Genomic DNA, 72,089 nt, shown 5'->3' on the forward strand with positions numbered 1-72,089 from the left:
GTATAATGCGGGAATACATTTCTGTTCTAGGTCGCCCACCAGTATAATGCGGGAATACATTTCTGTTCTAGGTCGCCCACCAGTATAATGCGGGAATACATTTCTGTTCTAGGTCACCCACCAGTATAATGCGGGATTACATTTCTGTTCTAGGTCACCCACCAGTATAATGCGGGAATACATTTCTGTTCTAGGTCGCCCACCAGTATAATGCGGGAATACATTTCTGTTCTAGGTCGCCCACCAGTATAATGCGGGAATACATTTCTGTTCTAGGTCACCCACCAGTATAATGCGGGAATACATTTCTGTTCTAGGTCGCCCACCAGTATAATGCGGGGATACATTTCTGTTCTAGGTCACCCACCAGTATAATGCGGGAATACATTTCTGTTCTAGGTCACCCACCAGTATAACGCGGGATTACATTTCTGTTCTAAGACACCCACCAGTATAACGCGGGAATACATTTTTGTTCTAGGTCACCCACCAGTATAATGCGGGAATACATTTCTGTTCTAGGTCGCCAACCAGTATAATGCGGGAATACATTTCTGTTCTAGGTCACCCACCAGTATAATGCGGGATTACATTTCTGTTCTAGGTCGCCCACCAGTATAATGCGGGAATACATTTCTCTTCTAGGTCGCCCACCAGTATAATGCGGGAATACATTTCTGTTCTAGGTCACCCACCAGTATAATGCGGGATTACATTTCTGTTCTAGGTCACCCACCAGTATAATGCGGGAATACATTTCTCTTCTAGGTCGCCCACCAGTATAATGCGGGAATACATTTCTGTTCTAGGTCACCCACCAGTATAATGCGGGATTACATTTCTGTTCTAGGTCACCCACCAGTATAATGCGGGAATACATTTCTGTTCTAGGTCGCCCACCAGTATAATGCGGGAATACATTTATGTTCTAGGTCGCCCACCAGTATAATGCGGGAATACATTTATGTTCTAGGTCGCCCACCAGTATAATGCGGGAATACATTTCTGTTCTAGGTCGCCCATCAGTATAATGCGGGAATACATTTCTGTTCTAGGTCGCCCACCAGTATAATGCGGGAATACATTTCTATTCTAGGTCACCCACCAGTATAACGCGGGATTACATTTCTGTTCTAGGACACCCACCAGTGTAATGCGGGAATACATTTCTGTTCTAGGTCACCCACCAGTATAATGCGGGAATACATTTCTGTTCTAGGTCGCCCACCAGTATAATGCGGGAATACATTTCTGTTCTAGGTCGCCCATCAGTATAACGCGGGATTACATTTCTGTTCTAGGTCGCCCACCAGTATAATGCGGGAATACATTTCTGTTCTAGGTCGCCCACCAGTATAATGCGGGATTACATTTCTGTTCTAGGTCGCCCACCAGTATAATGCGGGAATACATTTCTGTTCTAGGTCACCCACCAGTATAATGCGGGAATACATTTCTATTCTAGGTCACCCACCAGTATAATGCGGGAATACATTTCTGTTCTAGGTCACCCACCAGTATAACGCGGGAATACATTTCTGTTCTAGGTCATCCACCAGTATAATGCGGGATTACATTTTTGTTCTAGGTCGCCCACCAGTATAATGCGGGAATACATTTCTGTTCTAGGTCGCCCACCAGTATAATGCGGGAATACATTTCTGTTCTAGGTCGCCCACCAGTATAATGCGGGAATACATTTCTGTTCTAGGTCGCCCACCAGTATAATGCGGGAATACATTTCTGTTCTAGGTCACCCACCAGTATAATGCGGGATTACATTTCTGTTCTAGGTCACCCACCAGTATAATGCGGGAATACATTTCTGTTCTAGGTCGCCCACCAGTATAATGCGGGAATACATTTCTGTTCTAGGTATCCCACCAGTATAATGCGGGAATACATTTCTGTTCTAGGTCGCCCACCAGTATAATACGGGGATACATTTCTGTTCTAGGTCACCCACCAGTATAATGCGGGAATACATTTCTGTTCTAGGTCACCCACCAGTATAACGCGGGATTACATTTCTGTTCTAGGACACCCACCAGTATAACGCGGGAATACATTTTTGTTCTAGGTCACCCACCAGTATAATGCGGGAATACATTTCTGTTCTAGGTCGCCCACCAGTACAATGCGGGAATACATTTCTGTTCTAGGTCGCCCACCAGTATAATGCGGGAATACATTTCTGTTCTAGGTCGCCCACCAGTATAATGCGGGATTACATTTCTGTTCTAGGTCACCCACCAGTATAATGCGGGAATACATTTCTCTTCTAGGTCGCCCACCAGTATAATGCGGGAATACATTTCTGTTCTAGGTCACCCACCAGTATAATGCGGGATTACATTTCTGTTCTAGGTCACCCACCAGTATAATGCGGGAATACATTTCTGTTCTAGGTCGCCCACCAATATAATGCGGGAATACATTTATGTTCTAGGTCGCCCACCAGTATAATGCGGGAATACATTATGTTCTAGGTTGCCCACCAGTATAATGCGGGAATACATTTATGTTCTAGGTCGCCCACCAGTATAATGCGGGAATACATTTCTGTTCTAGGTCGCCCATCAGTATAATGCGGGAATACATTTTTGTTCTAGGTCGCCCACCAGTATAATGCGGGAATACATTACTGTTCTAGGTCGCCCACCAGTATAATGCGGGAATATATTTCTGTTTTTTCATTTCTGTTTTAGGTCGCCCACCAGTATAATGCGGGAATACATTTCTGTCTTTTCATTTCTGTTCTAGGTCGCCCACCAGTATAGTGCGGGCATACATTTCATATTTTTGCATTCAGGCACCCACCTGTATAACGAGAGGAATACTTTTAAGTCTTATACTGCAGATCTTGAAATCAATAACCCACCAGAAGGAGAAGGTTACAACAGGAATCCCCAGAAGGTTGCAACAAGAGGTCCCAGCACAAGTTTCAAGAGCATGAGTCAAAAGGAAGAAAAGACGCGTCTTGAAAGAAGTGGCATGTGAACATTAAATTATACCCAGTATAACCGATCTGATGAAGAGAGTCGCATCCCCAGAGGAATCGCCGAAAAGCTTAATGAAGGAAGCCATATCCCTAGCGGACCAAGCAAAATGATGAAAACTGGTATTCAGAAAAGCAAAGGGCCGGTGTCATCCCCAAATTCACGGAAGAAAAGCACCGGAGGAAACACAAGCCGACAAGAAAGCAAGGCAACAAGAACAAGTTGCAGTCTAGCCTAGCTTCTTGTTTTCTTTTAAGCACGGTGTAACAAAGAGATCGGTAAGCAGTGGTAATAGCATGCAACAACAGTAACATTGCAGTCCCACGGTAGTCCCAGCTACCAAAACTTCCCGAACTACATTGACCTGATTCCTGTTTAGCCCAGGATATGTAGGAAACCTTTGAAGCAAAGGTTCGGTCAAATCTTTTTCAAAAATAAAATGCTTCACACGGAGTACTCGGACAGGCAAAAATCGCTCACTTTATCTTTGCACGAAAACCCTTCGTGTCTTCGGGCAAAGAGGGCAGCTGTAAGCACGTGATTTTTGCCCTATGAAAGAATTACTCCCAAAAATTCAAAATAAAACAATTTTCCTTTGTGTGCAATTTTTGTTATTTTGTGGTATTTTTGTATAATTATTTGTATTTTTATGAGTGCATGTTTATTTGTTTTAATTAATAAAAATATAAAATATATCACATTTTTATTTAGTATTTAATTAAGTTTGTTTTACAAAAAAAATAAAAGTCACAAAAATAGGAATATTTTTGCATTGTTAGCATTTAATGTCAAATTATGCAATTTTGTTTTAATTGGTGTTTAATTGTGTATACTAATTTTTGTTAGGAGTTTAATTAGTATTTTTGGAGCCAATTTAGTTTGTAGCTCAATTTAGAATTTTAGTTTTATCAAAAATAAAAAAAATAAAAAAAAAAGAAAAGAGGGCTACAAGACGTTAATATTTGAATTGAGTCTAATATAGCTATTTTGACTATTTTATCTTATTTCGCCGCAAATGAAGACTACAAAAATATATATATAAATTTTAGTTTATGTATTTCTCATAAACTTGAAAAATACAAAAATTGTACCTTACTTTTGTACTTTATATAATTTCGAAAATTACCAAAAAAATATATATAGTTCTATTAATGTTTTGTAGTCATTTTAATTTTTGAAAAAAATACAAAAATATTATTTTATATTTTATCTTTATATAAAAACGAAAATTACAAAAATAGTTTTATTAATATTTTGTAGCTATTTTAATCTTGAAAAAATATTTAAAAAGATATAGTTTTGTCTTAAATATTAGTCTTTTGGTAGTTATTTTACTTACATAGGATTAATTGAACAACGTCGTGTTCTTATTCTCGGGTTCGGGCAAAAGAATAATATTTGAGTTTAAATTACTCATTCTTAGGCCTAATTTTCGGACTTGACCCATAATAATCCAAACACATCACGCATGGGGGACACATGTCTTGGACCCCTACACACGTGGGGTTCATGTCCCTTGATACTTGGACAAAGCATGGCATGGGGGGATTTTAAAATGAAAAAGGCTGAAAAATTTTGGGAAAAAGGGAGGGGGACAACACGTGAAAGGGGGAAGGAATTTTAAAAAAAAGCAAAGAAATTTGGAAAGGGGGGGACACGCATGTTGACTTCTTCTTTGATAAAAAAGAACTCAACAAGGCTACGGAAAGGGGGGGACTTTGAACAGATTTTTGGTTGGACTTTGAAAGATTTTGGGAAGGGTTAGACTTTGAAAAACACGGACACTATTCATCTTCTTCTTCCTCAAAGAAGAAGAAGAACTAACAAAACCCTCACCCAAACCAGTCGCACCCCCCCCCCCCGACGTCGGAACCACCACCAAACGACCCTTCCACCTCTGTCAACCACCCGCAACCCTACTGTAAAAACCCTCACCCAAACCAGTCGCACCCTACCCCCCGGTCGTCGCCCCAGCTCCCTCACCGTCGTCACTGACCCCATAACCCTACTCCCTCACATCCAAACACCACGTCCAAGCACAACCACCAAACAGACCCTTCCACCACCCATTACTGCCCATCGTCCACTGCCCAAACGACCCCTCGCATCCCCGGAAGTGAACCAGTAACGCCACCACCAAACAGGCCCATCAGCAGCCCCCCTCTCGTCGACCTTACTGCTGTCGTCGTTGTTTCATATTTCGTGAGCAGCTATTGGTTGTTGCGATTCTGCCTTGCCGAGTTTTGTTGCCGCTGCTACTCCTCGACACCACGACACCCTCGTCCCTCCATGCTAATCCTCCATAGTCCAAACGTCCAGCTGCTGTTCGTCCTTTTTCAACGTCCACAAAACAGTCCGTTCAACCTCCAATAGTTCAACTCCGAGCTCGACTTGGGTTTGTTCAAGTTTTAGGATTTTCTTTCAAGATTATTTAGTTCGTTTTTATTTATTTTCTGTTATGGCTTTGGTTTTAAATGTTGTTCCTAATCTTGTTTTTTTTTATTATTCTATTTTTCGGATTATTGATTCTTTGTTTAAAGTGTTATTTTGTAATCTTGTTTTGTTAATTAGTTCTCCTTCTTCTTAAAGACCTTTTTATTTGGTCAAGATTTTTCTTCTGTTTGTTTGAGTGTGCGTTATAAGCTACATTCGATTTGAACAACTTCGTCGAATAGTTAGTTTATGACTGCTTTGTTTGGACGAATACAGCATGAATCACTTCGTTGGTATGTTTTGATGCTTGAATCATTTTGTGTGAATTTGACTTAAGGATTGGTTGTAGCTGTGTAGTGATTTGGTGTAGTTGTAAATCAGAGAGGTTTAAATACAGATTGCTAAGAGTGAGGGCAAGGCAATAATAATAGGGGATTTTCAGGGGTATTTTTGGGTGTTAAAAGATTTAAAATGATTAGTGTTAGTAGCCTGCCAGTTAATATTCAGTGTATAATTAATGAATTATTTAATGAAAAGGGAATTAGTAGTGCAGAATACACCCTGTCTGGTATCTTTAAGGATGGAAAATCCGAAAATAAGAATGAGATTAATGATAAAAGTGTATAGATGCACATGGGAGGGAATATACAGGCTGAAAGTGAAAATCTTTGAATAAATAATGTTTAGTTCTAGCCTATAAATAAGGGGAGTTGATATAGAGAAGGGGACTGGAAAAAAAAAGGATTGAGACTGGAAGTTGAGAGAACAGAAATTTTCAGAACTTAAAAGTGAGAGATAGGCTAATTTTTCAGAACTAAAAATCAGTCTTTGAGAGCTAAAAACTGAAAGTGAGGTTCTTTTCTTTACTGCTGAAATCAGAACTTTGTTACTGCCATCTGTTGGATTGCGTTTAGTACTACTGATTTTCAGTCAAGCTTTCTGGGGTTTTCAGTTTGGTTCTGACCATTGTTACATTGGTTATTGCTGTTTTGTTGCTGTTATTTGCTTGTGGGATTCTGTTGCTGTGCTACTGCTGTACATTGTTGCTCCTGACCTCTTTTCTCTATTTGTAGTTCGAATTCCAGGTACACATTCGAATCTTGTAGTGATAAAGCTTTGAAGTTGAAATGCAGCAATAAAATCGAACCGCTTCAATAAAGCAGATAGTAGACAATCTGGTCTATTTAGTTTTTTTATGAACTGTTTTATTTTTTATTTTTTTATTTTTTTTGTATAATTGGATTGAAAAGAGAAGGAATCGTATAAATGGTCATGCGCTGATATAACATGAACCTTTCAATTTTATTAGATTAATGGGGTAAATCATGATAAGTAGCATATCTCTAGTTAGTTGTTTGTTTCCATGCATATATTCAAGTAGTCCATAAATGAGATAGAGTACTTAGTCAAAACCCAATTAGTATTTCGTTTAGATGGTTAAAACTAATTTCCATTAGTCCTCTTAAGTGATTATACTCTCATCAGTATTGGCAGTAATTCATGTTACAAATAATCTCACATAGATAGATTGTGGACTTGATAAAAATGTAAAAATAAGGTGGTTGGGTAGTGTCAACATTATAGCTCCAATAATAATAATAAAAGTAAATAAATAAATAAAGGTCGTAGTCGATAATTTTATGTATTAATAATTAAGTATACTTACACTAATGTAGAGTAGTTTCAATAAAGTATAGTTAAATTGCGAATCCATTAGGGTTAATGAATTAGTCTATAGCTTTGATCATTTAGTTAACCTCACCACAGTTAAAAATGGCTAATTGTAGTAACGTTAGTCAAACTTGTACGTTTTTTATATACATAATTCCATTTTTAGTAATGTTAGCTTATGGAATAAGGCGCGTATTTAATAATGTTATCTCCTTAAACTCGGGTGCACATTTATGTGACCCAAATCCAAATCTCAACGAAATCGAAATGTGTCTCTAATCACGGGTACATTGATTGTGACGTGGTCTGAGATGTATTTCCATGACATTGCAAATTCTTTTTAATAATGAATGAGACGAGCCTCGACAAACAAAAAATGCACAAGCTGCGGGGCCCTCTAAATGTATATATTAAAATACTTAGAATTCGAGGACAGGCCGTTTAGCGAATTTTACGGCCTTCCCCAAAATAACAAGACGCTAGTTGCTTTAGGCGCGCCTTTAATAATTTATTTTCCTTAACTCGGGTGCACATTTATGTGACCCAAATCCAAATCTCAACCGAGTCGAGATATGCCAAACAACTACGGGTGCATTGATGTAACGTGGTTCGAGATATGTTTCCACGACGTTGCAATTCTCGTAAAATAATAACAATAAGTAAGAAAGCGGTAAAAAGATAAAATTTTGCACATAAGTTCATATTTGTATAAAATCAGATAATCAAGCCGAATATAACAGTTGAGCGACCGTGCTAGAACCACGGAACTCGGGAATGCCTAACACCTTCTCCCGGGTTAACAGAATTCCTTATCCGGATTTCTGGTACGCAGACTGTAATATGGAGTCATTCTTTTCCTCGATTCGGGATTAAAATTGGTGACTTGGGATACCCTAATCTCCGAAGTGGCGACTCTGAAATAAATAAACAAATCCCGTTTCGATTGTCCTTTAATTGGAAAAACTCCCTTGCAATCTCGCGGGGGCGGAAAAAGGAGGTGTGACACTCCCCATGTTAAGATTCATATACTAATCAATCAAATTAAATAACTGACTATTTAATTTATTGATTACTTCCTTTAGACTTACACTTAACTTATTTCATGTGTCAGATACAAAATCCATCGGCGGGATTTACACATGAAAACTTATAAGCTTTCATAAAAGAGTATCATCAATCTCAAAATCGAGACATGGATTCCATCAACTAATTATTACTTCGCCAATGTATATCATTGTTATCCAATTTACCAGGCTTATTGACTCGCGAAAGAATCTCGCCTTTTAATAAATCAAAACAACAAGTGACATACACAACTAATAATAATTATATCAGGATTAAGAGTATAAGTACATTAAATGGACTAGAGAAATTATTTTATAAAGTCAGTATAAAATACTCATCTCTACTTGATCCGTTCAATACATACAAAATGTACTAGCACAAGAAGTTGGAATTAAACCATTCCCATAATCAAGATAAATTATATTTAATCTTGTGCTACAATCATTCCGATGATTTGTCCAATTCCATCATTAGATTGTGAACATTAACTTTTATGTCTTACAAGAACCGATGATTTAATCTTCCGTGTATAAGCTAAACTCTATACACTAAATCATCTACTATGTAAGCAATGGACGCACAAACCAACACATGATCTATTTAAAATGAAACTTTATTGAATTTAAACAAGTAAATAAATAATTGTTCATAAAGAATACTATAACAATACGAATGACTTATAGTATATTCTAACAGATAGTTCTCGCTTCTCACCACTATTATACAACCTTTTGGGAATGACAGGGTGACCTCAGAAAGGATTTAAAAATTGTCGATTAGATTGATCAGCCTAAATTTAGGATCTTTTCGTGGAATTTTATAAGCTTCATCTTTCTAGTGGAACAATTTTTAATCCCAACTGTGCAGAATTTAGAGCTGACTTCTGGAAAGTTTTATATTAGCGACCACGCAGAATGAATCGCGGATAGAGTTTTCTATTCGACCTTTATTTGATTAAGTCCTATTGTTGAATGCATTAACATGAGATACCTGATAAGAAAATTTACCCTTGTTTGATTTTTTATTCGATTTTTTTTAATTATTCCCTACAATGTATAAATACTCCTATGAGATACCTTAGAAGAAATAAGTTCGAGTTCTACTATAGTCTATATTTCAAGCGACATCGTCGTCGCAAAACTCGAGTAGTCCTTCATACCGTTTTCATTGAACTCCATAAGCCCGTTTGTGGAATCCGAGAATTAAATAAAAGGGTATTGATGTCTTAGGCTTCAATATCACACAAGTGAGGTGATTTGTATGGTGATCAGTTTTTTGCTTAAACTGATTGTGGAAGGACCTGATTCTTTTATGTGTTCCTTCTGCTACTATTGCGAAATAATAAATGTAGAATATAAAGAACACAAGTATTTTTACGTGGAAAACACCTGGCTCAAAAGGTGAAAAAACCACGACCTACTACTTAGTATGATTTTCCCCAACACTTCACTAAATCACTGAGCTAAAACAGCATTTACAAAACTCTTTGTAAACTTAAGGATTACCTCTAATCCCGTTGTAGCATACAACCTCAATTGTTGCGACAACTTCAAGTTAACTCTAACTTGAATACTCCGACTACCCATTACAATTGCCTCTAGATAAAGCTGAAAGGTACAATTTAAAACACCTACTACAACTGAACAAGAAATAAAGAAAGACACATAAAACTTTTTATGGAGCTGGTTCTTCAGTATGGTTCATGTAGCTTCACGTTTGCACACTTGAATCACACACGAACTGCTTGCAAAAAGCCTTGCTATTTTGCTCTCAATTCACGTTTAACTTTTGCGTTTTTGTGCGACACTGTAATGTGAGAACATCCTGCAATTTATAGAGTTAGTAGATGAAGAAATAACTAGAGTTTTGATGCAACTCTTCCTTGGTGGAAGAGTTCTAGTTGATTTCAACTTCTAACTCATTCCTTATCTTGGATAGTGTTCTCTTGGATAAAGGAGTCCTTCTCCGTATCAATTATGTAATATTTCAATCATGAGATATTAAATACACCAAGTTAAGCTTATCTCCTTCAAGTGCAACCCACATGCTCGAATCTTCCCGTTTTTGTGCACCTGAGGGATGGACTTGCGGGATGGACCTGGTTCATGCCTGGGTTCCTTTGTCAGTCTTCAAAATTATGAGCCAACAAATTCCCCCTTTTCGATGATGACAAACTATGTGCTTTTCATACACGTAAGCCCTGCCAGAACTCAGCTCAACATCAATGCAAAGTTAGAAATTTTTCACTTATCATCAAGGACCAAGTACATTAGGTTATAAACATCACAGTTCAAAGTGTAAAGCACAACTTTTTTCCCCCTTTTGGCATCATCGAAAAGTTACATAAAATGTGAGATAACCAGATTTTAAAACTTACTCATGGCCATTGAGGCTACTTCAAATGCAATCATAGATTAATCATCATAGATCAAGCTAAGAATTTTAACCATCAAAGAAATATAAACAAACAGTTAGAGCAAAAGACGATGAATTTCATTGATGATTGATAAGATTCTACCACAAAACATAAGAAGAAATAAAAATACTGAAAACATGAGCAAAAGAAACAAAACGTCCTGAACTGGGTCACTGGTTGATCTACGCTAGGCTAGGAGGCTTAAGGCTGGGAAGAACTAGGTGCTTGGTTTTTGACTTGGAAGAGTTTCAGCACACCTTGAAGAATGCTATCATTCTTCTCTTTTTCTCTTGCCATCTCAGTTCTGAGAGCATTTCTCTTAGTCTCTATCTCAACCAACCTCTTCTTCAGCCTTTCAATCTCAGCATCCTTAGCCCCACTTTCTTGCACCAAGGCTCTGACCTTGCTATTCGCTGGTACCTTTTTGGATGAACTAGGTTCTTTAGGAGTGACATTGACTTCATAATCGCAAGCAAGCAGAGTATTAATCCAAAAATGATCCATGCTTATACTAACCTCCCACTTTTTCATAGGTACATTGAAATGTGCAAGCACAGTTATGTGAATGAAGCCATAGGGAATGGTATGAGTTTTGGTGCCATTGATAACTCTATAAAGAAGTTAGATTATAGCTTTCAGTCACTTTGTTCAGCAGGTCTACGAGGGTTTCCTCTACAGATGGACTAGGTTCCTCTCCCCAAATAACCATTACACCTGCGTCTTTGGTTAAACTCACAGGATTGGGTGAAGAACCAGCCACTCTTGTCCCCTTTCCCCTCACAGTACTCCTAGCACCCTCGCTCTTCTTTTTTTCTATTTTTACTATCATCTTCTCAAGATTCTGTAGTCTCAACACCTGCTATAGATCCTACAAATCTATTTTCCAAATTTGCAGCAACTTTAAAAATTGTTTCAGGAGAAACATTAGATCAAAAGATACTTGTTCAGTTTCGGAAGAACCACTTTCTTCCCCCTGAGTAGAAGACTTAAAATAATCTAGGTAGTTTAATACAGTCAGGAGTCTTGAACGTAACTGGTTCACTTGTAACGGATAAGTTCAAAAGAACTTTGGTATTTGGTAGGACTCTGCCCATAATCCGAATATAGTTATTTTAAATTATGCAGAGTGTAGAAAACATACTGTGTTATCTTGATGAACTAGGTTTTTCACTGATAATTCTCTTGTGTAAGTCTAAATTTGCCAAAATAGAGAAATTATCATTAGAGATTAATGAGTCATTTTAACACATGGAACAAGAGTATACTATGGAAAGTATGAGACTGATCAAGATTTAATCTAATTATACACAATTACAGACTTTCTAACCAAAAAAAATTCAATTTTTTTTTCATTTTTTTCATTTAACCTTGAACTGGTCCTTTTTGGTGATCTTAATCACCCCTAATTCCAACATGTTTCTCTCAAAGTGTTCTTTACTTAAGGCATTTGTGAAGATGTCAATAATTTGCTTGTCAGTAGCACAAAACTCCATAGTTATCAAGCCTTTCTAATAGTTGTCCCTCAAAAAATGGTATCTAACATCTATGTGCTTAGTTCTCTTATGATGATCCTGATTCTTAGTCATACTAATAGCACTAGTGTTATCACAAAAAATAAGGATGCAACTGACATTAATTCCAAAATCCATTAATTGCTGTTTGACTCACAGCAATTGAGCACAACATGAAGCAGCAACAACATACTCAGCTTCAGCAGTAGATAATGCCACTGAATTTTGCCTTTTGGTAGCCCATGACATAAGATATGAACCAAAGAAGTGTGCCATACCTGAGGTGATCTTCCTATCCACATGGAACCCTGCATAATCAGCATCATCATATCCCACTAAGTTAAAATTACAACCTTTTGGATACTAAAAGCAAAGGTCAGTGGTGCCTTTCAAGTATCTCAATATTCTCTTGACATCAGTCAAGTGGGACTTCTTTGGATTTGCCTGAAATTGTGCACAAAGACCTATACTTAAAACAATGTCAGGCCTGCTAGTAGTAAGATACGAAAGAGAACCAATCATTCCCCTATACAACTTCTGATCAACAGATGAACCAGGTTCATCTATATCAAATTTCGTGGATGTTGTAATAAGAGTGTCAATTTCTTTGGATGTTCCTTCCTAGTTTTGTTACAGAGAAATAGGTTCATGGACAGGTTCCCTCGAACTTTGAGGATTAGTTCCTCTCTAGTCAGTTCCCCTTGTCATGTTACCCTAGGTGGAAGGACTTGTTCCATCACATGTTCCTTCATGTGATGCATCTTCAGGCTGGACTGTGGTTTCACCATTTGAATTTCTTATCAGCCCAATCTCTTCATTATCTTGTTCCTGCCTCTTAGAAAGAATGTTAGTTTTTAAAAAAACAACATATACATTTTTTTCTACACACATAGTTCTTTTACTGTATATTTTATAAGCTTTACTATGTGAAGAATATCCCAAGAACACTCCTTCATCACTTCTGGGATCATACTTACCTAGAGAGTCTTTGCCATTATTGTGCACAAAGCACTTGCATCTAAATGCCCTAAGATAGGATATATTTAGTTTTCTCCCTTTAAGTGACTCATAGGGAATCTTCTTAACAAGAGGTCTAGTCATACAACTATTTATGATGTAGCATGCAAAAATTCAGCAAACTTAGCACTTTCAAATTCAATTTCATGATCAGACCTAATTGATGCAAGTTGATTACCTAGTTGTTTCTGAGTTTTTCTAACAAAAGAAGTAAACATGTCAATTGCTTCATCTTTAGATGTTAAAAATAATGTCCAAGTAAACCTAGAGTAATCATCAACAAGCACCATTACATATATTTTACCACCTCCTCTTAATGTTCTCATTGGACCACTGAGATCCATATGGACCAGTTCCATTGTTCTAGCGGTGCTTACCACTTTCTTGCATTTAAAAGAGGATCTTACTTGCTTCCACCTTGCACAAGCCTCACAAACTTTGTCTTCCTTGAACTTGATGTTAGGCAGCCCTATCACCAGATCCTTGGAGACTAATTTGTTGAGTTGACTCAGACTTGCATGTCCAAGTCTCTTGTGCCAAAGGATGGGATCATTGTCCAACACACTTAAGCAAGTGAGTTTATTTTCTGAAAGTGTGAACAAATCTACAATGTATGTATTGTTTACTCTTTTTTCCTGCAAAACCTCTTGTCAGTGGTAAGTTTAATCACAAAACATTTGGTAGAGGTGAATACTACCAAGTTACCTCTATCACACAATTGTGATTGTCTTATTAGGCTGTATTTTAAGTCATATATCAAGTAGACATTCTCAATAGAGTGAGAATAAGTCTTACCTACCTTTCCAACCCCAATGATCTCACCTTTCTTCCCATTTCCAAAGGAGACATTACCTCATTTGAGTTCCTCAAGTGAAAGGAACTGATTCTTATTTCCTGTCATATGCTTTGAGCAGCCACTATCCATGTACCATATTTGGCTGCTCCCCTTCACTTAGACCCACAAAAGGAAATCAGGGGTTAGTCTTAGAAACCTAAACTAGTTTGGGTCCCTTTCTATAGGCAAAAGGGTGAATCAGATTCTTTTTAGCCCAACCTGGCGGCCTATTTTTCCCTTGAACAAATTCTTTAATCTTTTGACTAGACTTTTCTTTTGCAATACATTCAGATTTATCGTGACCAGTTTTACCACAATGTGTGCAAATTATGTTCTCAAGGAGTGTGAGGTACTTGCTTTTGGGATTCCACTTAGGTGCAGGGGTCCCGTAGCCAAGTCCTCTCTTATTGCTCCTATGGTGTTCATGTAGCGATGAAAGTGCATCGGAGGACCTATTCTATTTACAGGTTATGTCTAGCTCGTGCTTAACCTTGTTTAGATCCTCCTTAAGGACTCTTATCTACTTATCTCTTTTGTATAACTAATCTTTTATTTTTCCAACATTTTCTTCTACAGTGAGTTATGTGTGATCAGCTTTCTTTTTACCAGTTCCTAATTTCAATTTTAGATTTTCAGATTTAAGCTCTAGGATAGTGGTGTCAAGTTCATGAACCTGGTTCTTTAACTCAGCATTTTTACTTTCACTTTCACTAGCCCTAAGTTCCAGATTTTTGTACTTAGCTTTCAAAATCACACACTCCTTAGACAGCTGTTCCTTTTCATTATTTAGATCCTCAGATTCATCAATGAAATCAAGGAGTAACTCAGATAGCCTTTCTTTAGACAAAAATTTAATCTTGTCTTTGAGATGAATTATACTTACCTCAGATTCCTCATCGTATTCTCCAATTGCCATAAGTGCTTGTTCATCTCTATCTTCACCCTCTGAGTCCTCATCTGAGCTTTCTCCCCAGGCAGTAACCATAGCCTTTGTTGATCATTTGTTCTTCTTGGGTTGAACATGTTCCTTCTTCTTGTTCCTTCGTTCAGCTCTTTCCTTCTTCTATTCAATTTTCCATTGAGGGCAGTTTTTGATGTGGTGATCAGTCTTCCCATACTTGTAACACCCCTCATTGGTTTGTTTTTTAGGAACCCTTGGTTTGCTATAGCTTCCACTTCTTGAAGGACAATTTCCTCTCATTAGGTACTTCTTGAAGTCCTTTGTGATCATGATCATTTCATCCCCCTCAAGATCAGCACCTTCAGTGATTCTGAATGTCGGGCTCCTTTTCTTCTTGGGTGCATCCATCTTAATGGTTTGCCTTCTAAGTTAATAGGTAGTGAGATTTCCAATTAGCTCATCTAACTTAAGAGTGACAATGTTCTTTGATTCCTGAATAGCAGTGATTTTGCTTTCCCAAATAACAGGCAAAACCCTTGTCAGAATTTTCTTAACCTTGTCTTCTTCAAGAATAACCCTTCCAAGAGACTTAAATTCATTTGTTAGTGTGGTGAACCTTGTATACATCTCCTGGATGGTTTTCCCTTCCTCCATGGTGAAATTCTCATATTGAGAATACAACAATGTTCCTTTGGACCTCTTCACTTGAAGCCACTTGCAAAGTGTCCCAGATTTCCTTAGCAGTGGTACAACTTCGAATTCTACTGTACTCGTCTGGACCAAGTCCACACACAAGCTATTTCTTGGCCTTAGCATTCTTTTCTCATTTCCTCAATTCCTCAGCATTGCAGTCAGCTCTAGTTTTTGGCGCATCTACTCCTTCAACATTCTTCTTCATGATATCCAGGGGACCATCAGTGACAATGTCCCATAACTGATAGTCTTCTCCGATGATGTGATATCTCATCCTGTTTTTCCACCAAGAGTAGTAGTGGCCATTAAAGAGTGGAGGCCTATCAGTGGATTGCCCTTCCCAGTTTCTAGGTGGTGCGCTCATCTTGATCTGATCCTAAGGTGTTAGCCTTTTCAAGGATAACCTGCTCTGATACTAATTGATGTTTTAGACTTCAATACCACACAAGAGGGGGGGGGGGTGATTTGTGTGGTGACCAATTTTTCGCTTAAACTGATTATAGAAGGACCTGGTTCGTTTATGCGTTTCTTTTGCTACTGTTGCGGAATAATAAATATAGAAAGTAAAGAACACAAGTATTTTTATGTGAAAAACACCTGGCTCAAAAGATGAAAAAAATACGACCTACCACTCAGTAGGATTTTCCCCAACACTTCACTAAATCACTGAGCCAAAATAGCATTTACAAAACTCTTTGTAAACCTAAGGATTACCTCTAATCCTGTTGTAGCACATAGCCTCAACTGTTGCGACAACTTCAAGTTAAGTCTAACTTGAATACTTTGAGTACCTATCACAACTGCCTCTAGATAAAGGTGAAAGGTACAATTTAAAACACCTACTACAATTGAACTAGAAATAAATAAAGACACATAAAACTTTTTATAGAGCTGGTTCTTCAATCTGGTTAATATAGTTTTAGGTTTGCACACTTGAATCACACACGAACTGCTTGCAAAAAGCCTTGCTATTTTACTCTCAATTCATGTTTAACTTTTGCGTTTTTGTGAAACAGTGTAATGTGAGAACATCCTGCAATTTATAGAGTTAGTAAATGAAGAAATAGCTAGAGTTTTGATGCAACTCTTCCTTGGTGAAAGACTTCTAGTTGATTTCAACTTTTAACTCATTCTCTATCTTAGATAGTATTCTTTTTTATTAAGGAGTCCTTCTTTGTATCAATTATGCAACTTTTTTTATCAGGAGATATTAAATACACCAAGTTAAGCTTATCTCCTTTACGTGCAACCCACATGCTCGAATCTGCCTGTTTTTGTGCACCTGAGGGATGGACCTGCGGGATGGACCTAGATCATGCATGAGTTCCTTTGTCAGTCTTCAAAACTAACCTTTACTTGGCCAACAGGTATCAACCTAAGTCTGCACTAATAAGATTTTTATCGTCCACTTCATTCAACAACAAAACTTGAATTTTTATAGAATCAAATTTGAATTTTTTTTTCATTTCGATTGTTTTTTAAATCCTATTATGTCATATCGAATCTATTTTGATTTTAAATCGAACTATTACCTTTTAAAACTAAAAATGTTTTTTTATTACTTTAATTTAGGCTTGACTCACTAGATTCAGTAATATATTATTTCTCATATATCTTGAATGATTGAAAAAAAAAAGTTATCAAATAACGCACAAACATGCATACTCCCTCCATTTTTAGTTTGAAAACATTGCTTTTGATAAGTTATGTGCCTTTTTATATTTTGATGATCTAACAAACATTATGATAAGAATCAGATTAGGAACCTATTATACATCCTCAAAGTGCTCAAGAACAACAAGTCTCAAGTCGGGCACAAGCTCCAACAACTAGAGTCAAAGAGACGATAGAGGAAACAGATGGAGATCGGTTCCCTTGATGATTGTACCAGTCAACTCCCCAATGTTGTAAAGATGTTGCAACTACTCCTCTACACACACGCAACAACGCAAACAGTGCAACTGTCACTTTATGGGGAATGCCTTGTACTGGATAATTGCTTGGATCATCCAAGTGACACACTTGTATATTATCAACATGAAGCAAAGGAAAAACACACACTTGCACATCCGAAAATTGATTAAGTTTTCTCTCAAGTGTGCTTCCATCTTGCAAGTGATATTAAGGCTTCAAGAACAAAGAACAACAGAACAAAGGACCAGTTTCCAGCACTGTGTTACCATACGTCCTTAGTTGGTGTTGTAACTTTGTTAGAGTGATCTACTTGTAATTCCTACTTAGCTTAGCTAGAAGTATTGTGTAAAAAATCATTTGTAAAACCATAAACCTTATGTTTGTGTCTTGGCTAAAGTTAGTCAAGTTGTAAGCTTTGTAATAGAGTTATTACAAAGAGGCTTGTAATAGAGTTGGTACAAGTGAGTGAGGGCTTAAGAGTTTAATTCCTAGGTTACAATAGTTTGTAATCTGAAGTTTGCTCAATAGTGAAGTTAAAATCCTACGAGTATAGGTCATGGTTTTTAATCCCGTGAGCTGGGAGTTTTCCACGTAAAGCTCTATTGTATTATTTACTTATCTCTTATTGTGTGTGTTTTGTGGGAACTGATAGAGAACCAGGTTCTCTATATAGTTTGGTGGATCCTAAGTTTCCATCATTTGGTATTAAAGGAGTTTCTTTTTGTAAGGCTAACACCTAGAAAGGATCCACATGGCTGCTCCACCAAACTTTAAAGAAGGTCAATCAACCTAAAGACCACCAAGATTCAATAGACAGTATTATGGACGGTGGAAGACATGGATGCATGCTTTTATCATGGCTAAAGATTCTAAACTCTGGGATGCTATCTGCGATGGCCTCTCATTCCCATGAAGACCATTGGGGAGCCAGTAGTGACAGTTCCAAAAAATAAGGAAGGAATACAATGATGCTGATCGCAAATCTATAGATAAAAACTTCTAAGCAAAATAGATCCTCGTCTGTGGTATTGGTCCAGACGAATACAATAGAATCTCTACCTGTCAATCTGCCAAAAGTAATTGGAAGCTCTCCAAGCAGCACATAAAGGAACAACTCAAGTCAAACAGTCAAAGATCGACATGCTCACCAATGAGTATGAACTCTTCAGGATGAAGGATGATGAGTCCATTCAGGACATGCACACTCAATTCACCTCCATTATCAACGAGCTCCACTCTCTAGGAACGATCATTCCAAGGAACAAACTTGTCAGGAATATACTCAGTATATTACCTGGTTCCTGGAAAAACAAAATAAATGTTATCACGGAGGCAAAATGTCTGCAAAATTTGACCATCGATGAACTCATCGGAAATTTGAAGACCTATGAAATGAAGAAAAAGAAGGATCATGAAAGAAAAGAACCCAAGAAGGAGAAGAACCTAGTCCTCAAGGCTGACAACAATGACTCAAGTGGTGAGGATGCTGACATGGCATATCTGACAAAAAGATTTTAGAAAATGATGCGCGAGAATGAATGCATTCCAAAAAGGGGTAGCTCTAGCAGACCAAAAGGTTATGACTTGTGCCATAAATGTGGGAAGCCAGGACATTTCATCAAAGATTGTCCTCTGCACAAGCAGGATAAGTACAAGCATAACATAGAGTCACAGACAAAGTAGTCAAGAGGAACCCGGTTCCTGACAGGAGATTCAAGAGAAAAGATGTCGCTGACAATGTTGTGAAACAAGCTCTTGCTACATGGGGAAATTCCTCCAATGAATCTAAAGGAGATGACGAAAAAGGCAACACCTCGATGATGGCCATTGAAAGTGAAGCAGCTGAATATGACTCTATCTTTGCATTAATGGCAAAGTCTGATGAGGATGAAGATGATGATGATGACGAGGTAAACTTTCTGGACGTTCAAAGAAATTTGAAGTCCTAATTGATACATATCATAATCTCATTAATAATAAAAATGTGCTAACTGTGGAACTGGGAGAAGTAGAACATGAGAGAGATGATTTAGTAATCGTAGTGGTTGATTTAAAAGAAACTATTGAGGTTTTAAAAAAGGGAAAGGATGCTTTAATTGAAAAAATTACAACTGGTGAACATGAGAGAGATGAGTTGTTGGTGGTAGTTGTTGATTTAAAAAAAATAATTAAGGAACTAAAAAGGGAAAACAAATCTGGGAACACTCAAAAAGGAAAGGAAGTTGCAAGTGAGGCACCTTAAGCTTGAGAATGAGCTAAAAATGATGAAATCTAGTTTGTGTGTTGAGATTGAAAGAAACAGACAACTTCAAAAAGATCTAGGCAGAGTTAAAAATGACCTAGAAAAATCTCTCAAGTGGACCTGGTCCTCTGATGCAATCATTGTCGTGTGTAAGAACAATGGGGGAACATGCAAGGAATCGTTTTCCAAAAGGAAAAAACTCCCAATCCATATAGCAAGTATGATACTGTCCCTGATAACTAGCTTTGCACTCACTATAGTAACACTGGGCACTTTAAAGAAACCTGTAAAGCTAGATTTTAGTCCCAACAGAAAAATAAATTTTTTGCTGAAAAAGTAACTAATAAAAATAAAAAATGTGTGATGTCTGCTTGGACAAGAAGAAGTTCAATTCACCCTTTTCCTCATTACAAGGGACCCAAACTTGTTTGGGTTCCTAAGTCTAACTCTTGATTTCCTTGTGCAAGGAGTAATGAAAGGAAGCAGCCAAAGATGGTATATGGATAATGGCTGCTCTAAGCATATGACTGGAAGCATCGATGATTTTCTTTCACTCAAAACCCTGCAAGAAGAGAGTGTGTCCTTTGTCAATGGCAAAAAAGATACATTCTGGGAGTAGGAAGAGTTGGGAAGACACTCACTCATTCAATTGAAAATGTGTACTATGTGAATGGTTTGAAATATAGCTTATTGAGTGTTTCTTAGATATGCGACAAAGGAAAGAAAGTGAAACTCTTATCAAAGACTTGCATTGTTACAAATTTGGTGAAGTGGTTCTGTTGGCAAAAAGATTCAAAAACATCTATGTTGCTGATTTTGAATCTTTGAACAATGGAGATCTTACATGCTTAACTGTTGTTGATGACAATGCTGAACTGTGGCGCAGAAGATTGCGACATGCAAGCTTTTTATTACTGAACAAGTTAGTCAAGAAGGACCTAGTTTGTGGGCTGCCCAAGTCAAGGTTCAAAGATCCCAAGATGTGTGATGCTTCTGTAAGAGGAAAGAAAGTCAGGTCCTCCTTCAAGCCCAAAAAGAAGTAAGAACCTCAAGGCCACTTGATCTCCTCCATATGGATCTGTGTGGACCTATGGGGTGCCAAGTAGAAGAGGAAAGAAGTACATTTTCGTCATAGTGGATGACTACTCCAGATTCACCTGGACATTATTCCTCAGAACCTAAGATGAAACTTTTCAGCGCTTGCTGCCTTCGTGAGGAAGATTCAAGTGAAGATGAGCTATAATGTTGTGAGTATAAGGTCTGATCACCGCACAGAGTTTGACAATGTAAAATTCGTGAATTCTATGCTAAAAATGGTATACGTCATAATTTCTTAGCTCCTAGAACACCCCAACAAAATGGTGTTGTGGAGAGGAAAAATAGGACCCTTGGAGACATGGCAAGGACAATGCTGATTAACAGCAGTGTTGCAAAAGGTTTTTGGGCAGAAGCATTCAACACTGCGTGCTACTTGGTGAAGAGGTGCATGATCAAGTCCCTCTTGAAAAAAACCCCGTATGAGTTACTAAACAGAGGAAACCCAAGCCAACACACTTAAGGACGTTTGACTGTAAATGTTTCGTTCTCAATAATGGTAAGAAAACACTAGGAAAATTTGATGCCAAGAGTGATGAAGGAATCTTTCTTGGCTATTCATCACAAAGCAAAGCTTACAAGATTTACAACAAAAGAACTCAATGTGTTAAAGAAAGCATATATGTGATCTTTGATGAATCATACCAGTTTTGTGGGAAAGATCCACACGATAAGGTTGATCAAGATGGAGAGCAGTCAAAGGTTCCTGGTAAAGTCATTGATATGGCAAATGGAAAGGTTGACATGATGAGTCAAGTCAAGGAATCAAATGAAGATGATGTAGGTGAATCCTCAACTGATGCAAAAAAAACTAGTCCCTCCATCACAACAACTGAAGCAGAAGATAGAGTTTTTAATGTCGTGCAAAGAATTCCTGATACTGAGTAGAGAAGTGGTATTCATCATCCATAGATGCCAACAATGGATCCCATTTTGAGGAATCTGGATCTTCACACAATAAGATTCAGGTGTCTAACTGGAAGCACAAAAGTTCACATCCTCTCCAAAATGTGATCACTCCTCTTGATTAAGAATTCAAACCAGGTCAAAGACAAGAAGCTCGTTTGCATTCTCAGCTTTCCTTTCTCAAATTGAGCCCAAAAATATCAAGGAAGCATTGAAAGATGCTGACTGGATTACTGCTATGCAAGATGAACTCCATCAATTTGAGAAGAACAACGTATGTCACCTAGTTCCTCGACGCCCAGACAGAACTGTTATAGGAACTAGGTGGGTGTTCAAAAATAATCTTGATGAATTTGGAAATATAACAAGGAACAAGTCCAGGTTAGTAGTGCAAGCCTACAATCAAGAAGAAGGGATCAACTATGATGAAACTTTTGCGCCAGTTGCTCGAATGGAAGGCATCAAAATCCTCATTGCCTTTGCATCTTATATGGAATTCAATTTGTTCCAATTGGATGTCAAAAATGCATTTCTGAATGGATATCTAAAGGAAGAAGTCTTCGTCAAACAACCATCTGATTTTGAGTATCATGAGCATCCTGAACATGTATTCAGACTTGACAAGGTATTATATGGACTGAAGCAGGCCCCTCGTGCATGGTATGAAAGGTTGTCCAAGTTCCTTCTTGAAAATGGCTTTACAAGAGGAAAAATCGACAACACCCTATTTATGAAGAAACGGGGGAGGAACCTGCTCATTGTGCAAGTCTATGTTGACGACATCATCTTTGTTGCAACAAATGATTCCTTGTGTGAAGAGTTTGCAAAGCTTATGGGAAGCGAGTTTGAAATAAATATGATGGGGGAATTGAACTTTTTCTTAGGGCTGCAAGTTAAGCAAACTTCTAAGGGCACAACGATAAGTCAGTAGAAGTACATTAAAGAACTCCTAAAGAGATTTGAAATGGAAAGTTCAAAGTCCATTGATACTCCTATTGCCACTGCCACTCGTCTGGACATGGATGAACCTGGTTCTCCTGTGAACGAAACCATGTACAGAGGTATCATTGGTTCACTCTTGTATCTCACAACTAGTAGACCTGATATCGTATTCAGTATGGGATTATGTACTAGATTTCAATCCAGTGCAAAACAATCTTCATCTTAAAGCTATTAAGATGATTCTAAGGTATCTTAAAGGAACGCAAGACCTGGTTCTCTACTATCCTTCAGGGGACAATTTCGACTTAATTGGGTATGTTGATACTAATTATGCTGGTTATCTAGTGGGTAGAAAGAACACATCTGGCATGACACATTTTCTGGGATTATGTTTGATTTCATGGGTACAAAGAAACAAAAATCTGTGGCTCTCTTAAATGTAGAAGCTGAGTATGTGGCAGCTGCCTTTTGTTGTGCTCAACTTCTATGGATCAAGCAGAAACTGGAGGACTTTGGTGTATTTTCTGATTGTATGCCATTACTGTATGATAACACCAGTGCTCTCAACATGGCAAAGAATTCGGTTCAGCATAAGAGAACAAAGCACATTGATGCGCGACATCATTTCCTCAGAGACAATGTTGAAAATGGTCTTATCTGCATGAAATTCTACAAAATAGAAGACCAAGTAGTAGATATCTTTACCAACTCACTAAGCAGAGAGCACTTTGAAAAGAATTGATTGGAATTGGAGTTGATAAAATAAAACTGGCACCAGGTCCCCCAATGATTGGCAATGAAAGAATAAATAGGTAAAACAACTAAAAAGTATTTTCTGGCAAGTTCTAACTCATCTCTATACCAACACAGGTAACATGCATTGCAACTACAGAGCAAACAAGCAGCCAATGACATTGCATCTTGGTAAAAGGATGATGCTCACATTTACAAAATGAAGTCAGGGAACCCGGTTCCCTTGACTCAAGTTAGTAGTTCCTTTGTACTCTCATGCACATTTTGTAACAGCTATAAAAATGCCACATCATTAAAAAGTTTCAGTCTCTCTCTCCCATCTCTTTAGAACTCAAACTATGCATGTTACTAAATAACTCGTCTACCCAGTAATTCATACCCATTTTAATCGGTCCCTTACTTCCTCTAAGTAACCCCAAATGTTGTCTCTTTCCTCACTATCCACATCAAAGCCATTACTTCCTCTAAGTAACCCCAAATGTTGTCTCTTTCCTCACTATCCACATCAAAGCCAAAAATTTCCTTTTCTCTCTCAAAGAAAACACTCTTCCTCTCGTGTCCTCACTTCAAATCTCCATTATGTCTCAAAATCCAGAAGTTTCAAACATTTATAGTATAGTCCCCACTGTGTCTTTGTCTCACGAAGCAACGGACCGAGAGTCTGAGTCCCTTCTGTCACCCAGTCAAAACCCCATACCAGACCAACAACCACCTAATACCTCCTCTCCAACCCAATCGAGTTCTGGTTCTCACTGTAGTCGTAAGACTCAGAACCCCAAAAGATTTGTTGTTGCGACCTCTCCTTCTTCCTCGTCGGAAAAATCGATAGAAGGCGAAACAGTAGACGAAGACAGGGGTCAGAAAGTTTCTAGTCAGAAAGTTGGGGAGCTCTCTGAACCCCAACAAAATGTGGTTCGTAGTAGTGAAGGCTCTACAGTGCCTGTTCCAAGCTTTAATCTGAATATTGCCAATTCTATAGGTAATGTTTCTCCTATAACCTCTAACTCTACTTTGGGGGTAAATGAACAAGAAACTATTGAGAATATGTTATTAAGTGCTGCAGGTGGTTATGAGGGTGTTAATGAGACCATTGGGTCTCAGGGGGGAAGGTGAAAGTCACAAGGATGAGGGTAGGGAACCAGTGCCCTTTGAACATCTAGCACATGTCAGTACTGCTGGGGAACTAATAGAGGGACCTGATCCATCTGCCTAAGAAGAGGACTCTACTCCTACTTGGGATGAAACACCTTCCTCCTCAAAAGAGCCCCGGGTCAGTACTGATCCTACTCCTTCTCCTCATTTCGATGTTAAGTCGTTAACCATTGTTTTTCCTGAGATGAGATCTCTATCTGAAGAGGAAAGAGAAAATAGTGAGGAAGACTTTGACAAGGTGTCTGTAGCAAGCTTCTTTGCAGCTAGGAATAGAAGGGCAGTTCCCAAAGAGCCCACTCTTAAAAGACCTACTACTAAAATGCAACATAAGAAAGACCTTGAATATGTTCTAAAGAAAAACAAAGAAGAGAAGATAAGGAGGAAGCTGGTGAATGAGGAGGACATGCCTCCAACACTTGTTGTTGATGTTGACAATGAAGAGGTGAATGAGGAACCTGCTTCCTTAATTCGTCATTCCTCTAAGAAACCTGTAGTTCCAAAACCCAAGAGAGAGTCATTTGTGAAAACTGTGGAAGTGAAAAATGTTGAGGGAGAGAAGTCTGGTGAAACATTGTCTGAGAAGTCTACAAAGAAAGAGAAAAGTGTGAGAAATTCTGTTAAGTGGAAGGCTGGTGACAAGGAGGAACCTGGTTCCTCCAAGAAGGTCAAAGTGAGTGTGTCTAAGGTTAAATAAAGAGAAAATCTTAGAAAACAGAGAGTGTTATGGGGCAGAACATTTGATCCTGACATTCTTGACATGACAGGGATGCGTCAACTGGTTGATATTTGTGAGTTTCAAAAATGGACATGCTTGTTCACCAATGAGAGCCCCAAGGTGTATGATGAAGAGGTGTGTAGCTTCTACGCAGACCTATTCATAGTGGAAGATGACAACATCTGCTTGAAGGTCAACGAAGTAAAATTTTTGATGGACGAGGCTATGTTGGGGAACATTTTGGGAGTACCTACTGAAGGGATCTCATCCATTGAGGGGACTTGTTCTCCCAATTTTAGAAGTGTCATTCTGAAGGATGATGTTGTGCAGCAAGGGAAACAGGTACACAAGAAGGCCCTCGTTCCAGTGTATCAACTTCTGTTCGAGATGATGAACAAGGTCTTGCTTCCACGTGCAGAAAGACGTTCCATTACGTCAAAAGCAGACCTATTCCTCATGGAAGCACTAGATGCCTACACTACTATCAATCTGCCTGGTCTCATGATAGAGCATATGAAGAAAGTAGCAGACTTTAAGGATGGGAATCATGGTTTTCCCTACGAGTTGTTGATCACCAAGGTGTTTAACTTCTTCAAAGTCCATTTGGGAAAGGCAACAGTGGGAACTCGCAAGCAGACCTTCTCAAAGACCACCTTGGAAGAATGTGAGTGTTTTGATAAGAAAGGAGGTGTTGGTAGCAATTCCACTATCTCTCAATTGATTGATGCTCAGAATGCAGTGAATGAGGAGATAAGGAGGTTGAAGGCACGGAATGTCATTCTTGAAGGGTAGCTTAGTCAGGCCCAGGAGGCACCTGGTTCTAACAGTGCACAAGCCACAGAGGTTGCTCGCCTGACCAAGAAAAATGCAGATCTCAAGAAAGAGGTCGAGGACCTGAAGGAGCGGTTGCTTAACGAGCAAATGTGTGCAAATGCTCGAATGGATATTCTCCTTATAACCCTTACCTCCTCATCCCTGCCTCCTCCTTCTAGTGCTCCTTAAAACAGTCACATTCCTAGTGTCCAGTTCAATGCTGCATATCCTACATTGGTCCCTTTTTGTTGTTTTTGTAGCGATTACTTTTAAGTTATTTTTTTTTTGTGAATGGTTGTGTAACAATGGTACTACTATTTCTGTTCTTTTTTCTTTCAAATTAATGAGCATCTCGTCTTTTTGCTATGCATGTTATACTCTTATGCTCTGTTTTTAGCCATGCTTGTATGCACACATGTGGCATGAGTTAACCATCTTAGACTTCTTTTTTCTTATTACTTGTGTATAATCTTTTTATGATGCCAAAAGGGGGGAAAATTGAGAAACTGGAAACAGTTTCTCAGGGGGAATACATGAAATATTGTATGGTGATCTGGTTCTCAGGGAAACTTCAATTATAAGTTTGTCATCATCAAAAAGGGGAAAATTTATATGTTATCTGCCTTTTTATATTTTGATGATCTAACAAACTTTATGATAAGAATCAAATCGGGAACTTGTTACATATCATCAAAGTGCTCAAGAATAATAAGTCTCAAGTCGGGCACAAGTTCCAACAACTAGAGTCAAAGAGACGACATAGGGAACAGATGGACATCAATTCCCTTGCTGACTGTGCCAGTCAACTCCCCACAGCTATAAAGTCGTTGCAATTATTCCTCTACACACACGCAACAGTGCAAATAGTGCAACAGTCACTTTACGGGGAATGCCTTGTACCGGAATTGCTTGCATCATCCAAGTGACATCACTTGTATATTATCAACATGAAGCAAAGGAAAAACACATACTTGCACATCTGGAAATTGATTAAGTTTTCTCTCAAGTGTGCTACCATCTTGCAAGTAATATTCATGGCTTCAAGAACAAAGAACAACAGAACAAAGGACCAGTTTCCAGCACTGTGCTATCATATGTCCTTAATTGTGTTGTAACTTTATTAGAGTGATCTACTTATGATTCCTACTTCGCTTAGCTAGAAGCATTGTGTAGGAAACCATTTGTTATACCATAAACCTTGTGTTTGTATCTTGGCTAGTGTTAGTCGAGCTGTGAGCTTTGTAATAGAGTTATTACAAAAAGGTTTGTAATAGAGTTGTTACAAGTGAGTGAGAGATTAAGAGTTTAATTCTACAATAGTTTGTAATCTGAAGTTTGTTCAATAGTGAAGTTAAAATCCTACAAGTGTAGGTCGTGATTTTTTAATCCCGTGAGTTGAGAGTTTTTCACGTATTACTCTACTGTGTTATTTACTTATCTCTTATTGTGTGTATTCTGTGAGAACTGATAAAGAACCAGGTTCTCTATACAGTTTGGTGGACTTTAAATTTCCGTCAGCATCGTTCATCAAATAGAAACAAAATCCATCATAGTATTTTCCTTGATGGGCTGAATTGTCTATCGTTATTTCACGAATGCTCCATTTTGTTTCCAAGTGTCACTATTGATCAGCTTTATCTTCAAGAAACAACACTCTTTTTAATTGCCATATTAACGAAATAGTAGATAAAACAAATTTCCTCCACTTCTGCATCCCAAATAATTCGATTGTTATAAAGAATTCCCTGAAGATAACATTTTCAATGATTTTCAAAATTTTAAAATACTTTAGAACTATACTAATATCATCAAAAATAATTTTATTAGTCAATGTACTTTTCTATATATGATAATAATTTATAAAATAATTAGAGCAAGAAATATCTGAGACATTAAAACGTTAAAAGATAACTCACACTTGATTAATTACTTAAAAGCTAAAGTTTCGTAGTGCCAATAATACAAGCATCAAAATGAAAATTAAGCTATAAACAAATTTTTGAGACGTTGATGAAAAAGAATAAATTGCATAGAACATAGTGAGAAGAAAAAGTTCAAGAAAACTAAAGAAGATTATAACGACATGCATCCAATTATAAAATAGCATCGGCTAATTGGATGCATGTCGTAGCTTTATAATCTTCTTTAGTTTTCTTGAACTTTTTCTTCTCACTATATTCTATGCAATTTATTCTTTTTCATCAACGTCTCAAAAGTTTGTTTATAGCTTAATTTTCATTTTGATGCTTGTATTATTGGCACTACGAAATTTTAGCTTTTAAGTACTTAATCCATGGTAGCACACTTGAGATAAAATAATAAACATTTGATAGAAGTCTATATACATTATACGGATTTTAATTTTTTTCTCAATTTAAGGAGATGAGAGAAATATTTTTATTTTTATAGAATTATCATATGTTAATTTTCATAATGAAACAATATAAAAATTATAACAGGTAATATTTAAAATAATTTATTGATAGTTGAAAACTTATCATGGAAGAATGGAGTTCAACCTATATAGATTATATTTTTACATCAATTAAGTATATAAGAGATAGCCTCCTAGTACAGTAAAAACAAATCTCATTACTTAAATTAACTTTTGAGGTTTAACAAACTATACTTTTTAAAATTATTTTTGAATATAAAATATCTTAGTTTGAAATCGCTTTCAAATAGTGTGGATAGATGAAACCACTTAATTTTCATTTTTAAACTACTTTAAAATAGTATGGGAAAATATGAAAATCTTGTAAATATTTATCGTTACTTCTTTTTGTTGCCCTATTATTTAAAAAATCAATTTTACTTTTTCTATGGAAACTTTTATTTGACTAAAACAAAAGTAATAATTTTACCAAATGAGGAAAAAGGTTCACAGTACTTCCGGCAAAAATAATCTAATCAATATTGACACAATGTATTTAAGCAAAAAAGTTCACACTACTTAATGCAAAAAGGAGAGTTGTGACTAGGGGAATGTGGGGTCTACGTGTATCAGACATTACATATTAAGAAATGCAAGGAGGGGCATTATTTAAAAAATACAAACAATGGAGTTCTTATAAAATGACATATATGCCTTTGGTCGACCATCTTTCCTTTTCTATATAACATATTGATTTACACGGTTTTGAGCTACTGATTAGCTTTACAACCTATAATCTCATATGTATATTTGACCAATTAAGCTGGCCATCAAACATACATGTTGGTATCAGAGCCAAAACTCCGATTGTTCGCGTGTATAATCTCATTTGTCCTCATGTCAGTTGAATCCGGAGGAACTTTCCCATCAAAATAACCTATCTCTTTCTTCCTTGGCCCGTAATACCAAAAGTAAGCAATCTTAAAATCGTGAAAAGCATATCTACTTATAGAACCAGTTTTTTTTTCTTTACTCGGAAAATGTGGAATAGAAGAACATTTCCAAATCAACTGTATTAATCATTTGATTTGAGAATCTCATAGGAATTCTTTTCTCAGGAAAGGTGAGAATGAGAATAAGATTTGCAAATCAATTGTACCGTTGCTAACATGAACTCAGAACAACTAAACGAATTATTACCTGTTTTGCCCAATTTGTGAGATAAGTGACAACAGAAAGCAGAATAGCTTGTGCTATAGACCCCATGATTAGTCCACTCCAGAGGCCCTTCTCTTTCCAATTCAAAACAAATCCCATTAACAAAGAGGCAGGAATTCCAATCAGGTAATATGCTCCTAAATTCACATAGGCCACTATATGTTGCCAACCACTTCCTCTTGCAACTCCGGCTAATAATGTTATTATGCTATCCAGGATGATGGAGAGGCAGAGAATAGGAGTTAGTTCTTCGGTAAGATTCACCACTTCTTGTTCATTTGTGAAAGCATATCCCCATACTTTACGCAAGAAAAAAATAATCGCACTTGCCAGAAGGAACTCTACAGTTGCTAGAGCGAAGACTACACAAATAGAAATTCTAACTGCTTTTGGATTCCCAGCTCCCAACTCATTTGAAATCCGAGTGCTACATACAAAATGGTAATGCGTTAATTTAAGAATGCCATATCGTACTAATCGCCAAACCAAAAAAGTCATTGTTAGGAAGTATGTTGGAAGAGAAAACCTTGCAGCAGCACTGAAGGAACATGGTATGAAGTAGTTGTAAGGCAATTAGTTCTGTTGCCCACCATTTCAAACTACAAAGGAAAGTAAATAAAGCCTTAAATAAATAAGATGTCATAAACAACACAAAAGGAAGACATAAGTTTTCCAGAGTCCAGACTACGAAATCTGATAGTTAAATTACCAAACCATTGCAGCAGAAGGAATAACAAATTGGAAGAACTCCGGCATAACAAGGAAAACATCCTTTGAGAAAAAAAGACGCGTCTTTTGACAAGTTGACGAATACTTTAAGTAAATCACAAGTAAAATCACGTTCAACCAATATGATGAACCAATCGCCATAGCTGCACCACTGGCCCCTAACTCATATTTGAATATTAAATCCCAACTGAGTGGTACATTAAAGCATAGAGATGCTAATGAGCTCCATACCATTGGAATGATCAAACTTTAATTTGAGTCTGAAAGTAGCAAACAAGTGACTGAAGAATAGCATAAGGAACAAGAGTTGGGATGAGATAAATCGAGTACTTACCAGCTTCAACAGAGATTAATGGGTCTTGTCCAATCCATAGAAGCAATTTGCCAGTGAAGATCCATAGAAGAGAAACTGGCAGACACGCGAATAATAGAAATATAATGGCAGCACAAGTAATAGTGCCAACTTTCTGATATTGCCTTGCTCCATAGGCCTGTCCACATAAAGTTATCGACCCAGTTGCCAGTCCAAACTGTACACCAAATTCAGATTCAAATGACTTAAGTACCTCAAGCAATCTCGAGATAAACAGTGATAAAATACATTCACATTTTGGAAATAGAGGCAAGTCTAAAATCAGAACAGATAAGTTTATGCACATTTTTTTACATTATTATTGTAATTTATCTGGTTGTAGCTAGAACATTACATACATCATTTAATTTTTCAGAATATAAACCCACACTTACTATAGTCAGTTTTTTGTATTAGCTCTTAAGTCACCTGAGGTGAGACAAATTTTACATGTTAGTGCTTGAACATTCTTGTCTCTTATTGTGAATTTTCGTAGTCTAACTTGTGAAAAGCTTATGCACAATTTAGAAAAGCATAATTATTCCAACTAACCGTTGTTAGTTTTTTTTATATATAGTTTATCATGTAAAGATCTAGAAGCTTAGGCCAGTTGACTTTGGCCAAATCCCCGTTTGACATTTGAACTTATTTCTTGGCAATTTTTTTTTTAGATGGATGGAGTACTTGCTTAGTAGGTGGGATAAAGAATTACTATTAGCTTATAATATCAAAACAAAAATGTAAGTCTAAAACCAGAAATCTGAGAGCATGCATATTTCTCTGTGCGGATTAATCATACTAATAATCCTTCTTAAACTGTTCATCAATGCTTGTGTTGGGCTGAACTAGCCCAAATATACTCCTAATACGGTGTGATATAGTCCGCTTTGGGCCAAGCCCGCATAATTTTCCCCAAAATGTCCCACACCATTAAGAGATGTTTGCACCTTATTTGTAGGATCCCAATCTTTTCAGGTACCGATATGCGACTTTGTTCGCACACCCAACAATTTAAAATTAAGGTACTACTACAAATTAAAGAATGTTGAGAACAGAAATTAGTTAGGAGCTTACAAGGATGGCAAATCCAGTAAAGTTGCAGTAAGATGTGGCGATGGAGGCACTTGAGAAGGAGAGTTCACTTAAGTGACCCAACATAACCATTGGTGCATAGCGCAACAGGAATTGACACACATGCACCACTATCATTGGAATTGCCATGCGACTCACTTCTTTCACCTCGTCTTTAAACACCGCTTTTTTGCTGATCTCATTATTCAATGGCAGCAGAGCCCTTTCCATTTCCTCGAGCAACACCTTCTTTAACGGTTAAAACCAATCCTTAAATGTTACAATGATATGATAGCTATAAGCTTGAGGAAATTTGAGAGATAGAATGACAGGGGAGACCTCAGGAAAGATATTTGTATTGGGAAAAATTACATTTATATAAGGATACGCGTCGAGACACGTGGACTGGTCAAATAGTCAAAGAATTACAATTAATTAAGAGGCACGAGCAGCAATAGAAACGAGCAAGGACAAAGGAAGAGGCACGGGTGGCCGTACCTGTTTAAGTCATTTATATCCAAGAATCAAAAGGAATGGATCTGACCATAGTAAAGAGCGCAGATACAGAATTTGACGGGCATTAAATACTGGATACGTTAAGGAATTTGTATTGATTATAATGATTATGTAACGTAGCATTCAACGTCTTTAATTATTCATAATAGCCTCATTATGATTTGGGGAAAACGCATATCTTTAAGATACCTATAAAAGGGAGGTATCTGATCAATTGTAGGGACAAGGGATATCATCGGAATATACTTTGATTCACTTGTTTTTCTCTTGATTACATTCTGATTACTTCAAATTACTTTCCTTTGCATATTCTTTTGATTATTAGTAACCCGTGTTCTTCTAAATTCTAGCTGTGACTGAAATTCTATTTTTTGGTTGAACAATATTCTTGATCAGCCTATATTTAGGATCTTTAATTTTCGTGGAATTTTATAAGCTTCTCGTCTTTATCACAGAACAGTTTTTAATTCCATATATGCAAATTCTAGTTGACTTCTGGCAATTTTTAAGAGACTACGCCGGATGGATCACGTATAGATCTAGTTCTTTATTCTATCATTGTTTTGATCAAGTACTATGGTTGAATGGAACTTGACATACGTGAGCAGAAGCTTCGATTCACACTTACTTCTATACACAACTGCACTTCAATCTCATGAGCTGTCCTTAAACTGATCATATGTGCAAATTCAAGCTGACTTCTATATTTTATGTGATTTCGTACAGTGTTTTTCATCCGATAATTTTTATTAAAAAATAAAACATTTTAAGTTCTAGAGTTGATCCAAGATATGAAACATGAGATCCATGGGGAAGCTTCACCCTTACGTCAATGTAAGTACTCTCATATTAGTGTACCACAAAAAGAAAAAGGCAGAGAACACCATATGCACATTGCACATTCTTTAAAGAATTTAACATACTATACCCCTAAATTCGAACGCCTTTAACTCATACACACGCATCACTCACGAAGTGGCACGTGTAAAAAAAAAATTAAAAATACCCATCGAAGTGTTCGAAATTCAAAGAACACCAGATCTCTCTCTAAAAATTCTTGAAAGAGCTGGTGGATGCAACAGATTCTCTTACAAACACTTTCAATTCAGATGTACAATAATTAGCGTAAAGACTTGAATAGCGCGTAAAAGTAGCCATTGCAAAGGAAATGATCCCATTATGCATGTTATACAAAGGCATAATTCGTTAATCTCTTGTCTTCCTAAGATCTTCCTTCGTGTACCCTTTCTCTTGCCTTCTTTGCCTGCATAGTCCATTCCCCAAATTTATAAGAAAAAAAACCGATCGAGGAAATTATGAAAAGACTTTCAGAAAAGTAAAAACAATGTACCTGTTTTTCCCAGTCTGTGAAACCTGTAACAATAGATAGAACGATCGATTGTATAGCACAACCAACCACTATTCCAATCCAAAGCCCCTTTGCTTTCAAATGTACAACAAATCCCAACACCACTGCTAAAGGGATTGCTATCACATAAAATACCACTAGATTTATATATGCCCCAATATGCTGCCACCCACTTCCCCTTGCTATACCTGTTTTTCGTTAGAAAAAATAATCTTAGTCCAAGTGAAAAATCTTTTTTTGGAAAATATAATATCATGCGACTTACCACTAAAAATGAAATAAAATTTTACACATCAGATTTTCATTTTTTGTTTACTTTTTGATATGGAATTGACAGTGGCAAAGCTGCTGATGTGGAGAGTGATGTGTCTAACATTCCGGTCGTTCGTATTTTCTGAGTATATTCATTATTCAATGTTACAAAAAAAAAAAAAAAAACTTTATGACTTTACTGTTATAGTAGGTAAAGTTCAGTACTGTTAGATAAATTAACGGCGGAGATGTTATGGAACTAACCAGTGATGACTATTTGTAAGCTGTCTGTGACAATGGACAGGCATAGAAAAGGCGTCATTGCTGCTATATAGTCCACGACTTGCTTCTCATTGCTGAATGCTTTTCCCAATACATGTCTGCTCCCGAACAGACTTGTGTTGAACACTAGTGTCTCTATGACGGTAAGAAACATTATTACCTGAACTGCCATCCGAGCCTTTTGAGGATTCCCAGCTCCCAGTTCATTTGAAACACGAGTACTACAAAATAATATCAAGACAACTGGAGTAAGATTATTTTGTATGAGTACTTTTTGCTACTGATGGACATGTTTGAAACTTATAGAGTCAAACCTTGCAGCAGCTCCAAAGCCATATGGTATACTGAAGTGTAATTGAGAAATTGTTATGCTGTGTGTGAACAAAATGATATATTAGAACCATTTCTATTAAAATAATTCTCCCAAAGGAATAGGAATTGTGAATTATAATACGGTACCATATTGACATCACTGATGTCTCGAGCTTTGGATTTGGTAAAAGGCCTGATACCAAAGCAAGCACCTCAAATGACCACCATTTTAGGCTACAATAAGTTGAACCATAATGAAAAATAAGAGTCACTGAGATAACAACATACAAATAAATAAACAAATACTTCATCCAATTGATCATTCATTCAGGAAGACGAATATTTACCAGACCATCACAGCAGAAGGGATAGCCAAACGGAAGAATTGTCTAATACCAAGGAAGGCTTCCATGGAGAAAGGCGCTCGAGTTTTCTCACAGGAGCTTGAAAGTTTGACATAAGATGCAAGAAATAGGACATACAACCAAGAGGATATACTGAAGGCTATAGCAGCTCCAATGTTTCCTAGCTCCAACTTAAATATGAAAGCCCAGCTTATGGGCAAGTGAAGGCATAGAACAGCAAAGGAAGATAAAAGCATGGGAAAAATCAAACTCTGTGCCTGCAAGTATCTAGTTAGTGGTTTAGAAATTGCACCACCAAAAATAGCAGGGATTACCCATAATGAATACTTGCGCGCTTCCACTGAGATTGAATGATCTTGTCCCGTCAATATAAGCAATTTGTCCATGAAACACCACAACACACAGATTGGTATGCATACTAGAAACAGAGAAATTATAGCAGTGTAGGTATATGTACTGAGTTTGTGATATTGCTGAGCTCCATAAGCTTGTCCACATAGTGTCTCCATACCACCAACCAGCCCCGTCTGTTCCAAGTTCACAAACCTCAGTAAATCAATACTAGTTTTATGGACGAACATTTATATATTAAAAAAAAAAAAAAAAGACTTTGGACCCAGAGGCGGACCCAGGATTTTAACGCAATGAGGGCACCAGTATTCTACTCAGTCAGTGCCCTCGAAAGGCTTTTAGTGTTCAAGGTGTCAACTTATTTAAATTAACCATTTTCAAGGTATACATATATATATATATATATATATACAAGATTTGGATCAAAGTTTACGGGATCCGGTGACCCCTCAATGTTATACATAGGTCCGCGTCTGCTTGGACCAACTCAACCCAAAAATTAGTCCATGATGCTTGTACAAAACCATATAAGGAGACGATAGTCCATTTCTTCGGGATTTTAACACCTCTCCCCTCCCTCTCGTCCAGGCCTGGACATTTGGAGCGTAAACAACATAGTATGAGGGACTGACAATGGGTAAACTAAGAATCGGAATGAATTTGTCTCTGATAAAAAAATGAATATTGATTCTAACTAAAGCGCAAAAGTTAGTTCGTGAGGTCAGTATATACAAACACAAGACATTCCCCGCACATGAGACACTAATGCATATGGACCATTAATATGTAGAGAGCACTTACAAGCAGGCTGAAACCAGTGACATTAGTTAGAGAAGTGGCGATGGCAACACTAGACAGAGCTAACTCTCCAAGATGTCCCACCATCATGACTGATACAACTTGCAACAAGTACTGAAAAACTGTGACCGCTACCATTGGAGCCATAAAACGACTCGTCTTCTTCAGTTCTTGAGACACAGCATCCCAATTTATCTGCCATTTCTTTTCTTTCAAGCTCTGTGGCAACTCCTCTACCATGATAGTTCTACTTGTTGCCAGTTGCCACTTCCAAAAGACGAAGAACCAATGCACAATTAGTACTAATTCTATGTTGTTTCCTAACACGTGACAGAAAGATGCTTGCTTACTTTGTCGGATACTTGTTAAAAATATTTTCTCGGTGTAACCATTTTTGCCATTATTTATGTTATCTGCTATACAGTTTTAGCTGTATTAGCAAATTTCCATTTGTCTTTTGTTCGATCCGGACTATTTTAAGGCTCCCAATTGACTAATGAATACTAGTATGACCTGCCAGAAACCATCTTTTTCAAAGGCAACTATATGTTGTTTTTACCATTAAATTATAAGGATCCTAACCACTTGGCTAGGTATAAGAATTATTTAACGATATTTTGTATATTGCTACCCCCAACGTGTCCTTTTTCAAGGTTTTTTTTATGTCCTTGTTGGCTTGTCTTGTCCAAGGTTTTTTAATGTCTTTGTTAGCTGTTGCACCCGTTTTTGCGTTCGGACACTAAAGATGGATTATCTAATTTTATATTTATGGAATATGATATATATTACATTCTTCATTTCTTCTTACAAAGATCATCATATAATCCAAATTTTATATCAAAAAAATATATGAAGAAAACTTTCTTTACTTCCTTTGGGCAAGTTATCAATTTGTAATTCACCTCCTTAAGACATGGAATTGTGTTCCCACCCAATTCACTCATTGGAACCTTGAACAGTTCCTGTTTTTCTTGGTAATTTCATATTTGCCTTTTTAAGTGGTATTATTCTAACAATAGGCCTTTTATCTTATTATCTTTTGAAAGCAATCTGGATGAAAATCAACCAATTACAAGTCTATATCTTATACCTAAACATCCGGATGCGATTGGAATTAACACAACAAGTTCAGGACTAAATCCGAATTTGGGACCTAATTAGGAACCAAATTGAAGTTTTACTATAAATAATGAACTTATTAAGTATTTTTAGAACAAATGCTTCTTTCTTTCAAAAATTCTGCCTACACTAAGTAGTCAAACTTGAAAACAGATCCAAAGGCTCTCATTTTATCCCTTTTGCAAGTTCACCTTTGATAACTTTCTGAATTTGGGATAATATAAAGTATCGGATTTGCAGCTAATCAGAATTTAATTTATAGACAATAGCATAAAATAGAACCTAAACTTGTTGTCAACTAAGTGAATATTAACTTCAAGCCAATGTGGCCCTTTATGGCTTTTTTTTCCTTATTTCTTCTTTGAATTAGTCCCCTCAATTTATTCGCGTGGAATAATATGTGAATTGTTATGTCAGATTATTTAATGCGTGTTTTGAGGCAAATTAAGCTTTAATATTCGTTTGCATGATAAAAATTTGAAGAAAAAAAAAAGAGTAAAGAGAAACCATTTTTGAGGGCCCCCATTCATATAGTATCAGGGATATGAGATTCAACCATATGATTTAGAACACTTAAAAAGTTCTCAATTCTAGTTCAACACTTGGTGTAAAGACTTGAATAGCGTAAAAATGGCCATTGCAAATGAAATGACCTCATCCTAATCCAGGAAATATGTTATAAAAAGGCATTTGTTTCTTTTTCGCTAGTTTTCCTAAGCGGGTTCGAGCCGTGGGATCAGCTATTAATGTTTGCATTAAGATAACATTACACCCCTTGATGTGCGCCCTTCCTCGAATCCTGCGTGAACGCGGAATACATTGTGCAAGCTGCCTTTTTTTAGTCTTCCTAAGATCTTCCGTCGTGTATCCTTTCTCTTGCCTTCTTTGCCTGCAAAGTCCATTCCCAAATTTTCAATTACTGTACTGGAATACAGAAAAACGACACGAGAAAATTGTGAAAAGACTTTAAAAAAAGGTAAAAAAAAAATGAACCTGCTTTTTCCAGTCTGTGAAACTTGTAACAATAGATAGAATGATGGTTTGTACAGTAGAACCAGCCACTATTCCAATCCAAAGACCCTTTGCTTTCAAATGTAGAACAAATCCCAACACCACTGCTAAGGGAATAGCTACCAAATAAAATGCCCCTAGATTTATATATGCCCCAATATGCTGCCACCCGCTTCCTCTTGCTATACCTGTATTTCTTTCAACAAAAAAATCTAAGTCGAAGTGCAGTACAAACTTTTTTCAGGATATATCAGGGTTAATATTACGTATGGTCACTGAATTTTACCCGCCACGTTGGCGCTTTAATTTGCTAGTAAATATGACACATCAAAAGATGGATGCTTGGAAACATACCAGAGATGACTGCTTGCAAGCTATCTGTGATAATGGACAGACATAGAAAAGGAGTCATTTCAGCTATATAATCCAACACTTGCTTGTCATTGCTGAAGGCTTTTCCCAATACACGCCTGCTTCCGAATAGACTTGTGCTTAATACTACTGTCTCTATGACTGCAAGAAACATTACTAACTGAACTGCCAATCGAGCCTTTTGTGGATTCCCAGCTCCCAATTCATTTGAAATACGAGTACTTTAAAATTAAGACAACAAGCAATGGAGTAAGATTTTGTATGAGTTTTCACTGATGAACATAGTCGATAGTTATTGAGTCAAACCTTGCAGCAGCTCCGAAGCCATATGGTATAGTGAAGTGTAATGTGGAAATTGTTAAGCTGCAAGAGTGTGAAAAAAAGAGATATTAGACGCATTTCTATTGAAAATTTTCCCGAATTCATGACCAATGTGAATTGGTTGTGGATTAGAGTATGGTACCATATTGACATCACTGATGTCTCAAGTGTTGGATTTGGTAAAAGGCCTGAGAGTAAAGTAAGCACCTCAAGTGACCACCATTTTAGGCTACAATAAGAGTGTTGCCAGTCAAATTGGAAAATAAGAGTCATTGAAATGAAAATACATAAATAAATAACTGCATCCAATAGATCATCAGGCATGAGGGATTCGTTCAAGAAGAGGAATATTCACCAAACCATCACAGCAGAAGGGACAGCCAAACGGAAGAATTGTCCGATACCAAGGAATGCATCCATTGAGAAAGGCGCTCGAGTCTTCTCACAGGAGCTTGAATATTTGACATAAAATGCAAGAAATAGCACATACAACCAAGAGGATACGCTGAAGGCTATAGCAGCTCCTATGTTTCCTAGCTTCAACTTAAATATGAAAGCCCAGCTTATGGGCAAGTGGAAGCATAGAACAGCAAAGGAAGATAGAAGCATAGGAAGAATCAAGCTCTGTGTCTGCATGTATCTAACTAGTGGTTTAGAAATTGCACCACCAAATAAAGCAGGGATTACCCACATTGAATACTTCTGCGCTTCCACTGAGATTGAGTGATCTTGTCCGATCAATATAAGCAATTTGTCCATGAAGAACCACAAAACACATATTGGTATGCATACAAGAAACAGAGAAATTATAGCAGTGTAGGTATATGTACTGAGCTTGTGATATTGCTGAGCTCCATAAGCTTGTCCACATAGTGTCTCCAAACCACCAACCAGCCCTGACTGTTTCATATTCACAAACCTCAGTCAATTAATATGATTTCATGCATGAAACTTCGAGAAAAATAGACCTTGGGACTAACTCAGTTCGAAAAACTAACTTATGTGGTGAGCATTGTCCAAGACCACAAACAGACAAATAGTCCATTTCTTCAACCGATGTGAGAATATAACACCTCAACGCCTAGGCCGAAACATCTAGAATGTGGACGACATAATATGACCAACATTGTGAAAAAAAGAACAGGAATAGCCGGGTAGATTTTGCTGTGATACCATGTTAATAAGATAGACTCAATCCCAAAGATAGCTAGGGGACGATGGAGCTCATTGGATTCAATTGAACCTAGTATTCTTATAACAAAGTATAGATATATATGTGGTTACGAAATTTCATCAAATACTAATTTTCAACCTATAATATCAAAAGTGCGATAGATTCAGTAGTAAGAATCGTAAAAGTTGAACATATTCAGGATTAATTCGCCTTGGAAGAGCTCATGAGGTGAGTATTGTCCAAAATCATATAACGCGACAATAACTCATTCTCTCAACACTCAACACTAAACAAACATGCATAAAGAAGTGTAAGATGTAGAGAGGACTTACAAGTAAGCTGAAACCAGTGACATTAGTTAGAGAAGTGGCAATGGCAACACTAGACAGGGCTAACTGTCCAAGATGTCCCACCATAACGATTGATACAAATTGCAAGAGGTACTGAAATACTGTGACTGCAACCATTGGAGCCATAATGCGACTCGTCTTCTTCAGTTCTTGAGATACAGCATCCCAATTTATCTGCCATTTCTTTTCTTTCCAGCTCTGTGGTAACTCATCTGCCATAGTTCTACTTGTTGTCACTTGCACAGACGATGCCCCTTATATATAATAGTATGCACAATTAGAAATACACGCTTTAGCTAGCTGTGAGTATATGATATTGTCGTAGCACAGAAAGATTCTTGCTTACTTTGGAGAATTACATATTATAAATGTTTTCTCTAGGGTTATCTTTTTTGTCATTATTTATTGATTTGCTATACAATTTTAGCTCTACTAGCAAACCCCATTTGTCTTTTGTTTGATTCCCAATTGACTACTAGTATGACATGCAAGAAACCATTTTCAAAGGCGAAACTCGTAACATACATGTTCTTTTACCATCATTAAATACGTGATTGACTTACTTATTTTTTAATGTTTGATGGTAAGTGAAAAATACTTTATTTTTAAAACTTTTTGGCAAAAAGAACTCTAACAAAAACGCAAGAATTTTTTTCAAACAAACGCCTACAAATGACGAGAAAGAAAACAGTTTTTTTTAATATAATAAGGTTTTTATGCAGACAATGATAAAGGCATGTCCATGACCTAATAAAAAAACAAAAGAAGGCATGTCGCATGTGGAGATGAGTACTTTGACAGACAAAGATAAAGGCATGACTGCGCAGTCAATTCCATGAAATAAACTCCATGGATCATCCTGCTTTGTGTTGACTGATTGGAGAAGCCGGCAGAAAGCGAGGTGGGTTGTCTAGCGCCTCTATTTTTGTTGGGCTAAAATGGCACCATCATAACATATCTATAACTTTATTATCCTAAATATCTATGTTTAGTTAATTATCCGACCTAAACAAGTTTTGTTTACAATATATATACATTCCACCTTAAAAGGCTCTCAATCCATTATTAGTGTCTTCAATCAAGGGATTTAGTTACACTCTTTTTCCTTTTTTCCTCTCTAATTCCAGAGAAATTTGTTTTTAATTTGAGTAGACTTCTATACGATTAAGTTAGGAACTTAAGTTTTATTGCTACGTAGGTTTATTGGTTCTTGAAAACGAGTAGTAGTTCCTGGATAAAAATATAGCCAGTTTGCACTAACTGTGTCATACTTGGGGAATCCCGTAAGGGTCAAAATAAAGAAGTTTCGTGTACAAGTTTGAATCAAATGCTCTCACTGTATTAGTGTAGCTGCAACATCTGTTCAGTTTTCCCATTCACTTTCATCCTTGCTCTTGCTGCTTTGATCAGGTGTTTGCCTGTCAATATTGGTGCTGCTTTGAACCCTTGGGATCCAGGAACAGATGTGTCTACTCAATAAACTATTCAAAATTGTTTTCTTGTTACAAATTAATATTAGAAAGTTATATCAAACAAATAAGTGGAATAGAAGGAGTACTCCCCGCCCCATTCTTTTCGATTAATAAAAGTTGATTTTTTATCAAATAATAATACGTAAATAATTGCGTCTTAATTTCATAATAAGAATCTGTGATTTTGTATCCTTTGAAATATTTTGTTTTCGAAAAGTGAATTACTTTATATTTGCTTTTGGTCTAAAACCAATAAAAGTGACTTTCAGTTGACTAGAAATTTTAAGATGAGGAGCAACAGTTTTATGCTTTGCACGTACGTACTAGAAGTTCGACGGAAGCATGCAGCTGGAAATTACTAATCGTGCTTTCAGTTTATTTTTTTCTTTTTCAAACAATATTTTAGTTTAACTCAAATTTATTTTCCTAATATCAATGTGAACCTTTTTCATACAACTAATTATAATTATACAACTTATCTACAACTTTCACACATTATTTCTACCCCAGTTATATACAACTACAATATCATACCACTTAAATACAATTTTATACATATTTACTACAACTTTACTACAACAAAATACAATTTACCTATAATTTTACTACAACTTTACTACAATTTCGTAAGTATAATGTATATCATATCTTCTTCTTCTTCGAGTTTCAATCTGAAATTCAATCAAAATCAAGTCTAATCTTCACCAAAACACCCTCAAGATTGAGATATAAACTCCAAACAATATTCCTAATTGTTTGCAACAACACTCAATCCAAACAAATAATAATTTTTGAAAACCCAAATTCGAATTCAAAGCTTCAAAGCTTTTTAATGGCTGTCAATGGTAGAATTGTTGTTCTCTTTTCCTTTGCTTTACATTACTGAAATTAGGGATTGAGAGATAGAGAGAGACGTAGAGAGAATTCTCAATTGTTTGCAACAACATCCAATTCAAACAAATAATATTTTTTGAAAACCCAAATTTAAATTCAAAACTTCAAAGCTTTTTAATGGTTGTCAATGGTGGAATTGTTGCTCTCTTTTCCTTTGCTCTACATTACTGAAATTAGGGATTGAGAGATAGAGAGAGACGTAGAGAGAGAGAGGGGGAGGGAGGGAGAGCGGGAGAGAGAGAGCACATGAGAGAGAAAATAAGGATGGGAAATAATTGATTCCTAATGTAAAAGGATACTCATTTAATTCCTAACGTGTATATAATTGGTAAATTTGTATATAGGCTGTAATTAAATTAAAACTTGAGTAAGGAGGGTAATAAAGTTTCCAATAGTGTATAGGTATGTAAAAATCCTAATATGGTGTGATATTGTACGTTTTGGGCCAAGTCCACATTCCCAAAATATTTCACATTAGTAAGAGATCTCTACACCTTACACGTAGGCTCCCAGTCCAGACTCCTAGTCTTTTTAGCTACCGCCTACCAATGTGATATTTAGTCCGAACATCCACCTTACATGTAGGCTCCCAATCTTTTCATCTACCGCCTACCAATGTGAGATTTAGTCCGCACACCCTATCACGGGTCCAAACGGTTGTTCATTCCATCGCTCTGTCATCATCATACTCGTCCCGTTGAATCTGGGCTCTAATACCAGTTGTTGAGCTAAAATGACCCAATGATACTCTTAACATAGTGTGATATTGTTCGCTTTGGCTCAAGTCTGCATGATTTTTTTCAAAAGGCCTCACACCATTAAGAGGCATTCACACATTATATGTAGGCTCTCAATCTTTTCAGCTATCAATGTGAGACTTTATTCGCACACCCAATATTTTTTAACCCAGAAAATGACTTCACTTGGATTAATAGGAAAGTTACTTTTCACTAATTTCAAAAAACATTTTCTTTTAAAATAATTATTTTTTGTTCCAAAAATTAATAAAATAAATATTTTTAACTATTTAGTGTAACCAAACAAAAGAAAATACAAAATAATTATTGAAAAAATATTTCCATCCTACCAAATATTATATATAAAGATTCTAATTAGCCAGCACTTGGATAGTTTTAAGTAACGTTATTGTGCATTATTTCATATATACTTCTTCTTTGGTAATATACATTTAATACATTGCTATTTTTTTTATTAAACTGGATGCATTTTATAATAAGCAAACTAAACTACCCGTTAGGGGTTACAGACGAATTGTTTGTGGGTGGATATATCAAATCCCCCACTACTTGTCTATCGTTAAAAATATTACAGTCCATAATTTGTCTTTGGAAAGCAGTTCCTGCAATGTCTGCCCAAAAGACATGCGTCACAAACACCGGAGGAACTGCTGTTACAAAAATATTTTCACAAAAGTTCTTGGTAGTGCCCTCCTTTGCCAATAGGTTAGCAACTCTATTGGTCTCTTTGTAGCTGTGCTTCACCACCACGACGCTTAGTCTTTGGACGATTGACCTGCATTCATGAATAAGTGAGTCAAAAAGGAGGTTTCCATTGATTAGCATTCTAATTACCTCAGTTGAATCAGTGTTTATTTCCAACGGTGTTAACTGTCTTTCTTCTGCAATTTGCAGCCCTTTTAGAATGGCTAGCAATTCTGCCTGAGTGTTAGTGGTATGCTGGATTGATCCCATGTAGCCTATTACCCAGTTTCCACTTGCATTTCTTAAGACTCCTCCCAGTCATCCCCTTCCAAGATTTCCTATTGCAGCTTCATCGGTGTTGAGCTTGTAAGTGTTGATTTTTGGTGGATCCCATTTGACCCAGAATTTTTTTATTTTGGGTGCTTTATTCAATATAATGGTTACAAATTCAGTTGCCTTAGCTATAGCACTTTTGGTGTCCACCCTTTCCTTTCTGTTAATGAATAATTGTTGTTCCTTGTGAGCCAGATTTTCCAGAAGCAGAATGGCAAGAGCTCTTCCCAGGTGATGATACTGTTGTAGTGATCTTTATTAAGGGATGCCCATGTGTTTGGTTAATCCATGTATGTGAATGATGGTATAGGATTAGTGTCGTTGTTTGTGCTTTGTGAGAGGATTGCTTGCTAGAAAAGTTTTGAGTTTGTGCATTCAAAAAAGATGTGTGATGATGTCTCATTAGCTTGATTGCAAAGGCTGCATATGGAATCTGGTTGTATCCCAACATGATGGAGAAAAGCTCCAGTGAGGAACCTATCATGGAAGAGTAGCCAAAAGAATGATTAAATCTTCTTGGGGACTTTTAGTTCTAGATCCATAAGTAATTGTTGCTTATGATTTCATCTTTTTGGTGTTGAAGGATATCCAAGAGGGAGTAAGCTGATTTTGTGGAATAGATTCCATTTGAGGTGGCTCCCCAGATCATTCTATCTTCCTTAATTGGGTTGGGTGAGATGAAGGTGTTTTGAATGGAGTTTTTGATGTTTTGAGGGATGGTAAGAGAGATGGTAGAAAGATCCCAAGTTCCATGATTATGAGCAGAAGCTACAGTTTTGGTCATATCTTCTCTTGTCAAGGGTCTTTCTATTAAGGACCTTATAGCTGGGAGGTTATTTATCCAAGGGTCATTGAAGAAGCTGACTTTGTTCCCTGAATGCAGTACCCATCTTTTTGCTTTCATGCAAGTTTCTCATCCCTTTAGAATGCATTGCCAGGTGTTGACTTAGCTTTTTTAGGGGGGTTCCTCCAGTTGCAGTGCTTTGCAATAAGTGTTTTTGCCCAGAGGGCTGAGGAATTCTGATATAGCCTCCAAGCAAGCCCTGAGTGAAGGGCTCTATTTTTCAATTCAGCTTTCTGAATTTCTAGCCCCCCCCCCCTCCAGTCTTAGTCATACTGACTGTTTCCCATGAGACAAGGTGCATCTTTCTTTTTATAGCAGTAGTACCGCAGATGAAATTTCTTTGTATTTTATCAATCTCTTTGGTTATTTTTGCAGGGAGCTTAATGTGTTGCATTACATTATTTGGGACGGATTTCAAGGATGCGTTTGCCAAAGTGGTTCTTCCAATCATGTTCAACATGCTTGTTTTCCATCCAGCCATTTTAGAATGATGATTGTCAATGATGAACTAGAAATCACTGTGAGTTGGTCTTTTGTGGAAGATTGGAAAGCCCAGGTATTTTTCAATATTTGCTGAAGCTTTAATGGCAAGAGTGTTTGAGATGAATTCCATTTGGTGAGGTTTGCAATTTGCACTGAAACAGACTTTAGACTTGGTGTAGACATGTAAAATTTATTCGATTCAAATTAAATAAATAATTTAGATTATATTTTACATATACTAGTCCAAATAAATTATGGGCTAATATATATGGATTAAATAAGTAAGTCTCAATCCATTGGGCTAGCCCATTTAATTGGGCTAAAGTAATGAGCCCACTTCATTAAGCCCAAGATGTCATCTTCCTAGAGGCCCAGTTTGGTGCCACGTGTCAAATGACGTGCGCGCCAAGTCAGACAGAAGAGCCAATAGGATTGTGCCATGTGTCAAAATGACAAAGCATGCCAAGTCACATTAAAAGGGCCAATGAAATCGCGCCACATGTGCAAGTGACATATTCTGGCCAATCAAATGCGGCCTTGTCACACTTTAATTTGATTGGTCGAAAAGAGTTTGTTCTTATCATGACACCTCCCTTCCACAACTATAAATAGGGGTCTTCATAACTCAGAAAAGATACCAGAAGTTATAACAAGAAGCAAGAGAGAGCTCGTGGATCAAACGCCACAAATTTCTCTACAAGTTTCACACTTCAAGCAACCAAGTTCAAGTTCAAGTTCAAGAACAAAGAACAAATCAAGTATTCAAGATCAAGAATGAAGTCAAATCAAACACAAGGCGCTCAAGATCAAGGCTACTTGTTCGTGATACAATTCGTGGCAACAATCAAAGTGTTCGCGACGGTTATATCAAATTCAAATTCAAGATCAAGCTCAAAGGCCCTTGAATTTATACTAGAAAAGTAGAATCAGAGGAATCATAGATATTGTAACACTCAAATCTTTGAAATAAGATACTACGATTGTTGCAATATTTTTTGATCTTGATTTTATTTTCTCGACGCAAATTTATTGTCTACAAATTAACTCCAGATCAACATCCACCAAGGCTGCTAACTCCAGGTTCTATATTGATGTGGAAAGCATCCTCGATGTTACCTTTGGAAGCTTTGGACCAGTTACGAGGAGCAAAGCAAGCTCTTTAGGACAATAAGCACCCCAAGTGTCGCATGCATCAACCCATGTCTTCGGATCTTCATCCTCAAAAGGAGCAAGATCTTCCACAAACACACCTGAAGGAGGAAGCGATGTTGCTGAAAAGATCAAGAAAACTCTTGCTCTGCTTGACCTCTCCGGATCCAAGCGCTCTGCTGTGAAGGAAGATGATGATGCTTCAAGTGATGGATCCTCCCCACTTACAGCACTTAGCGTGAGTCAATAAAGGATCAATCTATGTGAAAATCCATGCTACTCTTTGTCGTCCACGACAATCATACAAGCCATGGTGACAAATACTTCATCTGTGGAGGAGCAGTTGGCAAACTTGACGGAAGCAATCGCTGGCTTGACAAAATGCATGCAAAATCATGAGGCTAGAATTGACAAGCTAACAAATAGGGTGGGAATCTTGATAGAAGAAGAATCCACCCATGCATTCGGCAAGCTCCCAGAAGTTCTAGAGAGTGACTCTCCCCCAAGACAAGTAGCATCCACTAAGGCTATCCTTGTCTCATCTGAAGGGATGATTCAAATCGATTAGCTGCAGGAGTTCATTGAAGGAACCATTAAGAACAAATATGAGGTTGCTGCCAAATCCTCCCTTACATATGAAAAGTCGTACACTGTAAGGGTCGATATGTTAAAGATGTTTGCTGGCTATCAACCTCCAAAGTTTCAACAGTTTAATGGTAAAAGTAACCCAAATAAACATGTGGCACACTTCGTGGAGACGTGAAACAATGTTGGAACTTATGGAGATTACCTCATCAAGCAGTTTGTCAGCTCGTTAAAAGGAAATGCTTTTGACTGGTACACACACCTCGAGACTAGATCTATCGATAGTTGGGAGCAACTAGATCAAGAGTTCCTCAATCGCTTTTATAGTATAAGTCGTACTATGAGTATGATAGAACTTACAAATACTCGTCAACGAAAGGGGGAACCAGTTATCGACTTTATCAATCATTGGAGGAATGCAAGCCTCAACTGCAAAGACAGACTTAGTGAAACTTCAGGCATAGAGATGTCCATCTAAGGCATGCATTGGGGATTGTACTACATCTTGCAAGGTATCAAGCCTGGCACATTTGAAGAACTTGCAACTCGTGCCCATGACATGGAATTGAATATGGCCTCCGCTGGAAATAAAAGACTGCCCATCTATGAACCTCACAAAAGGAATGACAAGCAAGAAGTCAGGAAGTGGGGCAAGTTCGTACCCAATTCTGAAAGCAAAGAAGCTATGAATGTCAACACAACACCTGTGAAGTTCATAACGAAAGGTGAGCAAGAAGCAGAGTATGAAATCTATTTCTTTTCAAGATAAGCCAAGTGGAAAGTTGACCTTAAAAGAAATGCAAGAGAAAGAGTATCCATTTCTGGATTCTCATGTGCCAGCTACTTTTTAAGAACTCCTCGAGTTAAATCTCATTGAGCTTCCGGAGATGAAGCGACCAAATGAAGCTGGGAAAATAAATGACCCAAATTACTACAAATACCATCGTTGTGAGCCACCCTCTAGAGAAGTGCTTTGTCTTCAAGGACAAAGTTATGGACTTGGCTCGCGAAAAGAAGATAGTTGCTGATGATGAGCCATTCATCGCGGTTGAGTCACACTTCGCCGATGCAAAGTTCTACTTGAAAAACTGCATTGTGAAGGAGCTAAAAGCTGATAATGGCATCAAAATCAAGAATGACGAGCCCACAACAAAAAGAGCAGAGGTGACTACTGGTGAAGCCAAAGCTGTTACTGAGGAAGTACACGCCCATGTGAATAAATCTCATAAAGGGGTATTGCGTCTTATGGCAAGAAAGTAAGTCATGTGCTCCAATATGTCCCTAAAAGGAAGAAAGACGAGGGCGAATCATCTAATCTCCAAACCAAGATGCTAAATGAGTTAAATCTTTCGGTAAAACGAATTGAGGTAGTAAAGTTGTCCTCAAAGCCGCTTGCAGGGTTTGTAGCCCAAAATCGTTTGCATAATGTGGCACTCCCTACAAAGCGAACAGATGAAGGTTTTGATCTTAACGCTTACAAGATATTTGCAAAAGCTAGATACAATCCCAATGAGCCGTCAAAGTTAGGGAAGCTCCCATCAGAAGTTGCCATGAGACAACCACATAAAGGTTTGGGATACAAGCAACCGTCACCAGTGCGCATCTCTATAAGAAGGGCGAGTAGCAATTATATCACTGTAGAAGACGAATATGCCGCTTCTAACAAGCCTTCTGTCTTTGACCGACTTGGAAAATCAACTGTGAGAACTTCTGTATTTGAGAGATTGGGTCCATTAAAGAAGGGGAACAAGTTCCAGAGAAATTTTCAAAGCATAAGAACACCCGCTCCACCCAAAATCCAGAAGATCTCTAATGAATTCCAAAGTTTGGTTCCTTCAAGAATGAGGCGACAAACAAAACTTGTGATTTCATGTAAAGAAGTACTAATGGTAAAGCCATATACTGTGGTCTACACTAAGGAATGTGACGAAGATGAAGAAAGTGTAGGTTCTTCGTATCATGTCACTGTACAGGCGAGAATGGTGTTCCGTCTTTGATGGAGGATAATGCAGAATTGAAGCATGTTTCACCGTGTTATCACATATCCTTCAATGATGGGGACCCTCAAGAAGATGAAGATGCTAAAGATGCTCTACCTGAACTTGAAGAAGGAGTGAAGACGACAGTTGATGCCTTAAAAAAAGTCAACCTTGGCACCGATGAAGAGCCAAGACCCACCTACCTAAGTGCTTTACTAGAAGCTAATGAAGAGAGCACTTATATTGAGTTACTCAAGGAGTTCAGGGACGTCTTCGTTTGAAGTTACAAAGAGATGCCTGGCTTGGACCCAAAAGTAGCAGTCCATCACCTTGCAGTAAAAAATGGTGCTCGCCCTGTTAAACAAGCTCAAAGGCGTTTTAGGCCGGACTTGGTTCCCTTGATTGAAATAGAAGTTAACAAACTCATCGAAGCTAGCTTTATTCGTGAAGTTAAATACCCAACATGGGTTTCAAGTATTGTCCCTATAAGGAAGAAAAATGGCCAGATTCGAGTGTGCGTTGACTTTAGTGATCTTAACAATGCGTGTCTGAAAGATGAGTTCCCGCTTCCCATTCCAGAACTGATGATCAATGCTACTACTGGGTACAAGGCAATGTCCTTTATGGACGGTTCATTGGGCTATAACCAAATACTAAAGGCGCCAAAAGATGAAGAGCTTACTGCATTCCGTACCCCAAAGGATATTTATTGCTACAAGGTAATGCCTTTTGGCTTGAAGAACGCTAGTGCTACTTACCAAAAGGCTATGCAGAATATTTTCGATGATCTTCTCCACAAGAATGTCGAATGCTATATTGACGACTTGGTGGTAAAATTAAGAGAGAAGGGCGGCCACTTGAAGGACTTGAGGATGGCATTTGAATTGCTCCGGAGGTACCAACTTAGGGTGAATCCATTGAAATGTGCCTTTGGAGTTACTTTTGGAAAGTTCCTTGGTTTCATTGTCCAACATCGAGGGATCGAAATTGATCAAACCAAAGTGGATGCCATTTTGAAAATGCTTGAGCCTAGGGATATCCATGAATTGAAAAGTCTGCAAGGAAAGTTAGCGTACCTTAAGAGATTCATCTCGAACCTAGTTGGGAGGTGTCAACCATTCAGTCGCCTTATGAAGAAAGGTATCCCTTTCAAATGGGACCAAGCGTGCAGTAATGCCTTTGAGAGCATTAAATCCTACTTGATGAAGCCTCCAGTTTTAGCAGCCCCTATACCTGAAGACATTAATACTATACATTGCGGAACAAGAAAGGTCTGTTGGAGCATTGTTGGCCCAAGAAAATAGTGAATGGAAAGAAAACTCTCTTTACTACTTGAGAAGGATGATGACACCGAATGAGCTAAATTATTCACCAATTGAAAAGTTTTGTTTGGCGCTAGTCTTCTCAATTCAAAAGTTGAAGCACTACTTTCAAGCTCATATTGTTCGTCTTGTTTCTAAGGCAAATCCTATCAAGTTCGTGATGTCAAAACATGTTCTTAGTGATCGATTAGCGAGATGGTACCTCCAATTTCAACAATTCAAGATTTTGTACATCCCTCAAAAGGTTGTAAAAGGACAAGCATTGGCAGACTTCTTGGCAAATCATCCGATACCTGATAACTGGGAGCTAACTGATGAACTACCTGATGAGGATGCAATGATCATTGAAGTTCAACCTCCATGGAAGATGTACTTTGATGGTGTTGCACATCGTGGAGGAACTGGTGCTGGCGTAGTATTTGTCACTTCCCAAGGTGAAGTCTTGCTCTACTTCTTCACCTTGACACAACTCTGTTCCAACAATATTGCTGAGTATTAAGCATTAATACTTGGGCTTGAAATGGTCGTTGATATGAAGCAATTGCAATTGCAAGTCTTTGGTGACTCCTAGTTAGTGGTCAATCAGCTTTTAGGTAGTTACGAGGTTAAAAAGCCTAAACTACGCCCACATCATAATTATGCTAAAAAGTTATGGTTCGGTGATGTGACTATTTAGCATGTGTCAAGGAAAGAAAATAAGAAGGCTGATGCTTTAGCTGCCCTAGCTTCGTCATTAGCCCTGCCTGATCAAGAGCAAATTACTGTCTGCCAAAAATGGGTAGTACCGCTACCAAATGAGGCTGAAGGTGAAGGAAATGAACTCAAGCATCTTGTCGTTGTTTCTGAAGCCGAAAAAGAAGAATAGCGACAACCCATTATCGACTACTTGTGCTATGGGATACTTCCAGAAAATCCATGGAGAAGAACTGAAATTTGTTGTCGTGCGCCTTGCTTCCTTTACTACAAAGATACCCTATACAGAAGATCATTCGAGGGAGTACTCTTGTGATGCTTAGGGGAAGATGAAGCACTCCAAGCTTTGCAAGAAGTGCATTCTGGGGTATGTGGGTCACACCAGCCTGGAACAAAACTCCACTTCCATATAAAAAGGATGGGATATTATTGGCCAACGATGGTAAAAGATTTCTTGGACTATGCTCGAAGATGCATGGCTTATCAACTCCATGCGAATTTTATTTACCAACCTCCTAAAGTGTTGCACCCGACTGTGGCATCCTGTCCGTTTGACGTTTGAGGATTGGATGTTATTGGACCACTACCAAAGTCCTCTGGTGGGCACCTATACATCCTGGCTGTAATCGACTACTTCTCAAAATGGGTTGAAGTTGTTGCCCTCAAGGAAGTAAAGCAGGAAAATGTTGCAAATTTCATCCAAGTAAATATTATTTATCGCTTTGTCATTCCTCGTTACATAATAATGGATAATGGAAAGCCATTCGATAATAGGTTGATGAACAATATTTGTGATCTCTTTGGCTTCAAGCAACGTAACTCTTCGATGTACAATGCTTCTGCTGATGGTCTAGCTGAGGCATTCAACAAAACTCTATGCAACTTGCTAAAGAGAGTCGTCTCCAAATCCAAACGAGATTGGAATGACTGTATGGAAGAAGCTCTATGGGCATATAGGACGACTCATTGCACGCCAACACAAGCGACTCCTTATTCACTCATTTATAGAGTCGAAGCTGTCTTGCCTCAAATACCTTCATTACGACTGGCTATTCAAGAAGGGATCACTGATGAAGAAAATGCTCGACTTCGATTAGCAGAGTTGGAGGTTCTTGATGATAAGAGGTTGGAAGCTCAACAGAGTCTTGAATGTTATCAAGCTCGATTGTCTCGCGCCTTCAATAAAAGAGTTCGCCCGAGATCCTTTCAAATAGGAGATCAAGTCCTTGCCGTATGAAGACCCATAATTACTTCCCATAAACCTGTGGAGGGAAGTTCACTTCAAAACGGGATGGGCCATATGTCGTACAAGAAGCTTACTCAAGTGGGGCTTACAAGTTGGTTGATGCAGATGGCATGAGAATCGGCCCTATCAATGCCAAGTTTTTAAAGAAGTATTATCCTTGAAGTTGCAACGCTCCTTGACTATGAGCCTAAATTGCATGTTGCTACACTCCTGGCCCGCATGAGTCTAAACTGTGTACGGCCCCACCAAAAAAAAAGTCCGCTAGCTTGAAAACTTCGAAAGAGGCGGCCTAGGCAAAAGTTAGGACATAAAAATAATAATAAAATAAAATCACCCATTCTGAATTATGGTATGACTTGATCCTCTTCACCGAGGTATGTAGGCAGCTTAGAGTTTCATTCTAAGTTCAGTCGCATAAGTTCAAAAGATACATATTGCCCCAATTGTTGTCCGAGTAAAGTATGAAGGAATGTAAAATCAAGTTGAAACCATCCTCCTGTTGAACTTTGATCTCATTTGATTCAATGGGGGCAAGACTCCATAGCAAATTGGCATCTCCAATGGATGGATGTAGACTTTTTGTAGAAGGCAAAATCTTCAAGTTGAAGTCCTCAAATTCGCGGGTCTTCAAGTTGAGTTGTTCAAGCCCTCCAATTCTTTAAGTTGTAGTCTTCAAGTCTACTAATGCTTCAAGTTGAAGTTTAAAGTCCATCACTCTTCAAGTTGACGCGTCAAAGTCCGCCAAATCTTCAAGCCTGTTAAACCGTCAAGTTTGTCGGTCTTCAAGTTGAGGTCTACAAATCCACCAAGTCTTTAAGTTGAGGCTTTCTAGTTTTTCAATCTTAAGGTGGATATGTTAATCCCTTTGCACCTTAAGTTGGTCTCTTTAAAGATTTGTCCGTCTATATATTGATGCGAATGTGTCCGTCTATATGTTGATGCGGATTTGTCCATCTATATGGTGATGTGGGTTTGTCCGCCTATATGTTGATGCGGATTTGTCCATCTATATGTTGATGCGGGCTTGTCCGTCAATATATTGAGGTGGATGTGTCCGTCTATATATTGAGGTAGATGTGTCCGTCTATATGTTGAGGGGGATGTGTCCGTCTATATGTTGATGTATCCGTCTATAAGTTGTTGCAAGATCCGTTCGTCTATAAATTGTTATGGATTTAATCGTCTATAAGTTGTTATGAATTTATCCTTCGATGGGACGTCATGGAATTGCCCGTCAACTTGACACTCAATGACTTTTCTTTTCTTGGCTACAAAAAAAAAGGAAGAAAAAAACAATAAAGGGAAAACGCAGAAACAAAAAAAGTATCACCTGTTGATGATGGACTCAAAACAAGCTTGAAACCGAGGAAAATTGCTTCAAGGAAATTGGAAAACATGATGCTATATATAGATATGGGGGCGGCTGATGAAATCCTTTTGACTCGATGTGGGACTGCTTTTGATGCCTTTCGGTTGAATTGTTTGATTCCAATTAGAATTTGACTTATAGCCTGTTTGGCTAAGCTGGAGAAATCATCTTATTTTGATAAGTGTTTTTTTCAAAAGTGCTTTTGAAAAAAGTACTTTTGGAGAGAAACAGTTTGTGTTTGGCTAATCAGTCTGAAAAACACTTTTGAGAAATAATTTGTGTTTGACCAAGCTTTTTAGAAAGTGCTTTTAAGTGTCAAATTACGAATAAGGACATGAATAGATTTACTTAATAATTAATATTATAAGTAAATAAATAATATCAAAATTTTGTTATTACATGCAATAATTAAAAAAAATTTATTTAAGTAAAATATGAAAATAAAATTTAAAAGTACTTAATTCTTTTAATATAAGTTAAATATATTAAAATTCCTTCAACAAATATAAAAGCATTCACCCCTAAAGTCACTATATATTAGAAAGTTTTCCTAAAAATAAGAAGAAATATTTATAAATTAATATCCTAAGTATTAGGTTTAAGGGTTATTTTGGTATATACTATATTTTGTTAAGGGTATTTTAGGTAAGAAGAAAAGCCAAAACTACTTCTGCTTCTGCTTTTGGAAAGAAGCTACTTTTTTCTGCTTCTCTGAAACTGCTTCTGCTTCTTCCCAAAAACACTTTTTTCCCAAATAAGCTTGGCCAACCACCTCAAATTAAAAAAAAAGTGCTTTTGGGAAAAAAGTGCTTTTTCCCCTTGAGAAGCTTGGCCAAATAGTCTATTAGTAGTTGCGGTGGAGTCCTTTTCTAAAGTAGAGATTTTACCTAAAGTTAAGGCAAATATCCAACTACAAAGAAAGGAAATATCCAACGTGGCTATTGTATATGAGCCTCTTCATAAATTAAATGTAGTAAGGAAAAAATTATTATTTTAATCATGCAAAAGTGGAATTTTTCTGGCAATGTTAAAATTCAAATACCAAGTGATCAAATATCCATATTTGCAATCAAATGAGATCTCAAGCTACATTTTGACGTGATATTCAAAGGACGTCGCATGATACTTCAAGCCTAACCCTAATGATTTAATATCCTAAGAAGTCTTGAAGTAGGGGACATTTATAGACATGTAAAATTCATTCGATTCAAATGTAAGTCTCAATCCATTGGGCTAGCTCATTTAATTGACTAAAGTAACGAGCCCACTTCATTAAGCCCAAGATGTCATCTTCCTGGAGGCCCAGTTTGGTGTCACGTGTCAAATGACGTGGTGCGCCAAGTTAGACAGGAGAGCCAATAGGATTGTGCCACGTGTCAAAATGACAAAGCATGCCAAGTCACATTAAAAGGGTCAATGAAATCGTGCCACATGTGCAAGTGACATATTCTAGCCAATCAAATGCGGCCTTGTCACACTTTAATTTGATTGGTCGGAAAGAGTTTGTTCTTATCATAACACCTCCCTTCCACAACTATAAAATAGGGGTCTTCATAACTCAAAAAAGACACCAGAAGTTATAAAAAGAAGTAAGAGAGAGCTCGTGAATCAAACGCCACAAATTTCTCTACAAGTTTCAGACTTCAAGAAACCAAGTTCAAGTTTAAGAAATCAAGTTCAAGTTCAAGAATGAAGAACAAATCAAGTATTCAAGATCAAGAACAAAGTCAAATCAAATACAAGGCACTCAAGATCAAGTCTACTTGTTCGTGATACAATTCGTGGCAACAATCAAAGTGTTCGCGACGGTTAAATCAAATTCAAATTCAAGATCAAGCTCAAAGGCCCTTGAATTTATACTAGAAAAGTAGAATTAGAGGAATCATAAAGATTGTAACACTCAAATATTTGAAATAAAATACTACGATTGTTGCAATATTTTTTGGTCTTGATTTTATTTTCTCGACGCAAATTTATTGTCTACACTTGGTAAGGTTGATCTTTTGCCAGATGCCAAGTTGAAAGAGTTGAGAGTACTCATGATTGTGTTACACGCTGAATTCTACCGCTCGAACTACTTCCAGCCATAGTGAATCCACCCTCACTAGGTTGTCAATTGGGGTTGTTTCCTGTTCCATTGGCACCTCGTGATTCTTCAGTAACTCCAGGGCCGTTGATATTCCTTTGGAGATATTCCCCAGAGGCAATTGGTGTTGTTTCTCCTGAGGTGGTTGTTGTTGATTCTCTTGCACTGAAGACGAAGTTTTCTGGCGTGATTCCTGCTGGAGGATCTTGAACTGTGGGTCACATAAGGGTCCTCTACTGATAGATATGGGAAGAAAGGCATGTTGTTGAAGATCTGTTGCATCTTGTTGTTGACCGATGGGTCTTTGTTCTGTTGCATGTGACTTGGGTAGCTCTATGCCATGACTGCCTGCCATAGTTATGCTCCAAACATCCCCAAATCCCTGTTTAGGGCTTCTGTAGTTACCCTTGCCAGATGAGCTGGGTTCTGGATGATTAGAAAGATTAATTGATCGCCCAACTGAAAATCGTAATATAGGTCTTGGCCATGGAGGGCTAGTTCCAACCACGATGTTGGTATGTGGTCTAGCGGTGGTGGGGTGGAGGTTAGGAAGATTAGGGGGTTGGTACTGGGTTCCATTTTTGGGTTTTTTTTGTCTGATCTTTTTTGGGTTAGTAATAAGGGGTAGGTTATTTGGGTAATCAACCGTTTTGGGGGGTTGTGGAATTGAATCGACAGTCATGCTTGATGTTTTGAAGTCTGTGTCTGATACACAGATTGTGGGATTATTGTGATATCCGGTTGAGTTGATGAGTTGTGTCAAATCACTTAAGATCTTTTGATTGCTTAGCTTTGGCTCTTGAGCTTTCATGGAGGGTTTTTTTCAGTTGGTGTTGGTAGAGGAGACGTAGTGTTGTAGGAATCATGATTGAGGTCTACCATAGAGTCTAGTTGTTCAGATATGGGGAGGGCCCAGTCTGAATTTTCTGACTTTCCCCTTGGCTTTTGGGCTTAGTTGACTTTGGGTGTGGGGTAGTGTCCATTGGATTTGGGTTGTTGTGTGTGGGGTTCGATTTGGTTTTTGCTAGTGGTGTAGGCCTCTTTTCAGTATTTGGGTGTTGCTCTGCAGGCCCTGGGTCTGCTTTCCTCTTCACACTTGTATTGAGCCTTTCTTTTGTGGGTTTCCCAGTTGTAGCTTGCTTTTCTGATTGTTGCCTTTTTATGTTTATGGGTTGGGCTTCGTCCATCTCCTGTAGAGGGTTAGATTTTGAGGTGTATTGAAATGTTTGAGTGCCAAAAAACTTACTAGATGTAGCATCAAACATTTTGACTTTGATGCCATCTGATTTTGCTGTTGGTTTGCTCTTTCTACTCTGGTCCGTTGCTGCACTTTGCTGCATGGTGTTCTCCTTTTTACGCCTTCTTGGAAAAGAAATAACTTTTCATTCCTCTTCTTCCTCATTATTTTATTTTTGACATGAATCACCGTTAGGCTTTGTATTTGAGCACTCTAGGCTTTCTTGCATATTTGTTGTTTGATGTTGTTTTTGTCTGTGTGATCATCCTCTTATAGGGTGCCCTATCCTTCCACACCCAGTGCACAATACGTTTTCTCCTTCATATACCACCAACTGTTTATGGTCCCCTATTGTAACAGAGGTAGTAACTGGTGTTTCTAAGGGTACCTGGTTACATATTTTTGCGTATCTACCTCTCAGCGTGGCGGAGGTGCACGTATCAATTTTTAGGAGCTTCCCAAGTTTTCTGCCTACTTTTTCTAGGACCTCTTTGTCGTATAATTAAGTGGGTAGTTGTGGGAGGCATACCCAAATTGCAGTGAAGGATAGAGTCGCTTCTTTTGGGACGAATTTAGGTTCCCGCCTTCTGACTGAGAGGAAGCTGCCAGAGATGAACCACGACCCTTTTTGGATGGCCTTCACTAGATTTTCCTCCTTACCAAATTTGACTATGAAAAAATCCCATCCTAAGTCAATCAAGATTAACTATTCGGATGGGCTCTATAATTCAATTAATTTAGATCGGAGGAGATAGTGTGGCATACGCCTTCCAAAAAGCTTGATGATGACTGAGTAACGCTATAGTTCATATAACATGTTTTATCCTCTTGAGATAGTAGGATTGGGTTTGTTGTTTCCTTTCCTTTTTGTTGCGTTATTGTGGATTCTAGCTCGGAAGCAAAGTAGTCAGCTTGTGTGGTATCTTGCTTATCTAGGAGCATTTCCTTGTATGAATGGGCTTGGGGGTATCCTCTTCCATGATAGTGTCGTCCAACGGTTCCGGTGGTATGTTTGGTATTTTGGGTGGGTTTTCCATTAGTTTCTTTCTGGTGATGGATGAGAGTTTTTGATAGTGCCAGGACTTGACTTGTCTCTCTGCTAATCATACGATGGACGTAGAGCGGAGCTAGTGTATTATGTACTTTACATTTTAAAGGGTGGGGTGCGCCTGGCTACCACTAACTTGTCTTTCAAGGTTTTTTATATGTCCTAGTTGGCTTATCGCACCAACTTTTGTGTTCAAATGCATACCCGTAAGTTGAATTATCTATTTTTTTATTTTTTTATGGAAGATAAAATATATACTCCCTCCATTTCATTTTATGTAAACATATTTGACTGAATTAGAGGTGCTTATTGGGCGGATCAGGCGGATAATTATGTTTAACGATTCAGCTTATCGGTTATCGGATATATGTAGTAATCCGCTGGCCATCCAATTAGACAACGGGCGAATTGGTATCGGATTAACGATTATCGGACTGTTTATCGGTTAAACCAAATAGAATTTTTTTTAACAATCATTCAATCAATGTCAAACGGTTCAAATCATAGATCTCTTTCTCTAGTTCTATCTTGAGATGTTGTGTTGATGTTTTCTTTGGTTCTATCTTGGAATTGTGTTTGTACTGTCTCAATTTTTATGTGTATTTTCTGAAAAGTATTGATTAAACAATTGTATTATATAGCTGGTAAAATTCTATTATGAAAAAAAAAATCTATCACTACTGCAGAGAATACATATGCATTTCTAACTTTTTATTAGTTTCCACTTATTTTTCATTTGGTTATTATAAAGGCATCCAAGTTACTCAAGTCAAATGTCATATAAGGCAACATAGTCTGAATTTGCTGCAAGTATATAGTCTGAATCTGCTGGTAGGTGTAAATAGAAAAATTCTTAACGGGTTAATGGTTTATCCGATAAGAAAATTGAGTAATTCGCTCTTAAACCGTTAAATCGTTAATTATAAAATCTCAATCCGTTCACCATTCATTACATCGATAATCCGATATCAATAAGCCAATAAGCCATCGGTTCGGTTCGGTTCGGTTAACGGTTTCGGCTCGGTTTTGAACAACCCTAGACTGAATACATATGCAGACCCTTAAACTTGTCTGTTTTTTTTTTATTTAAACACATAATCAAAGCTTTGTTCCTATTAAACAGCCGAACTCAAACCTAAATGTGTCTATTAGACACAATTCGCTGACATGGCATAGTGTTTGTAATAGAAATGCTCTAGGCGCCTAAAAGACATATTTTTCTTTTAAAAAATATTTTTCTCACTTCTTCCCCTTCTCTCTCCTACTACCAACCTCCCCAGATTTCCACTACTGCCATAGCCACCTCCCCTTCCCCTCTCCACACATTCACCACCATTAGCTCACCACTGCCACCACAACCTTTCCTTATCATCTCCCTTCTCTCTCCACAACACCGGTGCCACCGCCATCCTTGTCACCATTATTATTACTAGAATATTCAACACCCATTTTAAAGATCAAATTTATCATTAGAAGAAATACAATTCAAAGCTTGGTACCAAACAAATTAATTAAAAAGTAAGACTTTTTTTAAATATCAAGACATTGCTTCAGAATAAGCTTTTAAAGTTTGATGGTATAAAATTTTCATCATCATTTTTCCGCAATTATCTGATTTCGATATTTCAAACTTGAGATCACAAGAAAATGCAAATAATTTTTCAGACTGTAAAAAAAATAATGAATTAGAAACTTTGAAAGAATGGCAAATACTAAGATTAGCAAAGCTAAAACCTGAAATTGGTTAGATAAAGAACAAGAGTCAAATTAAATTCTGTCATAAACTCTAATTAATCAAACAATTAAGCTTGCCCAAACCTAGAAACCAGACCAAAAAAGTGATGAACAAGAGAATCAAGAATGAAAATGAGGAAAATAAAGAGCATGGTCTCTATAGAGTTGGGAAGGAAGACGATCTGGGGGCAAGGGCCTTTGGAGTTGGTTTGGGCAAGAGTTGAGGGGGAAGGGGGAGAAAGGATTGGCGGAGAGGGGGGAGAGGTTCCATAAACAATTTTAAAGTTTTGTTTCTTTTATTTTCCACGTGTCACAATTTGATTCGTTTTCCTTGCCATGTAGGAAGCGTTTGGTAACACACACTATTATTGTTACAAAGACAGCAATTTGTGTTTAATAGAAACAAAGCTTTGTTCAGGAATCTAAATGAAAAAATGGAAGTTTAGGGGCCACTTATGTATTCAACCTTTTTAGTCCATTTCAAATAGAATGATATTTTTTTATATAAGGAAAGAATTTTTTTTGAACTTCTAATTTTATTCTCAATAAGCAGCTTTTATAATCACACAGACACTCTAACATGTTTAATACAACAAATTTCAAAAAAGGTATAGTTACACAAATTTTATGACTTATTTAAGATCACAAATTTTAAAAATTTGCATTTCTTTCTTAAACTCCGTACTCAATCAAATAGGTTTACATAAATTGAAACGGAGGGAGAGCTTTCTTCTCGTTGAGAAGATTATATACTCCAAATTGTGACAAACAAAAAACAATGGAGAAACTTTCTTTACTTCGTGTGGGTTATTTATCAATTTTTAATTCGCCTCCTTAAGATTCGAATTATGTTCCCACTGAATACGCAACCTTGTAACCTTTTCTTTTAGCGCAATTTCATACTTGACTTCGCTAAAGTTGTTCAAGATTATATATGTGTGTGTAAAAATATACTTCATATTTTCTTATATATTGAGTATAATTTTTCAACAAAAAATATTCAAACTGCCAATACTTTACTGTATATATGGCTGCCAGTAAGTGTCATAACAATACGGCTTAATTTTGTTATATTTTTGAATAGCAACCTAAAATGTACATGATGTCACGACCCATTTTCTGAACAAGCCGGGACCGGCATTCGATCACTAAACATGACCGAGCGAATCATCTCTGCTTATCAAATATATTATAACTCCAAACTTTATATGCAACAAGGCAATACTCCAACCAAATACTTTTGATTAATTTAAATATTTAAATAAATTAACTCCAAAACTTTATTTGTAGTAACTACTGAATTTCTGCTAAGTTATTATCAAAAACATCTAAATCTTAACCCATGACTATGTCTATGAAGCCTCTACTGATAAACTGACGCACTGCTGAGGACATGAGATTTCCTGGCAAGTTCTCTAAGTAAACAAAGAAATAACTAAATAAAGATGACTCAAAGGAGAAAAAGTGGAGCTCACCAATAGCACTGGAAGAGAAGGAAGTCCTAACCCATAGCCTGATCGCCTGCAAAATCGGTTCATACGTTGTACGGCATACCAACGTAGGTTCCCAAAAGAGAACGTCAGTACCATCCATTGTACTCAGTGAGTCTCAACAACAGGGGGCGAAACTTTAATAAAATATATATTATGAGCAAATATTCTAAATGTATGTAAAATATTTAGCTTATAAGAATAATTCAAAAATAATTGCATAATAGCAGTTTATGAATATTTTAAAAGAAATTCGTTTCTTTTTCTTTCTTATAAAAAAATACTTCACTTTATACTTTGGGAGTTCCAACTATCCTGACTTAATTCTGTCTCAGTCACCGTGTGATTGGCACGGGTTCGATCCCAACCTGATCGAATAGGCCTAATCCACGAGGTGCCACTCGCTTCATGGTTCTCAGCGCTCATGTCTCATACCTTAGCATGACTAAGTAAATTCTCAGCAACGAGACCCTCGGCTCATGTGTTCCCTTGGCACAAGTAGTTTCAGGAAGTCAACGCCTTGGTGAGGACCCTAGGCCTGGACGATGACCCCTTCTCAGAATAAAGGATACTCCCCAAAAAAATTTCTTTCTAAAACTTCTTCTTGTGATTTTTCAAGTCTAAATCTTGTATAAATACTCATACTTATGTCCTTAAATGTAAGGTATGGCGTAAGAATGAAATAAACATTCAAAAGTATTTATAAAGATTCTTGATCCTTCATGAATTTTCAACATGAAAATGGCATATAAGAATAACATAAAAATCTGAAATTTATGCACATATATCAAAATAATCATCTAAACTTTAGCTAGAAAATAATTCTAATCTAATAGGTACTTACTACTCCAATTAAGTATATATTAACTCTTTTATGAAATTCATCAAACACCTTGTGTGCGTGCTTTTGTAAGTTAAACCACTTTAGTAAAGAGTTATATCAACTCACCTTAAAACTTCTCGAGCCAATACGTAGACTCCAGTCCAATTTATACCCGTCAAACAATTGATTCTACAACAACCAGTGTATTTTAATTAATTTTAAAGTTTCACACCTAAACATGTAATTTATTGTCGATATAGAGGAAGAAGGGAATTAACTATTCAATTCTTACCTATCACCACTGTAGGATAATTGACAATAGGAAAATTTATATACCTGAATTCAAGAATTAGTGATTGGTAAAGAACCCTAAAATTTTATTTTGATTTGTGCAGAACAAAACAATGTTCTGTTTCTCATCTAAGGCTTCTGCCTTTTCGTGAATTGTCGTAGAAACATATAAGGCTTGAAGCTTTGTTTTCCAACAGCCCTTTATGGGCTTTAGGCCCCTTTTTTCCTTTTTTTTTAACTTAACTAATAATTAGTGATACCCACTTTTAATAATTAATAATATTAGAATTATTAATAGTTTCCTAATTGTATATCCAAGTGCGTGTGTGTGTGTGTGTGTATATATATATATATAATGATAATAATAATAATAATTTAATTCTATAATTAGCTTGTCTCGGAACTTTTATAAATTTGAGGAGTGTTACAATCTTCCCTCCTTAAAAACATTCGTCCTCGAATGTTGCTAGGGTCTTATTCTTAAGCTAACAATCGTTCCTTAGGTCCTTGAACCTCTTAAATTTTCTTAGCACTACTGACTCTTCCAAGGGACTCAAAATTTTGGCTAACCCCTTAAATTTTCAAAAACTCGGCGTAAACTAAATTATTACAACAACTAAGTATAATCTAGGAAGGATAGAAACACTTGCTAACTTGTATTTAATAAATGAAATATAAATGTCAAACCAAACTTAGGTTTACATACCTTTTTCCTCAAATAAATATGGATATTTCTTTCTCATATCTTCCTCGACCTCCCACGTAGCCTCTTTTGAATCATGATTACTCCACAAAACTTTTACTAATGCTAAATCTTTTGTTCTCAACTTTCTTACTTGCCTATCGAGAATTTCTATAGGTACCTCTTCATAAGTCAAGCCTTCTTTAATTTCTATGGTATCGGCAGGTATTATATGCAACTCATCATGAATGTACTTTCTAAGCATAGACAAATGAAAGATAGGATGAATAGACGACAACTCAACGGGTAGCGCTAGCTTATAAGCCACGTTTCCTTTCTTTTCTAGAATTTCATAAGGTCCGATAAATCTAGGGCTAAGTTTCCCTTTCTTACCAAACCTTATAACTCCTTTCATTGGTGAAACTTTCAAAAATACCTTATCACCAACCATGAACTCTAACTCACGATGCCTCTTGTCAGAATAAGACTTTTGACGACTTTGAGCCTCTTTAAGTCTTTCTCTAATTAACTGAACTTTCTCCAAGGCCTCACAAATAAACTCTGGACCAATCAACGGCACCTCTGTTGGTTCAAACCAACTCACTGGAGACCTACATCTCCACCCATACAACGCTTCATAAGGAGTCATATCAATGCTGGCCTGATAGCTGTTATTGTAAGCAAATTCTATAAGTGGCAAGTGATCATCCCAATTATCTCCAAAATCTATAACACACGCACGCAGCATATCTCCGAGAGTCTGAATGGTCCTTTCTGCCTAGCCATCGGTTTGTGGATGGAAAACAGTACTTAAATTGACCTTGATACCTAATCTTTTCTGAAATGCCTACCAAAAATGCGCCTTGAACTGAGGGCCTCTGTCAGATATGATTGAAACTAGAGTCTCATGCAATCGGACAATTTCTCTGATGTACAACTGCGCATACTGCTCTGCGGAATCTGTCATCTTTACTGGTAGGAAATACATGGACTTTATCAGTCGGTCTACAATAACTCAAATGAAATCATGTTTACGGTACGTGCGAGGTAGACCTACTACGAAATCCATATTAATCATCTCCCACTTCTACTGTGGTATCTCTATATCTTGAGCTAGGCCACCAGGCCTCTGATGCTCGGCTTTGACTTGCTGGCAATTTAAATATTTAGTCACATGATCTGCCACTTGTTTCTTCATGCCTTTCCACCAATACAACTCTTTCAAATCTAGATATATTTTGGTAGCACCTGGGTGGATAGAGTACCTCGAACTGTGAGCTTCCTCCATTATGGCCTTCCTAAGACCATCTACATCAGGCACACATAACCGATCATTCAACTTCAAAACCCCGTCACTTCCTAGAGTGAAAGCAGTGATTTCTCTGTTTCTGACTCCTTCTTTTAATTTCACTAAGTACGGATCTTCGTCTTGCTTAGCCTTAACATGTGCAACAAAGGAGGATTGCGCTAAGGCATAAGCAGTTATACCTCCTTCTTCGGTCTCATCTAATCTAATTCCATCATTTGCTAGTTTTTGAATTTCTAGACCCAAAGATTGCCTTTGTACTGCAAGATGGGCCAAGACACCCATTGACTTCCTACTAAGTGCATCTGCTACCACATTAGCTTTGCCCGGGTGATAAAGGATATTGATGTCATAATCTTTCAATAGCTCGAGCCACCTTCTCTGTCTCAAATTTAATTCTTTTTGCTTGAAAATATGCTGGAGGCTTTTGTGATCTGTAAACACTTCAGAATGCTCGCCATAAAAGTAGTGTCGCCATATTTCTAATGCAAACACCACTGCTGCAAGCTCCAAGTTGTGTGTAGGGTAGTTCTTTTCATGATTCTTTAACTGCATGGAAGCATAAGCAATAACTTTTCCATTTTGCATAAGAACACAACCAAGGCCCACTCTGGAGGCATCACAATACACTGTGAACCCACCCGAACCTGTTGGCAAGGTTAACACAGGTGAAGTGGTCAACGTCTTCTTTAACTCTTGAAAACTCTACTCACAATTGTCTGACTATTAGAACTTAACTACTTTCTGAGTCAACTTAGTTAATAGAGCTTCAAGTGAGGAAAACCCCTCTACAAACCTTCTATAGTAGCCACCTAACCCCAAAAAACTCCTAATTTCAGTTGGCGTTGTCGGCCTAGACCAGTTCTTGACTACTTCTGTCTTCTGAGGGTCTACCTTTATTCCTTCACTAGATACCACGTGGCCTAAGAATGCCACTGACTAGAACCAGAACTCACATTTTGAAAACTTGGCATAAAGCTCATTCTCCTTCAAGGTCTGTAAGGCTATTATGAGGTGTTTTGCATGATCTTCCTTGCTCTTAGAGTACACCAAAATATCGTCTATAAACACAATAATAAAGGTATCTAGGAATGGCTTGAAAATTATGTTCATGAGGTCCATGAATACAGCTGGAGCATTTGTCAACCCGAAGGACATCACTAGAAATTCATAGTGCCCGTAGCGAGTTCTAAAGGCTGTTTTAGATATATCTTCTTCCCTAATTCTCAACTGATGGTACCCCGACCTCAAGTCTATTTTTGAAAAGTACTTTGCACCCTGAAGTTGATCAAATAAATCATCAATTCTTGGCAGTGGGTACTTGTTCTTAATGATAACTTTATTAAACTGCCGATAGTCGACGCACATTCTGAGAGACCCATCTTTCTTCTTGACAAACAGGACCAGGGCACCCCATGGTGAAACATTCGGCCTAATGAAGCCCTTGTTAAAGAGGTATTTCAACTGTTCTCTTAACTCATTAAGTTCTGCTAGAGTCATCCTATAAGGAGGTATAGATATGGGTTGAGTGCCTGGCATGAGATCAATGCCAAAGTATACGATTCTTTCAGGGGGAAGTTCGGGAAGGTCATCTGGGAAAACTTCTAGAAATTCTTTAACAACTGGCACAAACTGAAGAGCTGGTGGTTCTGATTCTGGATTAACGATGTGAGCCAAATAGGCGAGATACCCCTTACCGATTATTCGTTGTGCCTTAAGGTAAGAAATAAACTTACCTACAAGCGATGTTGAACTACCCTTCCACTCTAAGACTTCTTCATTTGGCAATTGGAACCTGACTATCTTGGCATGACAATCTAACATGGAATAGCAGGAAGATAACCAATCCATACCCATGATCACATCGAAATCCACCATTTCTAACTCTATGAGATCGGCTTTGGTATTGCGACCTTGGACTGAAACTATACAACCTCTATAGACTTTTGTGATTTTCACTAACTCGCCAACTGGAGTAGATATTAGGAATGGATCACTAAGTTGTTCAGGTTCTAGTCCGAGGTTAATTGCAAAGTATGGTGTCACATATGAAAACGTTGAACCTGGATCCATTATGGCATAAACATTATGTGAGCAGACTAAAAGTATACCTGTAATAACTTCTGCAGATGCCTCTTCACTCTGACGATCAAGTGTAGTAAACAAACGGGGTTGTCCCCCTCCCTGAGTAACTTGATCTGCACCTCTGCTTGCCCCATGCCCAACCTGATTATGAGAACCACGAGCCTGGGATGGTGCAACTGCAGTAGTTGAGGAACTAGAAGGATGAGTTAATCCACCCTGAAATTACGTTGCAACTTTGGGCAGTTGGCCTTTATATGCCTAGTGTCTCTACAATGATAGCAACCATAAAACCTGAGCTTGCACTGACCTGAATGTTGCCGCTTACATGCTCCACAAAGACCTTGTTGGTGTGAATATTGCTCAGTCTGACTCTGGCTATATGAGGATGATGTCCTAAAATTCTGATTCTGGCGAGACTGATTTCCGTAACTCTAAGTACGTCTGAAGGAAGACCCACCACCTGACCGATGACTAGACTAAGCTGGTGCTAATGACTCCTTATTAGATGAATCTCTTCCACCTCCGCTGGATGTACCATTAAACCTGCCCACTGTCCGAGCTTTCTTGTTATGCTTTTTTTCTTCTCTCTTTTATTGTTTGTCTTTTTCTAAGTGCTTGGCAAATCCCACAACAGAGGAGAAGGCTGTCATCCCTACTGCTGCAGCTGATGTCGTATCCTTAATGTGGTAAGCTAAACCGCCAACAAACCTGCGAATCTTTGCTCTTTATGTCTTAACCATGCGAGGAACATGCTTAGCCAACCTTATGAATTCTATGTAGTACTCTTGCACACTTTTATTCCCTTGCTTGAGCTGTTCGAACTCTATAACCTTAGCTTCCCTATTCTCTTCTAGGAGAAAGTTAGTCATGAAGGCCTCTTCAAATTCTTCCCAAGTAGGCAGACCATCATCTTCATCTCTTTCCTTTTCCCATATCTCAAACCAAGCGCCAGCCACATCTCTAAGTTGGTAAGCAGCCAGCTCCACAACTTCATCATCAAATGCTTTCATCACTCGGAGGGCTTTCTTGACACCTTCCAACCACAACATTGGATCTTCATCAACTATAGAACCATGGAACACTGGAGGATTCAACTTCAAAAATTCATTCACTCTTGAGGACTCAGAATTGTTCTGTCTATTTGATTGAGGTGGAATCTCATCTCTTCTCTCATTCTGGGAGTTCCAACTATTCTGACGTAATTCTGTCTCGATCACCATGTGATCGGCATGGGTTCGATCCCAACCTGATCGAATAGGCCTAATCCACGAGGTGCCACTCGCTTCATGGTTCTCAGCGCTTATGTCTCATACCTTAGCATGGCTAAGTAAATTCTCAGCAACGAGACCCTCGACTCGTGTGCTCCCTACTTTGGCACAAGTAGTTTCAGGAAGTCAACGCTTTGGTGAGGACCCTAGGCCTGGACGATGACCCCTTCTCAAAATAAAGGATACTCCCAAAAATCTTTTCTTTCTAAAACTTTTTCTTGTGACTTTTCAAGTCTAAATCTTTTATACATATATTCTTAAATGTAAGGCATGTCATAAGAATGAAATAAACATTCAATAGTATTTATAAAGATTCTTGATCCTTCATGAATTTTCAACATGAAAATGACATATAAGAGTAACATAAAAATCTGAAATTTATGCACATATATCAAAATAATCATCTAAACTTTAGCTAGAAAATAATTCTAAGCTAATAGGTACTTACTACTCCAATTAAGTATATATTAAATCTTTTATGCAATTCATCAAACACCTTATGTACGTGTTTTTGTGAGTTAAACCACTTTAGTAAAAGGTTATATCAACTCACCTCAAAACTTCTCGAGCCAATATGTAGACTCTAGCCCAATTTATACCCGTCAAATAATTGATTCTACAACAACTAGTGCATTTTAATTAATTTTAAAGTTTCACACCTAAACATGTAATTTATTGTTGATATAGAGGAAGAAGGGAATTAACTATTCAATTCTTACTATCACCACTGTAGGATAATTGACAATAGAAAAATTTACATACCTGAATTCAAGAATTAGTGATTAGTAAAGAACCCTAGAATTTTATTTTGATTTGTGCGTAACAAAACAATGTTCTGTTTCTCGTCTAAGGCTTCCGCCTTTTAGTGAATTGTCGTAGAAACATATAAGGCTTGAAGCCTTTGTTTTCCAACAGCCCTTTCATGGGCTTTAGGCCCCTTTTTCCTTTCTTTTTTATTTTTATTTTTAATTTAACTAATAATTAGTGATGCCCACTTTTAATAATTAATAATATTAGAATTATTAATATTTTTTTAATTGTATATCTAATTATTTAAGCGTGGGTGTGTATATATATTCTTTCACTATAGGCAAGAAAAAAATAATAATAATAATTTAATTCTATAATTAGTATGTCTCGAAACTTTTATAAATTTGAGGAGTGTTACACATACGTGAAGCCCATGCAATCACGAGAATAAGTGTATATGGAATGAAAATGGAACAGCCAGCGTCAAACATCTAGATGGGATTGGAATTAACAGACTAAATCAGAATTTGGGACCTAATTAGGAACCAAAAATAAAATTTAATGTGTATAACTAATGAACATATTAAATATTTTAAGAAACAAATACTCCTTTGTACCATAAACTTTGCTCCTACTTAGGAATACTTAGTATGGGCAGAGTTTTTTTTTTTTTTTAAAAAAAAGAGTACTATCAATACTAAATAGACTACTTATTTTATCACTTATTTCCTGTTTATCACTTATTTTCCTCATTTGGTTGGCGAGTAAAACCTTTTCTGAAAATATTTTCTAGTGTTTCGTTAGAGAGTAGAAAATATTTTTTAGAAAAATAATTTTTATGCTACTTTTAGGAAAATATTTCATGCAAGACAATGTTGAAATTTTTGCTCCATAACTAAAAAGAAAATACTAATTTTTTTTGGTTGAAAAAGAAAATACTCTACAATATGAAAAGAAATTACTTATTTTGTTGAAATGAAAGAAAATACTTTTTCTACATCATGAAAAAAAAATATTCATTTTGTTAAGGTGAAACAAAATACTTTTTCTGCATCATTTTGTTGAAATGAAAGAAAATATTTTTACATCATGAAAAGAAAGTACTTTTTTTTAAAAGAAAGAAAATACTTTTTTTTACATCATGAAAAGAAAATATTCATTTTGTTAAAATAAAATAAAATACTTTTTCTGCATCATTTTGTTGAAATAAAATATTTTTCTACATCATGAAAAGAAATTACTTTTTTTAAAAAGAAAGAAAATACTTTTTCTTACATCCTGAAAAGAAAATATTCGTTTTGTTAAAATGAAAAAGAAAGTACTCTATATACAACATGAAAAGAAAGTACTCTTAATAATATTTTTATTTAGGGTGGGGGGTTTGGTGGGGATGGGGGAAAACTATACAAATTTGCTTCTACTTCTTAAACTATTTTTGGTATTCAAATATGCATCTAAAAAGAAAAAGAACGCAAAACAATAGTAGTAAACAATACTTTGAATGTTTAGAAGGAAAAAAAAAACTCACACACAACTATAGTGAGAAGAAATTTACAAAGGAAGAGGAGTTGGAATACCTTTATAGCATTTTCAATTTAAAAATATGATGTATTTTAAGTGAGCAAAAGTTGGAAGATAATCCACCACGCTAACTCATATTTTTCCCCATATTTTACCCATGAATACATATATTTTTATGGGTTGAAGCCCAAATTTTATTCAACTTAAGTATCACTCATCCAACCCACTAAAATATGGGCGAATTGGGCGGGTTGAATAAATATTAGGGGAGGCAAATGAGCGGGTTGGACTGAATTTGGGTAGGTCAAGATAGGTTAAGTCAATAAATGGGTCATTGCCCAACCCAGACCAAAGTGTACTTGGGCTAAGATGGGCTGAGTCAAGATGGGCTAAACAATGGGTCATAACCCAAATCGCCCAACTTGACTCATGTTTTAAAACTATGCGCATCTTGCATAAAAAACCTTTTACCTTAAAATGTGTAAGTTAAAAATTATTTTGCGGGAGGAGGGAGGGGTTGTGGTGGGTGGTGTGGTGTAGAAAAATGAAAAAATAAAAAATAGAAAATGAAATACAAAAAATTCGATGAATAGATAGAGTCGGGGGGTAGGCTGGGTGGTGCAAGGAAAAAAAATAGAAAATTAAAAATACAAAAAAAAATAAAAAATTTAGGGGGTGACAGAGGGGGTAGGGGGTAGGGGTAGGGTGGGTGGGGTGGTGCAAAAAAACAAAACAAAAAAAAATTAAAAATACAAAAAAAAAGTAAGTAAAAAAAATTGAGGGGGTTTGGGGGTTGGATGGGTGGGTAGTGCAGAAAAACAAAAATAAACAGAAAATTGAAAATAGAAAATAAAAGTAAAAAAAAAATTGTGGGGGTTTGCGCATTGTAGGGGGTAGGGGTGGGTGGGTGATACGGAAAAACAATAAAATAGAAAATTAAAAATACAAAAAAAAAAGTAAAATTGGGGCAACTAAGTAAATTTCTAGATAAGTTGGGTTGAGATCCCTTTATTTTAAGTGAGTTTCATGGGTTGTATTTGGGCTGCTTAATGGGTTAGAATGAACTATAAAAAATAATGGATTAACTTGAGCTCAACCCAAATAAACTCATGAGCTAAAATATTTATAGCCCAATACATGAATCTCTGGACGAATTGGGCGGGTTTGGGCTCAAATTGTACCCCTACAAAATATGAGCTCATTTTGCTAGCACTATAAGTAGTCAAACTTGAAAACAGATCCAAAGGCTCTCATATTATCCTTTTGCAGGTGCACCCTCATACATTAATTACTTTCTGAAATTGGAAAAATATATAAAGTATGTGATTGGTAATGGTAGCTAATCAGATTTGATTTTGTAGCCAATAGCAATATATAGAACCTAAACGTGTTGTCAACCAAGTGAACATCAATTTTCAGCCTATGTGGCCCTCTATTTTTTAATTTCTTCTTTGAATTAACCTTCTCTATTCATTCTCTTTTGATGATCTCCTTTCTGATATCCACTTCTTAGCCTTTATTGCCTGCAAAATTTCATCACAATAGTTG

General features: G+C 37.2%; 3 protein-coding genes across 4 annotated transcripts; all 3 read right to left on the minus strand.

The window, feature by feature from the left end:
• Positions 1-29,076: 29,076 nt before the first annotated feature.
• LOC104226464 (protein DETOXIFICATION 14-like) lies at positions 29,077-32,544 on the minus strand. 2 transcript variants are annotated; one of them, XR_011405056.1, is made up of 4 exons: positions 31,821-32,544; positions 30,729-30,924; positions 30,192-30,264; positions 29,077-30,092 (listed from the first exon to the last, which is right to left on the minus strand). XR_011405056.1 is itself a non-coding variant. In XM_070167450.1 (3 exons), exons 1-3 carry the CDS (start codon positions 32,046-32,048, stop codon positions 30,260-30,262), a joined length of 429 nt encoding a protein of 142 aa, XP_070023551.1. In that variant the 5' UTR covers positions 32,049-32,544; the 3' UTR covers positions 29,077-30,259. The 2 variants fall into 2 exon arrangements, 1 of the variants encoding a protein (XP_070023551.1); XM_070167450.1 differs by having other exon boundaries at positions 29,077-30,264.
• An 804-nt stretch (positions 32,545-33,348) lies between these two features.
• LOC104226460 (protein DETOXIFICATION 3-like) lies at positions 33,349-36,404 on the minus strand. Its single transcript, XM_009778472.2, has 7 exons — positions 36,066-36,404; positions 34,896-35,440; positions 34,696-34,782; positions 34,551-34,607; positions 34,219-34,457; positions 33,685-33,890; positions 33,349-33,597 (listed from the first exon to the last, which is right to left on the minus strand). The coding sequence occupies exons 1-7, from the start codon at positions 36,300-36,302 to the stop codon at positions 33,556-33,558; spliced, it is 1,413 nt and encodes a 470-aa protein (XP_009776774.1). The 5' UTR covers positions 36,303-36,404; the 3' UTR covers positions 33,349-33,555.
• A 1,400-nt stretch (positions 36,405-37,804) lies between these two features.
• Positions 37,805-40,628, minus strand: LOC104226461 (protein DETOXIFICATION 12-like). The gene is made up of 7 exons (XM_009778474.2): positions 40,392-40,628; positions 39,241-39,785; positions 39,028-39,114; positions 38,871-38,927; positions 38,547-38,785; positions 38,175-38,380; positions 37,805-38,070 (listed from the first exon to the last, which is right to left on the minus strand). The coding sequence occupies exons 1-7, from the start codon at positions 40,626-40,628 to the stop codon at positions 38,029-38,031; spliced, it is 1,413 nt and encodes a 470-aa protein (XP_009776776.1). The 3' UTR covers positions 37,805-38,028.
• Between the last annotated feature and the right edge of the window lie 31,461 nt (positions 40,629-72,089).

This window comes from Nicotiana sylvestris, chromosome 2 (genome assembly GCF_000393655.2).
Source record: "Nicotiana sylvestris chromosome 2, ASM39365v2, whole genome shotgun sequence".
Taxonomy (NCBI): domain Eukaryota; kingdom Viridiplantae; phylum Streptophyta; class Magnoliopsida; order Solanales; family Solanaceae; genus Nicotiana; species Nicotiana sylvestris.

What these genes read in the sequence shown, in the direction of transcription:
- LOC104226464 (XM_070167450.1), bottom strand. Translation starts at nt 32,048, where the DNA reads ATGGAAAGGGCTCTGCTGCCATTGAATAATGAGATCAGCAAAAAAGCG. An exon ending in TTACTGGATTTGCCATCCTT is followed by an intron (nt 30,925 to 31,820) that starts GTAAGCTCCTAA and finishes TTTGGTGTACAG; the next exon opens with TTTGGACTGGCAACTGGGTC.
- LOC104226461 (XM_009778474.2), bottom strand. Translation starts at nt 40,628, where the DNA reads ATGGCAGATGAGTTACCACAGAGCTGGAAAGAAAAGAAATGGCAGATA. An exon ending in TCACTGGTTTCAGCTTACTT is followed by an intron (nt 39,786 to 40,391) that starts GTAAGTCCTCTC and finishes AATATGAAACAG; the next exon opens with TCAGGGCTGGTTGGTGGTTT. An exon ending in GGCTTCGGAGCTGCTGCAAG is followed by an intron (nt 38,786 to 38,870) that starts GTTTGACTCAAT and finishes TTAATTTTAAAG; the next exon opens with TACTCGTATTTCAAATGAAT.
- LOC104226460 (XM_009778472.2), bottom strand. Translation starts at nt 36,302, where the DNA reads ATGGTAGAGGAGTTGCCACAGAGCTTGAAAGAAAAGAAATGGCAGATA. An exon ending in ACATCAGTGATGTCAATATG is followed by an intron (nt 34,608 to 34,695) that starts GTACCGTATTAT and finishes GTTCACACACAG; the next exon opens with CATAACAATTTCTCAATTAC. An exon ending in CTTACAAATAGTCATCACTG is followed by an intron (nt 33,891 to 34,218) that starts GTTAGTTCCATA and finishes AACGAAAAACAG; the next exon opens with GTATAGCAAGGGGAAGTGGG.